A 72,089-nucleotide genomic window follows, 5' to 3' on the forward strand; every position below is an offset into this window, starting at 1 on the left:
GAAATATAAGCTTTTTATATGACATACTAAGTAGTTTATGGAGTATTAAGTGATCATGTGAATTTCACAAATAACCCACATTATCACAAGAAGATATAATTTGTTCTATTGTTTTGGGAGATGGGAACAATGGGAAAGCTCAGGTTTCATTCAGGAAATTCCCAACCATTTTCACTGAGGCACTGACATCTTTTGGACTTCTGTATCTTTATTGTGAAATTTTGTTTGACTGGGTAAGTCACATCACATTCTGTACTGAAGCCTGGGAAAAATGATAGGGCTGTTGTTTCTGAAAACATAAAAATGTTGTAAATTTTTTACTCCGTTCAACAGAACAAACAAATTTTTAAACCTCCCTGTAAAATGTTACTGCACAAATATTTTCACAAGTAACCCACATGCCAGGTAAGAATTATCAGCCTTTGTCCAGTTTTACATGCTCCATTCTTTCTCTTGAGGACATGAGAACATATGAAGCTGTATCTCACCATCCATTTAAGGGCTTTAGAGCAAAGAGAAAATAATTAATTAAGCCTGTACCCTCATGTGGAAAAACTCCCATTTAGAAAAAAAGCAAAAGAAAAGACAAGGCCTGTAGTGTGTCCATTAGCACAAACTTCATTGGCAAAGATCTCTCCTGGAATCAAAATCCCATAACTTCATCTCAAGATCATCTATCCTTTTTGGATGTTAGGGTCTATCTCATTGCTATATGCCACATTTGGAAAGCGATTTGAAGCAAAACTTCTTCCACTATTACAATATTATTTTCTCTAATGATCTGTCTCTGTTTTGTGCCAGTAACAGCTCTGCTTTGTGGTCTGCTAAGATACTATTCATAGCTATTATATATCCCTCCTGGGATCCATTTCTATATTCCCAGTACTTCTACTGACAAAAGAGTTTTAGGTGGATGAGGAACACTAGATATGGTCCTGTTCTTAAAAAAACCTCTGACAAATGGCCCAGGCAATGCAGTTACTTTTTATGAGCAAACAGATCCTGTAGATTGAGAGAGGGTAAATAAAATGGAGATAAAAACTCATTACAGAGTGTTTTAAAAGGCTATATGTTCCTTCAGGGTATAGATGCCCAAAAGTTTTAACGCACATTTAGGAGGTGATAGACACATACAATGTACTAGCTGAGAGAAATAAATAAATTTGTAAAACATGCTTCCAGTGGTATAGACTTATTTGTATTTACAAAAAAATATTCTGAAGTTTTAGATTTACAATTTTAAATGATAATAAAACAGCAGCATTCAAAATCTTATTCGAGTCACAGATAATTTAGATTCTTAATGAATTAAAGTAGTAAAATAATAACTTAGCCTCCACACTTGTCTCCCCTATTCTTTCATGACAGGGTCTTAAGCTTCACCCAAGTTGTGTCAGTCAAAGAGCTTCTGCAGCACAAGACTAGAAAGCTGGAGATGAATTCTATTCCGCACATACTCATGTTTTTTAACCTTATATCTGCTTTTTTTTTTTTTTTTTTTTTTTGACGGCAATACTTAAAACATGATAATTTTATGGAATTTTGGGTAAGAATTTATTAAAGTGAAAAAGTTATTTCTTAGTGATATCTAAAAGCTTAAAGTTATCAAAGCAACTACTACCTTCTTTATGGACAGTCTGTTTACAGAGGACTTTATTCAGATAGAGAGGTGAACCGAACATTTTGGTTTGGAGAAAAATATATTGCTTATGGTTCATTTGCAAAGAGAATGGGGTCACCTTTGACTTAAATATGTTTTTTGTTTTCTTCAGAGCTGGCATTCATAAGGGGCCTTGTTATTTGAAACTCAAATGCAAAAATTATTGTGTCATAAGGGATAAAGAAATTTAAACATCTGAGGGCTGCTCTGAAAGTAATGCCTCCTATTTTATAATGTTGGCCCATAACATCAGAGATGGATGTTTGTGGTATAGCAGTAAAGGCTGAACTTTCCCTCCAGTATGCCACATTGCATTCTGTTGCTCTGTGACTGACAGCAGCAGTGGGGCACACTGACAAAATTGTGTCTAACATGGATGTGCCTATGAAGAAAAGGTGTGTCATTAAGTTTCTCCATGTGAAAAAAAAGTGCCCATCAACATTCATCTACACTTGCTGAACATTTATGGAAACCAAACAGTGGATGTAAGCACAGTGAGGCAGCGGATGTTGTGTTTCAGCAGTGGCAACTGCAACACAAAAGGCAAACCATGCTCTGGATGACCATGCAGATTTTCACAAGTGCAGCATGCAACTCCTGTTCATCACCACTGAAAATGCACAACTAATTGTAGTGAGTATGTTGAAAAAGAGTATTTTGTAGCTGATAATTTGCTCTACCAAATGGTGTTGTGCTTTTCGTAGGTGTTGCAGTTTCCATGGTAAAAAATAGAAGGCATTACTTTTGTCACAACCTACGTAAACTTGAAGCAAGAAAAGTATTGTGTTCCTTCAGATCCCAAAGTAAAGAAGTGCTAAGAAACAGTAAGATCTAATTTGCAGCAATTAGAAGATAACCACTTGGTTCAATAAACTAAAGGCCAGTCTCTTTGCTGGCAGAGCTACAGCTTTTTGTCCATCACAACAGGCATGGTTCTTTAGATATTTCTCCAAGTTAGGAAGCATTTATTATTTGCCTTTGCCCCATTTGGATTTGATAGTTGAGTGTTAATCTGTAGTGAATTTCTATATTGTGTAAAGCTGACATAATTATTTCATAAATCATGGAGATAGAGCTAAAAAAGGCAAGAAAACCAACAAGTTATCTCTTAGAGATTCAGAAGTAGAACCGAGTGTCCCATTTCTCTGTGGAGCAGCTGGATGGGGACCAGCATGCACTGTTAATTGGGACCTGTCTTGTTGTGCCAGATTAAAAGAAAGGCTGTGATTTTTTTTTTTTTAATAGAAAAGAGTAACAAGTGCTAATAGTGTTCCTGTGAGTGCCTGCAGTCTGCATGTGACTGCATTAGTACTCAATGTTACACCAAAAATTCATGATGAACAAGTTAATCTCCTTTCTGTATCTGAATTAATCAGACGAAATAGAAAGAAACCTGTCAGATCACTGGATATATGGAGCCTCCATAAACCATCATTCACAGAACACAGCTAACAATTTTGCTGATTAAAAAAGTAGTTGCTGTTCAGATTTTACATGTTTAGCAACTGCAGCTACTAATGTGGGCCCCAGCCTGTAAAACGGAATATGATGTTAATTAAATATCTAGCAAATGTTTGTGAAGTTACAGAAAGGAAAGTATTTGCCTTTCAATTTCATTCATTATACCCCCACCCCATGAAACCCCTACAGACCCATTTTCATTTCTTTTTCAAGTTGAACAGCAGTTCTCCCAACAAGCTAAAAAACAGAGTTTTAAAAAGAGCTTAAGAAAGTTGGTTACCCAATCTAGGTTTGATCTTAGAAGTGAACACTTCATTCAACATATTTTGTCTTACCTACATCAAACACTGCCTAAAGATAAGAAGTAGTGAATGATATGAAAAAATACATAGTATGAAAATATATGAAAAAACGAAGAATTGTTTTACCATCATGCTGTTCTCCTCAGGGAGTCTTTCTTTCCCTCTCATACTACAAAAGCCAAGACTTGATTGCAGCTTTTGCCGAAGCCTCTAAATGAAGACCAAGGGCAATATTTCTCCTGCACTTGTCCCAAGGACACAGAGCAGCCTGTTTTCATTAATGAAGCCACTCTGGAGATACCCCTGGGTAATCAGATGGGGGTCTGGTTATAATTATAGGCTAGACTCTGGGTTGCTAACTTGAATGTAGCTAGCAAGGATAGCTATCACAGTGAAAATGTTGTCTGGAGCAAGAATTAGAAGTGAGGGGACTTTCACAAGATCCACACCATTTCCATGCTAGTTCCCTCAAGCTGACAGGGATATGCCAAAACTACAGAGGAGTATTCATTTGCTTCTGTGTGGCTCAGAGTTTTGTTTAGCATTAGCAGCTGAGGGAGTAGAAACACAGAGAATGAGCCTTTTACAGTATTTCTCAAGATTGTTCTTAGGCAAAATTTCAATAATTTTAAAGCATTATGATGATATTACCTTCTTCTAGCTCAATTTGTTGTACAGCACAGGAATCCAAGCACTCATTATTTTCTGTATCTATTCTTTTAAAATGCATTCTTAATCTGTTGATTGTACATCTATGGAAGAAGAATATTTTTCCACACATACTCCATTATTATTTCATCTCTGTTATAAATTTATAGTAACAGAGTAACATGTATATGTATATTTTAAAATCATTTTCCTATTTTCTAATTCGATAAGACCTCTTTTGGTACACTACTATTTTTTACAAACTATATGTCAGCTTTCTTCAAAACAAATAAGGAGAAGATAAAGCAGAACTCAATTTGTTGCATCAGATAAGCATCAACAAAGCAAGAGTAATAAGCAGTTTTCAGATTTCAGACCGAAATCATAGTGGCTACAGTGACATTAGAAAGTAGTCAAGTTAAACGGAAGTGTATATATAAAAAGGGGATACATTGACATTGACACTTGTTGAATGTGTAAGTGTGAGCACAGTGAGGCAGCAGGTGATGCATTTCAGCAGTGGTAACAGCAACATAAAAGGCAAACCATGCTTTGGATGGCCATGCAGATTTTTGCTAGTGTGGCATGCAGGCTCTTGTTCATTAGTGGTGAAAAAGCACAGCTAATGGTGGTGACTATGTTGAAAAATAGTGTTTCATGGCTGAGAATGCTATTATTGTGCCCTTGTACCTATTGTAGTTTCTGTCTAAATAAATAGGAAACATTACTTTCAGAACGGCCTACATATATCTATGCACTCTAATCTAGAGGGTAAATCATACGACCATGTTCCTTCCTTTCCTTAGCATACATCTGCTCCCTCCCAAAAAAGTGGTGCATCAACCAGTTGAAAAGCTAGACCAAAAAGGGGCAGCACTGCTCTTTGCAATGTGATTTCTTCCCCCACGTTTGAATTAGCATAAAAAATTCAGAGAGGGATACTTGATTTCTCTTCTACAGTGTTTTCTGTATCATCACTTTTTTAGCTGTAGGGGAACCCAGTGAACAACAGAGTGCTTCCAGGAAATGATGAGGTGGGATATCTGGCTTTCCATGTTTAACAAGTGTTTCAAGAAAGATCTATCAATCTGCCATTTCAAATATGGTATTTTTCCTGAGCTGCCTTCCTTGAGTTAACAGAAGCCATTTCCAAAATCATGAGCCTTTTGTAGGAAGTCCCATGCAGGTATGTAGTGAAGGTGAGCAAACCCAAACCCAGCCCCAGAAGGCTTACTTTTAAAATATACCAGAAAATGTGTGGGAGGGCTCAAAATGAGCAGCTCAGTAATGAGACTAGGAAGAAAAATCAAATCTAATATCTAATATCTGAATTCTCTGTGCCTTGCCAGTGCAATCTATTTCTTTTGAATCACACATGACTCGGACAGCCATCATCTCTCAGATCTGACATGCAGCAAAACTTGCCCTAGTTATTCAGGCTCAGCTTCAGTGCTGCTGTTTCTTGCAACAATTCCTAGTTTACGCAGAACTTCTGTGCTGTTACTATCACAGAGAGAACTGCTCTGGCCTCTTCATTTATATGAATCAGTGAGCTGAAGTAAGCATGAAAGCTAGAAAGTAGCCTGAAACAGATCTGGGCTAAATTAGCTTTTTGCTTAAAATGATTTAATTCACTGTTTCATTGAAATGAGCAAACTGGAGACCATGTTGTTTTTCTGCAGCTTAACAGAGTGGCATAAAGTAAAACTACACTTATTTAAAACAAAGAATTGTCAAATTCTTGACTACCAGAGATCCTGAATACGCAGGAGTTGCTCCTGTTTGAATGAGACACCAATGGTTTTCAGCAGAGCTTGGTGACGTACATCCTTCCATAGGATTGGACACATGCCATTCTGTTGGATGTACATTGTGTTCTGTGGACAAACTAAATCTCTGTTCTCAGTACTTACATGTGACTCAGAAGGAAAGTATTGATAGTGGATATGGCAGCAGATTGCACATGGCATTAAACTTCACACATTAGGCTTGCTAGGAGATATTGCCACCTATTGTTTTCTATCTTTGTTGCATTGCATTCTTAATAAATAGCTGGGTTTGCTATTTTTTAACAATGTTCCGGATAAAAAATGAGATAGGAATCTGCATTTTTTAATTTGAGTTTGAAAATGAGTTATTTTCCAGGACTAATGGTCTTTACCTGCTAAAGGTAAAGACTAATGGGTCTTTACCTTCAGCAAATGTCACTGCAATATTCAAATTCTTTGGAGGCTCAAAGAGTGAAGCTTATCTGAAATTATATGGTATTCTACCTCTGTAATTCCTAGATTGCATGTCTTGTTTACAGAATGAAGAACCTCCCAGTTAGGTAGAAAAGTACATAAAAAAATGTAAGTTTCTTCTTCTTTTAGAAGCCGTCAAATTTTGTTTGCTCTAGAGAAAAAAATGAGTCTTTTACAAAGACCTCTTTAATAAGTAAAAACATTTGTTTTCTTTCTGTAGTTTATTTACTGCAGAACAGATCCCAGACAATGTAAACTTTTCATGAATTTGTCTTCATTTCACTAAACTTCTGTGGTAAGAAAATAATTGATAATATTTTTGAATAGCCAAAACATTTTGTTTTTATGTATACCCATATTTAAATAAAGTCATTTAAAAAGGAAGTAAACTAAAAATTCCCTAGGATTTAGATTACATTTTTCATTTTAGATCAAATGTGACCTTTTCATGAAATCAGATTTATTTTTCACTCTTTTTTTTCTTATTTTTAAAATCCAACGTTTTTATTTTCCTAAAATGATGCGGTATTGCTCTTCATAGCATTTATTTCTTCAGCTAATAAGAAGGTGTAATTATTTGTCATAGGTCTTCCTCCTATGAGCTTAGTTATGTGAGTAGTTGCAAGGTTATTCAGCTATGTCTGTCTTGCTGTGTCTTGAAGTCTCAAATGCACATAGGGATATAGCATACCCACAGATTGGTATAAGAAGTCAAAATGAAAGTTTCTGATTCAACTTGGAAGATGCTGGATAAAGAAGAATCATATTTCCGTAGAGATTTTTTTGTGCCACTGTCCCAGTCTTTAAGAGAGGCATTTTGGTCAGGCTGTACAGTTCCTTTACATTAGAGATGTGACACCGGGACATTTTCATTAAGACATTGTGCATAGGCTATCAGAAGAGAATGTGGCAGCTAGTTGCATATGCCTTTCCAGAGTAGCCTGTTTTGTGTCACCATGAAGCCAAACCATAGCATGCTGACACTAACAGGAGTCCTGAGGGTCATAGCAGAATGTAGCCCTTGTGAAATAGAACATTGGGAAAAGACAGATATATTTATTTAGTCAATTAGTTAGTTATTAATTGGGAAAAGACTTATGTAGACAAAGAGACATACAAAGACTAAAGAACTGTTCACTGTGTTCTTGACAAAAATGTCAAGTGCAATTGTAGCCATAGCCAAGCTCAACAACAAAACAAAGACATCTGAGTTAAGAAATACTTGAATGGTACTTTGTTAGAGATGACTAGGCTAATTTATTCTCAGCATTACACCAAGAACAAAATAAATTTATTATCTTAACATTTAATTTCATGTAAAGGTTACTCAAGATACTGTTCAAATTCATTTCTATTTATTACTGGCATTAAAATGCAGTTTCCAATGAACGCATTATTTCATCTTGTAGTTACGTAGTAATTCTTCCTCAAGGACTGTTCTTGAGCCTTTTTCATTACAAAGTTCAAGAAGACAAATTCAGAATTACCTTAAATTTACCAGGAAGCCTAGGTTTGTAAGATTTGTATGGAAGAAAGTTGGTAAACAAAGGAATCATAATGTTTGTGAAAAGAAACTGGAAAAGTAAATTTAGATTAAATAGGACAAAATTACCTAATCAGCTTTTTGTAGACCCACAGAAGCAGATGATGCTTCATCTCCTAACACCTTCAGATCATGTCTTTCTGAAAAGAATGCTTAACATACAAATTGTGCATAGTGTAAGTATAAATGGATTAAAGTTATAATTTAGTTACATGCCAGGGTTAGATTAGCTGATTTAATGCCTCTGCCCTAAAAATCTCTGAGTTTGAAGGAATTTAACATAAAGTAGTATCCAGACCACAAATAGCATCCTGGAAAAGGAATAAAACATTTTTCTTAATTTTTTGTCATATTCATCTCAGAACACTTTGGAAGCGTAACATAATAGTAGCTGAAGTCAGTGGCAATAAACTTGTATGACTTCATATCACTTGGGAATGGCATTGAGCCATTTTCTTGCAGCCTTCCATGATAAATATTCTAAGGCTTTGTTTTTAGAAGTTAGAAATGGGTGGATACTTTGGGGATGTTTTTCACCCTAATATTGGCATAAATTTCATGTTATGGATGCCTAAATGAAACTTAAGCCTCATTACCTCTGTGTTTTTATGTTTATGGGAATGTTGTGTGGAATTTTATATTTTACATGACTTGCACAGAACTACTTTTTTCCTTTTTTTCCTTTTTTCCCCTCAAGCATTACAATTGGTTAGGCAGCTTCCTTAGCATTCTGTGGTGCTGGAGATCTCATTTTTACCTTGCAGACATTCATCAGTAGTGCTAGAGCTCACTGATGCTGTTTCTCAGCCATCTAATTTATTTGGCATGGAGGGAAGGAAATAACTTACTAAGATGAAACCAAAGAAACATTAGACTGTCTTCTTAAATACCTCAGAGAAGGCTAGATGTTGCTGAACTCACAAAATGCTATCAGTAATAGGAAGATATTAAAATGTGTAAAGTATTGACAAAATCACTAAATGTGACTAAACATGAGATCACGCAATCATAGGATAATTCTGGTTGCAAAAGTCCTCAGGAGGTCTCAGGCACAATCTTTTGCTCAAAGCAGCATCATCTAGATCTGATCAAGTTGCTCAGGTATTAAAATCTTCCAAGGACAGATCCTATAAAGGGTTGCCTCTCTGACCAACATGTTTCCAATCCAACTGGGATCAAAGAAAATCTGACGAGTTTTAGATATCTTCACATATAGAAAAAAATAAAATAAAATAAACCTTTTTTTGGTATTCAAGTGAACTTATTTCATGCTGGAAGAAATCACACAGTTACAACTATCATCTTCTATATGCCTTTCATAGGGATTAGGTGAATGTGGGAAGAAGATACTGAAAACTGATCATAAAGTCCTTGACATCCTGTTCCACACAGCATAAATACAATGGATACTAATATGGAGATTCTTGCATAATCAAATCTTTGCTCTAAGCCTGGACAAAATTCATGTGAATGAGTGAAATGCAGAGAGAAAATACAGCACCTGCATTTGGCTTTGGTTATTGGAACAACACAAAACACAAGTAATCCCAAACATTATATATCATAGTGAACATTATTTGTTCATTAAAAAAAAAAAAAAAAATGTTTTCTTAGACATTATGCCAGCTTTGCAAAACATTTTTCACCATTGATTCTTTAGAACTAGAAGTATCCTTTCTTTTTTTTTAAATTAAAACACGTTTTTTTTCAACTCCAGGAGTTAGATCTCAAGGAGGAAACCCAAAAGCAGCACATACCTAGACACAGGCAATCTTACAGGAAGAGTACTGTCGCCCTCTCAGACAAGCAAGAAGGCAGCCTAACATTATCACTATGTGACTGATCTTGTGCAGGGCAAGATTTTCTTCCTCATGCATTTCCAGTGTCAAGTTCTTCTGGATACTATGTGCTTTGCTCCTGAACAGCTCTGAAAATATAAACATTAAGAAAGAAGACCACCAGGGAAATCTCAGAGTTTCTTTGGACTTCTTTACTCTTTCTGTTGTATAACCATCAAGAGATTGGAGATTTGGCAAAACCTGACATTAACTGTGCTGATGACTCAAATGACCTCTGGTCTGGAGATGGAAAATGCTTAAGATTTAGTTTTTCTACGTAAGGTCAAAGAATAAACATCAGTGATTATGCAAAGTCTAGAGTCAGTTTAAGTTTTAAAATATGACTTCAATATACTTTTTTTTTTTTTTTTTAATCTAGTAAATATTTGAAGATATTTATTCAAAATGCTTGTATCTGGTTGGTAGAAAAACTTCTAAGCATCACAGACTGAGTCAGACTATTACACAAGTATCCTAATAATAATACAATGGAGAGAGAGTTACTTCCACTACTTTTGTCATTATCTTAATTCAAGCCAGGATTGTACCAGTTAGTGAAAGTAAATGATTTTGATTTACACCAGTTTAACATTTCTCCCACTGACTTTCCACCTCCTCCCAAAATGATCAGGTTTTGAGGTTAGGATCCCCTTCCCTCTGGCTAGATTAAAGTTTTGGTGGTATTCTAAATGGAGAAAACTGCAAGTGCCCTTCTTGTTAGAGGTTTTTGGAAATACAGATAAATTTCAATAGAAAATGTAGTATTAGACAGTGTCCTCTCAGTAGTGGTGGTAGTGTTTATTTATTTATTTATTTTAAGGAAATAATTGCATGGAAGTCCTCCACTACCTAACTAAATTAAAAATATGTTCAGCATCTGATTATACATACATTTCTATTCCCAGCAATTTAAGAGAGAAAATATATTTCTATAGAAAACTTTATTCCAGTAATAGGCCATTATTGCATAGCCAGCAATAGGGCCATTCCATTAGAGAACTATTAATCTTATGGAGTATAAAAGTCTTCACTTAAAATATACTGTAGAAAAATAGATTGAAATGATCTGTTCCTATTTTCCCCCCAAATCCTAAAGAATTTTGAAGTTTCAATACATTTTGCCTTTTTACCAGCCTCTTCTTCCTTTGACATATTACAGGCAGGCAATTTTTTTTCGTAATATAACGGGCATGTTAAAACAAAATATCCCACCAGCAGCTTGGCATTGAAACAGTCCCACAGGTTGTTCTAGACCTGTCCCAGAAATGACTTTATTAGAACCAGCCAAGAGAATGTGCCAGTTCATTTTCCAACTGCTGGAAAATTTAATTTGAGAACTGGCATATGTGTTTTGCAGCTGCCAAGCTTGCCTCAGAGTGGCCAGATTTAGAGTCAATTCAGGCAGAAACCAAAGGACATCTCTTGCATCCCACACCACTCTCAACCCCCTAGAGGCATCCAAGAAGATACTGTTATGATTACTTATTAATGATTTAATACATGTTTATTTCAACACATTGTGTCATCAGCCAGTGATTTCAGCACTTGTTCCTGAAATGATGGTAATAATGGAACTTACCAGAAGATTAATACTTCATCTGTGCAGAATGCAAACAGCTGAAAAGAAGAGGAGGTTTCCTGACACAACCTCTGGTAATCATGCATTGCATAATTAATTGTAGTGAGGACTAGAGCCCAAAAATTGAGCCCAAAAATCAAGTTCAGGTATGCTAGTTTGATTCAGTCTGTTTAGAACACAAGCTCCCCATTAACATCACATTTTTAATAGCATTTCTTTAAAGCTCAGAGCAGTTCTGATGCACGGAGCAACTTCTGTTTCGTCTTGACCCAGTTATACTTTATGGATAATCGTTTTACAACCTGATGTACATTTCTGGTACTATGTAAATAATAACAGTGGCATAGGCTGTAAAACATGCTAATCATGACGCTATTATGAGTCAAATATAAAATATAAACTCTTGGCTTAAACTGCAGTATTTTGATCCAAACTGAGATTCTCCACTGTTTTGGTGGTTTTCGCTGTCCACAAGCACGAAGCAAATGGGTAGATTAACTATTGGCTTGTTTTTTCATGTAAGCATGTGTCATCTTGCAAAATGCAAGAAACAATACAGAGAAGAAAAAACTGTCTACAAGGTTTGGCAATTGTTAAATCCACATGTGTGGAAATTTGTGATCTGTGGCCAAATATTTAAACAGCAGTGACTACAGTCTATCAGTTATAGATGTTTTCCCCCTCAAAAACTGTCAGATGTATGTGATTTAGTTTTAAAACTACATAGTGGTCATAAAATTTTCAAGGAGATCATTGTTCAGATATGGGTCATTGGAAGTACGTTTCTTTAATGGCTTCTCAATAAATTAATTATATATTTATTTTAAATTGGTAAATTGCTTATTTTGTTACTCGTAAATTGCTGATAATGGTTTTGATTTCATGTGGAAACTTGAATTGTATCAAATCTCTCTTTCACAGAGCTGTCTTCCGTTCATTTCCAGATATACTGCCATGCTGCTGATGTTGTGTGCTGTTTGCATGCTGTTGTTTAGCTAGTGTTCAGTGGCAATGGTGAGAGACTGACTCCAAGAAATTCAGGTGGGAAGTCAGTCTTTGTAAAAATAGCTAATTAAATTCACTGCCTTTGAATTGCGATCCACAATGGAATGAGTGGCCTTGTTATTCTTAGACATGGTACCTTTCTGCTAAAACTGACTCACTGATAGGACTAGCAGAGGTGGATGAAAGCCAGTATGAATGTGAAAAATCTGGGCCAGCTGTGTCAAAACAATTTGTATAGAGACATGTGGAGATCCATCACTGACCTTATATCAATACCAGTGGTCTTTGCACTGGAGAAAATACTCTCCCAGTTTCCTAACAACAAACACATGGATTTGAGCAAAAGGAACTCTGAAAGTCTTCTGGAAATTCATAAATGCCATGTATTGTTCATTGTAAGAAAATACTAATATGGAGTGTAGTAGGTGGGGGAAGATACATGTAGTACACCACTTTGAGGAACGTAGATCTGACTGGAGCCAGAGAACCTGAAAACTGCAGTTTGGTGCATTAAGCACATCATAGTCAGCTGGTCAAAAGAGGTGATTCTCCTGTGCTTTCAGCATTTGTGCAACCTCAGTTTGAAAACTGTGCAGTTCTGGACTCTACAATAAGATTAGGTATTGGGAGCCATTTATTTACTGTGAGAATGTTCAAACACTGGAACAGGATTCCTAGAGAGTTCGTTAGTGCCACATGATCTGTCACTGTTTAAGAGGGATTTGGGCAATGCCCTAAATAATGTGCTTTAACTTTTAATTAGTCCCAAAGAGGCAAGGCAGTTGGATTAGATGATCTCTGAAGGTCCCTTCCAACTGAACTATTCTATTTTATTTTATTCTAAGGAAGTCAGCATCCATGACACTGCTTTCCATTGCCCATTGCTCCAAGATTGCTGCCAAGAGTGTTATCTATCTGGTCAGGATCTTTGTCCTGTTCTATTAAACATGCAATAATGAAACTGTTAGGGAAAAAAAAAAAGAAATGTGAGTGAGAGAGAAATGAAGTATGTTTTAAATTTTAGGTTGTAAAAACTTGGTATTTTTCTGATTCATACAGAACTTTAGATGCCTTAGTTAAATATTCACTTTGAGATTAAAAGAGTCACTCAAAATCACTGCTCACTTGTGAATTTATTTTTCCCATGGTATCAGATAGAGAATAAAATGTCTCAGTTCTCTGAGAAGCTGAACAGAAATTCTTGATAGATGAGTTTCCACAAACTTAAAATACTTGCAATATATCAAACAATATAAAATTATTACTTTCCATTGCATTTTATTCAGCACACTCTGGATGTTATTAAGTTACATATGACACACTCTGCTATATTCAAATTTTCTATATATGATTTAATTTGCATAGCAACCCCAAGTTTGAAAAATGAGCTATACAGAAAGAAGGCGTAATTCAGACATTATTGCCTACTGGTGCTCTTTTTTTTCATTGCTGGGGACATAATTGCTTACTACAATCTCAGACCACTCTGGGCCAAATATTTTTCTCATTATTTTCAGTTTATTTCCAGTTTCTTTTCAAGAAATCCACTGAAATAGCTAAAGGATGTCACTGCTGGATTTTGTGTTCTGTACAGTGCTTTAGCTGGACATTGTGGTACTTTTTGAATGTTCTTTTCAAGTGTGAATCATGTTCTTCTGTTCACATGCTTGTGTGCCCTGCATCCTCTGTCCTTGGGCTACTTCTAACTTCTGGCTTAGAGAACTCATCTTACCAGAAGCTGTTCTCAGCTACTGTTGCTGAATTGTAGTATCTCTTCCTAGGATGCTATCTGGTGGTTATACTGTCTTTCCATCAGATGGGCACCTAAACTAAATAACCTGTTCTCAATCCTCCATTGCAAGGACTTCTGGTCTTGAACTATTTGTACTTTTTCCTGAGTAGTCTTGCAAGGGAGCCTCAAAATATGATGTCTTCCTTCCAGTCTCTAGTATAACTCTAAGGAAAATACAAACCTCTCAGATAGAAGTAGAGTTGGCAGTCAGCTCAGATAAGTGTAAATGAAATTTTTCATTATATTTTCATTTCCATCCTTCCCATTCACACCTTAACACTCAGACCACTCCTGGGCACAGATGCTGATGTGTTTAAATAAGTATGTTTTTAAATTAATTTGTGTATTTTTTAGTGGTTTGCAGTGCTTCATACTCCATACCATACATATATTAATACATGTTTATATATGGATGCATATTTTTATACTATATACTTCTAAGCCCATTGTTATACAGAGAAAAGATACACAATGCCACAGCATATATGCTAGGAAGGAGACACAATGTTTGATGGCATAATAGAGAGGTGAAGAACAGTACAAAGCAAAGATGTTCCACATAGTGTTAGAAAAATCATCCCGAAATATTCCTTGTAGGTCTAAAAGCTGATGGCCTAACCCTATTCCACTTAAGACATTTGTGTTCCATTCAGTAGCCATTACCTTTTGTTGTCTCCACTTACACTGACAGAAGACAAAAGACATTTGGGTTTTAAAACTGCACTCATTTTTATGAGTTAGCACCAGAGATACTTTTGCTATTTAATTTCACAAAATAATAAAATTATTCAGACAGGAAGGAACCTCCTGAGGTTTCTGGTTCTGCCTCCAGCCCGAAGCTTAGTTATAAAGGTCAGGTTATAAAGGTCAGGTCAGTTGCTCAGAGCTTTTCCATTTGTTTCAAGAAAACCTACAGGAAAAGAGCCTGCACAAACTCTGGGCAGCCTGCTCCAATGCTGAGTCATCCTCGCAGTGAAAGCATTATTCTTTACATCTAGTCAAAACTTCCCACAAGTTTATGACTGTTGCCTTTCATTTTCCCACTGTGGAGATGAGTGAGTTGCCTGGTCTTCCTGCCGCCATTGGCCAACTGCTGCTAGGCTGCCCAGAAGACGTCTCTTCTCCAAGAGGAGTAGGCCCACCTCCTTCAACTTCTTGCAGAGCAAGTTGTCCAGCCCTGACCTTCTTGATGGCTCTTTCAAAGATAAATCTTTTAAGTTAGTAGAGGAGGGAGGAGAAACAAAACAACGCAGTACTCCAGATGCGGTCTCATGAATGCTGAATAAAAGAGAATAACCACTTCCTTCATCCTATTGGCCATGCTTCTGTTGTTGCAGTCCAGTATGCTGCTAGCATTTATTGCTAGGATGCATTAAGCGCTTCTAGAAAGTACGTTCCACTAAAAAGCTTTATGGATTTTTATGCCAAGAAAGTTTCTTACAGTATATTGCTCTGTGGTGGAGCGCTGTTCTCCCCATTCACTGTGCAGGGAGCCTAGAAGGATTAGCACTGTGTGCCTAAAGCTAGCTCACGTGAATTTGTCCTAGGGGGTTGATAAAATGTGCATGCAGTGAAACATTTTGAGAAATGATTTACGAAATTTAACAACCACCTTGAAAAAGCTGTATACTACAAAACCATCATTAAAGCAACAAAAAGGTATAAATTTGAATAAATATAATTTCAGAACATACTTCTAAGGAAGAGGAAATTCAAACTGAAAAAATGAAAAAAGGATATATCTAACAAAGAATTCTTTGTAGTTAGAACTCAATTCCTACTCAACAAAAGGACATTAAATTTTTGGCAAAACATGAGTGGAAGATGCTAGAGAAAATTTTGTCTTTAGCAAAGGAAGGTCAGATAAAATGTGAAATAAGTTAAAGTTAGCTTTTTAATTTACTTGAGGATGACTGTTTCTTATTTCTGTGCTTTTGTAGATGTTTCAAAATTTGTCATGAAGATTGGTTAAAAACCAAACCAAACCATTACCATCAACAAAAAACTCCAACTCTTCAATTGTTTCTATTGTAAACTTGTCTAGGGTGAAAAATTATTTTGGAAAAAATGGGAAAGCATGAAGTATAAGACTTTTGAGAAATTCACGAGTTCTGACAAAGTAGATGTTTCAGGCTGATATACATGACCCAAGGAAAGAATGGCGAATCTTAACTTTCTGCTTATATACCGAATAAACCTGCCAAACCCACGAAGTTCCAAGTGCTGTACTGTGTTCCTCTTGGAAAAGCAGAAATTAGGGAGACAGTTCACAATCTAAGGAAAACATTTTCTTGTTTTCTGCTCATTCTCACTTACTCCTGCAGAATATTTGTTTGGGATTTTCCCTAAGGTACAGATCCAAACAGGCCTACTGATGTCAGAAACATTTCTATTGTTTTGTACAGATTGAGACCAAGCTTCTCCTAATCCTGTTGATGGTCTTCTGTTTTAGAGTTATTATTTACTAGTCTACTGAAAAATAGAATATTACAGGTACCTTTTTGCCAGAACATAAATGAGAGATTTCTTTTTTGTAACATGTTGATTGGGAACAGAAAGTATTTCAAGGTCAAGTGTTTCCCTTCTTCAAGCTATTCTTTCTTTTTCTTGCAATCAGACAGCCCACCTAACAATTATCTAAGGATATTTTATGGCTGGATTCTGTTCTTTTCATGTGCTTCAGAGAAATGTCATATAGCAATGATATGCTTTCCAACTCATGCTGATCATGAAGGGAGAAATTCCATATGGATTTTCTTCTCTAAAAACGACCAGAAGGGAAATTCCTATGCAATTTACTCTCCTGTTTAAAGTTTCAGAACAATGATGATGGTAGCTAGCAGCAGTAACCTGAGAAGTTTTTTTAAAGGAAAACAACAATACATGGGACTGAACAGTGAACAATGAGCTGAATTTACAGAGTTTATGTCTGTATTTGGTTGGCTGGGTTCAATTAAGGCATTAAAAGTTGTAATCTCTCTATATTATCATTTTTGAAATGAGGATAATTATGAGTTCTTCACATGATCCTTTATATTTAATGTCTACAAAAATCTCTGAAGATCTCCTAATGAGAGAAGGTCTTATCAATGTAAGGTATTATTACTGCATAACTGATTAATGGAATATGCCTGTAGGGGAGGGGGGTAGCAGAGGAGGAAGAGAGTGAAAATAGAAACCATACTTTTGTCAGATTCAAGGAAGCTGGTGAAGAATGAGGACAAAATGCTACATTGCTTTGTAGAAAATTAAGGATCACAGCTACATCTATCACCATAAATGGCTTGCTTGAATTGCTTGCATTCTCTGTCTGAGCTGCAATATTTCATTCAACTAACCATTCGTTAAACACACATCCTGAAAGCAAATAACTTTAATGTAAATAATTTGTGAAGCATTGTTCCATCTGTTGAAAATGTGCAGTAGTAGTTTCGACCCTTGTCTAAACCAGGCGAGCTACTTTCAGGCAAGTTTGGGAGGTAAATGAACTGTCTGGCTGCTTTTCTTGGCAACAACTCTTATTAGTGGGAGGTGGCAGTAAAGAGAACATGAGGAAGACTGAAAGTGTTTACTTAAAACTTTAGCCAAATGGCTAGGGAGAGTTAAGATAAATCATAACTGTCAATGATGACAACTTTAGACTGCTACTAGTTCACTCCTGTTTATGCAGTTTTAAATGTTGCACTTAGAAATGTTTAGGAGCAGACTAAATTTTTATTGACAGATGCCATAAGTTGTTTGGATGTAAATATTTTGGACTTGGTTCTAACAGTGTCATGGAAGATTTGCAGGAAGAAGGCTGTAAAGCTTCACACAACACTTGAGAGATAATATTTTTTAAGAGTGTCTCCAAAGTATGCATCTGTGACTCATATTTCCCCAAAGAATAAAGTCCATAGATCAATGCAAGCTCATTACACTTTCTCACAGACAAGAAAAGCCAAAAGAAAATGTTACAGCAATTTGCCATATGCAATTATTGAACTAAGTTGATTTTCTTTTCTTTTTTCTCACTCCACTCTTTTATTAAGCACCTTTCTAACCTCCCTCCTTTTTTTTTCTTCTTTTTTTTTCTTTTTTGATGGTGAGTTTGAAGTTAACATTTAAATAGCTGTTAAGACCATAGGGTAAACTAGCAAAAGGCCAGGAGTTCAACCAGCAAGCTCAAGATTTTTTCTTAAAAGACTGAGTCATGCTGACAAATGTCATGAAATACAGTACTGTGTTGAAGATCAGCATGAATTGAACACAGATTTAGATCAATTCACATTTTGTTTTAAAATATGGAAGCTACTGCTTCTTGTCATATATTTACTTTAGTTTAAGTAAGTAACTCATCCAGATGTTGTTTTGTTTATAGAGTTCTATAGGATTTACTTTGTAGACTGTAATATTGCAGTTCTGGTTCCAAGAAGAAAAATAGCCCAAGAATTAGCATCTTGTAATCCTGAGCTCAAATCCCTTCTCTGTTTATAAATGGAAGTTATCATTGAGATGCTTATCTTCCACATATCTTTGGTATGGATGATCATTTTTAAAATACATGTTTAGCACATAGATACTTCCCTATGGAGTACTCCTATCGGGATGGAGCAAAATGAACCTTCTCAGTGGAGTTTAGTAGCTTAGATATAGAAACAAATGTGCATAGCTTGTTTTCTATTTCTGCTGACATATATGGAATCTCTGTTCAAGAGTAAATTCTGTTGTTTGACAATGAATTGCTATAAATTCAGTGCTTCTGTTAATGAAAGGCATAAAGGCCTGGTTTTGCAATTTATCCATGTCTACTCAAGCTAAATACACAGGCAGCCAGCCCCTCGTCCTTGATATTCACTGGTCTGAAGTAAGTCCCTGGACCAGAGGCCCCTAATTTTTTTTTAAATCTCCTGTACTTGCAAATCTTCATACATCAAGGTAAAATGGAACAGCCTTATTTTTTGTTCATTGTTAAGTAAAAACAAGTATTTGTCTCAAGACCAGGTGTCATAAAATGTCTCATGCATAATAGGATGGGCTAGTCTGAAACAGTCGAGTTGTTCACTAAGAATTGTAGATGAACAAATACTTGGTATTTTAACTCTCATATATTTATTTATTTATTTATTTATTTATTTTAAGTAACACCAGTGCATCCAAGAATTTCTCAGAGAAACATAGCGCTCCTACCTCAGGGCTTTAATTTTTTTTCTACAGCTATTCAATCTAAATTTGAAATGCAATTTGGCTGATGAAACATGGGCTTTCAGTGCAATTTGAGATATGCTGGAATCTTATGGGGCTCACAGGCAGCTACAACATGGGAGTTTAGAAGATTGATGCACCTCTAAACTGTCAGTTAGATTCCTGCAGGTTACATTAGGTGATTAGTTTGCATGCTCTGTATGGATAACACAGTGGATCTGTTTATCTAATGTTAAGTGACAGAATAATTCCGTTGCTATATGTATGAGTAAGGTGCAATTTCACTTCCTTCAGGCAGATGAACAGATCTGCAATGTGGGTGTTCACATATAAGTTCCACTTTCAATCAGTGAAGATCCAAACAGAGAGTCAAAATGCTGAATGTAAACACACCATGGTGTTTGAACTGTATTTTTCTTGGCCTGCACCTACCATTCCAGAAAACACAGGTCTTTCAAAAGTTCTCTGTCATGTCTATCCAACCCAGGTAGGTATTTCAGGTTCTCATTCCTTCTCAGTGCTTCTTAAAACAAGCAAGATTAGTACATTAGAAAAGTCTACTTTGTGCAGTTGATTGCACAAATAGTCAATGTGACCAGCCCAGTCAAAAGCATCTTCAGTGCATGTATCTAAAGAGAGGGACAAAAAATCTGTTGAGAATTCAATTATTGTATGCCATCTGAAGTAAAGCATGCTGCCTAAGATTTCTGCAAACTGCGGTTAGATGTGACACAAAATGTACAAGAAACCAGCATTCATCAGTTGCGTCGTATCTTGTGGTTAGTTACGGCATCCCTGAGTGCTCTCAGATAGCACTGGATATCAGTGTTGAGTGACTGAATTGAGGCTCCAAAGCAAAGCCAATGATCTCACATGAAGGATCTTCTTCTTTCTGCTGAGAACTAATGGAAGTAGAGCTACAAGCTCTGTTTAACGCGATGTGTAATCATTACTGATTCAACAAGTTAGAGATTTATTCAGACTGTCAGATCTGTGGTTTCTTTATTAGAGAAGAAAGTATACTGAAGCTGACAATAGTGCCAATGGTTCCAAAAAACAAAGACATAACAGAAAATTAGCTTTTACTTTAGCAATTGATTGGATTGAGATGAAAATCATGACTTAAAGAAACAGGCAGTTTAAGGTTAAAACATGAAAAACTCATAAATCATTTGAAAATTAGTTTTTTAAAGATTTTTTTAAGAACAGAAATTTTTCCATGCGTGCCAGAAAAAATAAACAGTTAAGATGTTCTTCAAAATTCAGCTTCTCATCAAGTATCTGAGATTCCAAAAATAACAATTTTGAACACTGGAAAAGTGATTTTTATTTCAGAAAGAACTTCCCTTAGAAAAAGACAACCAATTAACAAATGATTAAAAAATTTGGAAATTCAGTTTTGAATGAAAGCTTTAGTGTACATGCTGACAGTTGAGGAATTTAATTTATAGCGTAGATGTCCTTTGACAACAAAACCATAATCTACAATATCTCCACTGTCTTTCAAATACTTTGCACTTTGCTAAATATGTTTTGAAAACTTTTACTATAAAGATGACATTACTTTATTGTCATCACAATACTTAGTATAAATGTATAAAGGTGAATATATTCAACCTTCGTGGAGTTGTGATGGGAATATTTGAAGAACAAGCGACCTTTAAATAGTCTGAAAGCAAGCAGGAAGGCACTAAGATTCATGAAGCACTTGGTTTCCAATAGAATACTGGAAAGTTTGTTCTACTCAGTTACCATGCCACAAGTGAAATGAATGGGTAATGCAATGCAGCTCTGCACAAAGTTGAAAAGGGCATTCCCAAGGAACCACAGTCCCATCATTTTGGTATTTAATACAGAATACAGTAACGTTACAAAAGTAAGTATATTGTGCTAAACTAACAGAGATAGCAAGCATGATTTAGAAAGAAAAGGTCTTGGCTAACTTGATGCTTCAGGAGGCCACAGACAAAGCTGATAAAACACAGCATAATTTATTTGTATCTTCAGAACATTTTGACAAAGTTCCATACTACTGGTCTCTGTTTAAGCTAAAAGTTGCCAGGATAAAGAGCTGATGGAAAAACAGAAAACAGAGAAGCTATGTAAGATTGTGGAAAACTAGATTTATTGGGGCCCGACAGGGGTCAACATTTAGGCCTCTACTGTTCATGATCTATAAAAATGATATAGGCTAGTAAAATATGCTGACAGCACAATGTTGAAGGAGCCGTGAACCTACAACGTAAAGCTAGAAAAATTCAGAAGTGTTTTTGCTTAGCTTGCTTGTTTTCATTGCTCAAAAAGCACTAATAATCTCCTTTGCTCTAGCTCGTCAACAGAAATGCATTTAAAGAATGCCTAAGCTATAAGGTAAATAAAGACAGGCCTGAGAAGAAAAAAGTCTTTTGGCTCATAAACAGATATTACATTAGCATGCCTAAAGTCCTGTATTGCTTGTGACAGTGCCAAAATTCAAAGACATAACCTCAGGTATGACATGAGTGAATTCCCTATCTTTATATCCTGTTTAAAGAGTTCATGACTCAGTGGTGTTAATATGGGGGTTGCAAACAAAGCTCAGTAGTTACAGAGATATGAACAGAAGAAATTTCAAATTGTGTTCTTGGTTCACTATGATTTCTTTGTGATCCCATAAAAGCTTTAAGACTTACTGTTACATCTAGTTTGATTTCAGTAGTAGTTTGTAAATGGTACTTTTTTTTTTTTTTTTTTTTTTTTTTGCAAAAGTGAGTTTGTTACCACTGGTTGGTCTTTGTGAGGTAAAGCAGTGGTGCAGTAGATGGTTACATGCAGTTCCTGCATAAATACTGTTAAAGATTTCTCTGTCCTCATAGGCAGCAGTATTGTGAAATAATCATGCCAGTTCTTTCTTATTCCAACTCATACATTTTTTAGACTTGCATATCTTTGGGGCAGAGATCATCTCTGACAGAACACATATTGATCTTTAAATCAGTGGAGATCACAATATATGTAAACCCCTGAAATTCTTTTTTGCAGCTGTCTTTTTCAGTTGAACATGAAAATTTCTTAAATAAATGAATTTGAAACAGTACTGGTATTGGTGGTTTATGCATTTTTCTAGATATAAGACTATCTTCTGAAGTTAAATTTTACCACGGAACAAACAATATACAACTCCCATTAATAAATCCCTCATGTCAAAATGAGAATCTGTCAGGCAAGCAGATCAGAAACTGGAACATGGCAGGCATTGCTCACAAGTTCTTCTGTCAAATGTTTTTGTATAAAGAAATCAGATTTTCCCTGTAGGCACTCTTTTTGAAAAACAGCTGTTTTCCTAATAATAGCAATTGTTGAAAACAGTTTTCAATACTGGCGTACTATAGGGCTTTTTTTTTTCACAAGCTTCCACTCTCTGTGGGGTTTTGCAAGCTTTTACAAGCCACAAAACCCCATAATAATGCGAGTAGTTCCACTGAATACAATAGTATACACCATCCAGGAAGGGAACCCAACCTAAATGTGAAAACATGAATACAGGGCAATGATTTAGCACTTTAAGACTGCAGTATTTAAAATTACAACCTAAATATGTTAGGGTTGTTTTTGATTAAACATTTTCATAAGAAAAACACATTTCCTGTCCAACTCTGCATCTAAGCCTTCTTGAGATTCATCTGGTTATTATTATGTATTCTAGGTAAGTGTCATGGAGCATCATCTTCCATACTTAAGATCTAACTCCAAGTCAACACAGTTTTCTTAGGTTAATTTGTTGAAATTCAGAAAAAATAGAATGTGGCAACTTACTTGTAAATAAAATGTGAAAATCAGTCTTACTACTATATTTGATAAGACAGAAAATAGCAACATTGCTTTTAGACTTGCATGGGTCAGGCCTACTGAATGGACCTGCATCAAAGCTTGTATCTAAATAGCTAAACTCTTGCTTTCCTGCCCCACATGTAAAGTTGCTTCATGCATGCCATCTTTTGGGAAGAGTCTCTAACTCATGGTGTCCTGTAATCTCTATTACCTGGTACAGTGCTAGCTGGAACACGCCAAAGCAGTGCAAAGGACCTAACATGTATACCATGTAGTATACCAGTGTTTAAGATGGCATCCTATCCCTTAGTTTACTTTTACACAGGTAACTCCCTGAAACAGACTTTCCCCCCTTATTCATAGCACTGTCTTGGTTAAAGTCTGTAAAGCAATTTAGCGAACTGTGAGTAGAAATCCACTGAACTGATTCTGTATAAATGCAGTATTAATATATGTTCTTAAAACATACCATTCAGAATAAGAAAGATTAATTTCCAGAGCCTGATTATGGTAAATATTATCTACAAAATACTGTGCTGAAGTGATTTGTATAATACTTTCAGTTGAGAAGCATGCCTTTCAGACTGTGAAATACCACAATAAAGTGCTATCTAATAATATTTTTATCGAGTATGGAGAACTGAAAAAGATTCAGGCCATGATTAGCAAATCAAGATCACAAAGAAAATAAATAATGTTTTATTTAAATTTAAAAGACCCAATATTATCTTGTAAAAGCTTGTGATGGAGAAATAACACAAACTAAATCAGCAGCAACCACATCAGGTGTCATAGATGGCAAATATTTCAAAATCTAAATGATATCCAAGAAAAATCTATTTTTTACAAAAATTTAAATCCGTGATATATCCACCTATATTTTGGAGAAATGCCTGTACAGGTGAAAAAAAGGATAGTTGAGGTATATGGAGATTACATGATCTTGTTTGGGGGAATGAAAAGCTGATATTGGTTGAAGGGAGTACCAGTTCAATCCATTAGCTTTATAACACTAGGCAAGTTCCTCCACCCCTTATTTTACATGATGGACTTAATCAGTATTTCTAGAAGTTTCCACCACAAGGCAAGAATTCTTGAGGTTTAGTTGTTGTTTTTTTTAACTTCCATAATCCATTATAAAATATCATCCTCTGGGTAGGGAACTGTTAAATTAAGAAATGTGTCTTAGAAAAATTATGGTTTTCATTGAATTAAAAGAACAATACAAGTAGAACTTCTGGAAAATCTGGAAAAAAAAAAAAAAGGGGGAAAATGAAAGAAATTTTCAGGTACAAAGGCTTATTCATGCCTGAAACTGAGGCTTTATATGTTAGTCCAAACCTGGGATGAGTGTGCCAAATGGCTTCTGTGTTTCCACAGCTGTATCAATTGGTTTAAGGAAAAATCATCTAAATAAGTTACCTTGCTTGTATTCTGTCATACATTTTGTTAATATTAATTTAACAGAATCTTAGAATCTTAACCTCTTAATGATCTCCTTTGCATTGGTGAGCATCAGGTCCAGTAGTATTTCACTTCTAGTTGGTTTGTCTGATGCCTGGACTAAGAAGTTGTTGTCAATGTTGTCATTGGCTCTTAGAGAGCCAATGTTGCTCTCTAAGAGCATCATGGGTTGCTTGCAGTCTGCTTTACTAGCAGACATATGGTTGACTGAAATCCTTCATCAGGGTGATAGTCTGTGAGTATGACACTTCCTGTAGTTAAACAAAGAAGGCCTCATCCACAGCCTCCCCTTTTTTGGGCAGTCTGTTACAGACCCCAAAAAACAGATGTTCCTTATTGGTTCAGTCCCCACTTTTAACCTGATCATTGCTGTTTTTTAGAGACATCTCTTCACAATCTATCCACTTACTGACTCCTCTACTCCTCCTGCCCTGATTATCTCTTCTAAAAATTTGCAGCTCTCAATCACAGTATTCCTATTGTGCTATTATTTGTCCCACCATGCAGGAAGATGACCATGACCTGAAAGTCTGGGGTGGGGAGCAGAGCAGACTTCATGGTTCGAGTGCAAACAGTTGGAGACCTGCTACTCCATCTGGACTGTCACAGGTCCATGGGGTTGGATCCACTCGAGGGTGCTGAGAGAGCTGGCAGAGGTGAATGCCAAGCTACTCTCAACCATCTATCAGTGTTCCTAATCAACCAGAGAGGTCCTACGAATGCAGATCCATCCATAAGAAGGGTCATAAGGAGAATACAAGTGAACTACAGTCCTGTCAACCTGATCTTAATGCCAGGGAAATTTATGGAGCAGATCATCTTGAATGAGATCAAATGGCATGTGAAGGACAACCAGGGAATCAGGTCCAGCCGATGTAGGTTCATGAAAGGCAGACCAATCTCCTTCTATGAGCAGGTAATCTGGTTTGTGGATGAAGGAAAGGCTACTGATGTAGTCTGCCTGGACTTCAGCAAAGCCTTTGACACTGTCTCTCACAGTGTTCTCCTGGACAAGCTGTCAGCCCATGGCTTGAACAGGTACACTCTTTTCTGGGTAAAAAACTGACTGCATGGCCAGGACCAGAGAGTAGTGGTGAAACAAATTAAATCCAGTTGGCCACCAGTCACAAGTGGTGGTCCACAGGGGGTCAATATTGGAGCCTGTCTGTTTAATATCTTTATTGATGACCTGGATGACGGGCATTGAGTGCACCTTCAGTATGTTAGCAGATGACACTAAGTTGGGAGGAAGTGTCGATCTGCCTGGGGGCAGCAAGGCCCTTCAGAGAGATCTGACAGGCTGGATTGATGGGCTGAGGCCAATGGGATGAGGTTCAACAAGGCTAAATGTTGGGTCCTGTGCTTTGATCATAACCCCTGGCAACGCTACAGGCTTGGGGCAGAGTGGCTGGAAGACTGTTTGGAATAAAACTATCTGGGGATGTTGTCCATCAGTCCTTAGATAGACGTGAATCAGCAGTGTGCTCAGGTGTCCAGGAAGGTTAAAGGCATCCTGTTTTGCATGAGAAATAGTGTAGCCAGCTAGAGGAGGGAAACGATTGTCCCCCTGTACTTAGCTCTGGTGAGACTGCACATCAGGTACTACATTCAGTTTTGTGCTCCTCACCACGAGAAAGATATCAGGGCTGATATCAGGGCCTCAGTACAAGAAAGACATAGAGATTTTGGAAAGGGTCCAGAGGAGGGCGACTAAGATGATCAGGGGGCTGGAGCACCTCCCCTATGAGGACAGGCTGAGGGAGTTGGGCTTGTTCAGCCTGGAGAAAAGAAGGCTGCGGGGTGACCTCATTGCAGCCTATCAATACCTGAAGGGAACCTACACCCAGGAGGGGGGTAAACTCTTCAAAAGGGCTGAAAATAGCAGGACTAGGGGAAATAGATCCAAGTTGAAGGAGGGAAGATTTAGGTTGGATGTTAGGGGGAAGTTCTTTACAAGGAGAGTGGTTAGGCCCTGGAACGGGCTGCCCAGGGAGGTTGTGGATGCCCCGTCCTTGGACGGGTTCAAGGACAGGTTGGACGGGGTCCTGGGCAACCTGATCTAAATGTGTATGTTTGGTGGCCCTGCTAGGCAGGGGGGTTGGAACTACATGATCCTTGAGGTCCCTTCCAACCCAGGTGATTCTGTGATTCTGTGATTCTGTGATTCTGTTACCTGCCAAAGCTGGGATTTAAATCACAGGTATGGATGTGTAAATCACAAATATGGATGTGTAATCACTTTTAATAACTAGTGAAGTGTGTGGCTTTTGAAATATGTAGAAATGTGGAAGTATAAGAGCAATAGAGTTCCAATCTAGAAACATGTAAATAAAGGCAATAGACTGTGTTAGAGAAAATTTAGAGTGAATTAGAGTTTAGAGAGAAATAGAATTTGGTCTATTTTAGGATTTTGTTCTTGAAAATAAACTGTTTTTCTTTTGACACATCTTTCCTTGAAGTTTTAGGTTTATTTGTTGTTAGATACTGGGGAGCAATCAAAAAGGAAACTTGGGCTAAAAAGATGGGGAAGGATCTGGAGAGCAAGGTGTGGGGAGCGGCTGAGGTCCCTTGTTTTGTAGTGATAGAACTAGAGACACCCGCGTCAAGTTGAGCCAGAGGTGGTTCAGGTTGTGTATTAGGAAATATTTCTTCTTGGAAACAGTGGTCTGGCATTGTAACAGGTTGACCAGGGAAGTGGTGTAGTCAGTGTCTCTGGAAGTGTTTAAGGACATGGTAGAATGGCGGTAGGTGGATGGCTAGATGATCTTAAAGGTCTTTTCTAACCTTAATGATCCTATGTTTCCACGATAGCAATTAAATTTTTTAATTAAAAGTTTTCTAATTGCATGGTGGCTTCCTTCTGCCCATTCCCCTTGCTGTGTGCATTGGTATAGAGGCAGTTCAGTTGGGCTATTACATTTTTGAAAGATGTCCCAGCCATATTACATTCTTGGAGAAGTACTCCTGATTTCCTCTAGGACAAAGCTCAGATTTTCCACTGCTGCTTCCTGAAATAAAAGTGTTCCCTGACTCTCCTCTGTCGCTCAGAAGTATATCCCCTTCTCCAACCTCTTAATTTGCTCCAGTCCATTCAAATATTTACATTATCACTGTTTGTTATTACTGATGTCTAGCAAAGATGATGTGCTTGCAAAAAGAATCCCAGTATGTATGTAGAGTCTCTGCCTGGTAACACATTTTCTTCTTGATTACTCCAGTGGTCTTAATTCATGTATAAGTGAGCTCAGTGTGCTGCAAAACATTGCAATGAGAGGAATGACATGAGATATGTTGCATAGCATGATCTTTTAGTGGGTTGGGTGAAGGGAGTTAAGGATATTCTGGTTCTCACAAGATGAAGCATTCGGATTGAATAAATCTGTTTCATGTTACAGGATTGTCAGTTTGCTTTTGACATATTAAAAATGTGGAAGGAAAGCCATCTAACCTTTTAAAGGAAAATGATAAAGAAAGGAATAAACTTGCCCTCAAGAGTAAAGATTGAGTTGTACACAGGCCCTCAGCCCATTCAAAGCAACTTGACAGGCCTACTTCCCCACAGCCTTTCTTTTGAGCTCCTCCTTCCATCTAAACAATATTTTCTTTTCCTTGGCATAAAATAACTCCAGATTTCAGTGTCATTTATTCTGATACACAGGAGGATTTGTTCTACTGGTAAGCCTTTTTCCTAAATTTACCCTTCTGGCTACAGTTTCAATGATGACAGCAGGATATAGCAAACTTATCACTTTAACCTTGAGGTAGATGGAACAGAAAATGTGCAGCTGCAACTTTTAAAATCTTGAGAAAGAGGAGATCAACCACAGTTATTTGTTCAAAACAGCGCAAGAGATAAGTCCATCTCTCCCATCAGTGAAAATATAATTATATCAACTAAAAGCAAGAACTGCGAAACGCTTATTTACCCTGGTGAAAAACTTTACTCAAATGTTGGAACTAATTCTCCTTCTCAAATTTGTGTGCGGTTCTTTCATCTTAATAACAAAGAAAGGCAAAAAATAGAATGATTATATGTTTTCTTTGAAAATACTTTTCAATATTTCAAACAAAAATGGTAGTTATATGAAATTTAAGATCACAAAATAGTAAATACTGAAAAAAACATGTAGTGAACAATTTCTAAACTGAACTTTATTCACCATAAAACTTGAACGATAATATAAGCTTTTTTCCTCTTCTGCCTCTCATCTTCCCTACCTCAGAAGAGACTTTTCTCCAGTGAGATCTATTCTGCTTTTCTGTTTGTGCAGTACTCATACATATGTAAGTATAGACTTCAATTTGAGAAAAAAAAGTTTTGTACTGCTCAAGAACAAACGCATATGAAAAGAGAAAAATTAGATATTGAATTTCTTTTTTAAAACACATCAACTTCACCATCACAAAAAAATAAAAAAATCAGCATTAAATGCCTTCAAATGTACTACCTCAGCTATAATTCACCCAGAGAAACTTGCCATAGTTGTTATTATCCATAGATAGTAACTATCACTGACTGCGTTGGGCTTTCTTTTCAAGTGTACAAAGAGGCCATGGTATATGAATGAGAAAAGCAATCTCATTTCTCCACAGAGAAAGCCATTCAGCTGTCTGTTGAGACTAGTCACAATCTCATGAGACTGGAGATGATCATATTTATCTTATAAATAAACAGACATACTGATGTATATAAATACTATATATATAAATCTTGTATATAAACAAACATAACTTGACTTTAGGCAGTGCTGGAATGGAGGTCACAGTTTTCTGATGTTGCTAGCTCAAAGACTGAGATATTGGCATAGAAGGGTACTCACAGTGTCCACTTAACTTGAGTTCCGTAACCAAAATTTATGAGGGTAGAATCATTGGTCAAAAGAGTAAGCACTATATGCTGCTTTGACAAGATTACAGTAGTTTAGTTATATTGTTGCAACTGATAAAACAACAAAACAAAGAAAAAAACCAGCTCATAATGGTGTTGAAGGAAGGCTAGTACAGCTATAGAGCACTAAGTTTCTTTTTTCAACATAGAGTGCATAGACTTAGCTTTACAGCATAAAGTGAATTATGGATTTTTTTTTTTTTTTGTTTATGCTGTAAACATTACTATTTTGCAATCTGCATGTGAATATTTTATTTACCTAATAATATTATTGTTCTTAATTGGATTATGTGACTCTGTCATACACTTAGCATTACTTAAATTTCTTCACTGAGCTTTGTTTTAATTTTATTAAATTCTAAACTAATTAATTGTTGATCATGTTACATTTTTCTAGCACATCTGAAGCTCATGTTATAATCACTCAGATACCTGTGGTTTAGCAATGGCCCTCGTAGAAGAAAAAATAAATGATGATTTCTGTCCCTATTAAGCAGGTATTATCCATCATTATTAGAAAGTGGACATGTCTGTCAAAACCCAAGACCCAGAACATTTTCAGGGCCTTTCAACTGGTTTCCCTGCTCTTGTGATCATCCTGGACTCACATCCCTTACAGTCTTGCAACAAGTATTGCCAGAAAGGGTCACTGAGTTGTGACACAACTTCACAGCCATAGAAGGCATAACAGAAATGGTCAGGCCACGCTTAATGTGAGGAATCACCCATTTTGAAAATAAATGTGATTAATAGTGAGCCCTAAAGTGCAGATGGACTTGAGATTTTTTTTCTTCCTTGTGCTGACTGGGTTACTGCAATGATTTCTTTGATGGTACTCCAATGTGTGCAGCCAGTAGATTTTGCCTCAAGCTACCTTTAGAGACTTCGTCCTGCTTGAATCAAGATGTCAATCTGTCCTCAGTTCCTTTGACACAGCTTCTGATTTAGCAGTGCTTGGCTTATCTCCAGAATGAAATTAACTCCTGATTCTTTTCTGACTGTAGTTCGCCCTATCGGATACCAGTACCTACGCCAGTCTCTGTACTTCTACACAGAAACTTGCACCTTCAGCAAGCAGTAAAAAGCAATAGGACAAGGGCTTTGTGGTCAGATGATTTTTATTGGATTATATTGCTACTGAGATAAAATGTAAAAATAAATTATATTAAGGATCTTAATGAAAGTTTAGGTTATACCAGCAGTTTAGAGTGAATTGCAGAAGCTGATTGGGTTAAAGATGTCCTTTTGACGTGTCTACTCAAGAGATCTTCCCTTCGACATCCTGCCTAATTGTCTCATCCAGCCTAGGTCTCTGGATCCCAGGTTAAGAGGACCCTCTCCCTCTCCTGTCTGAAACATTCCTAAGTGAGCAGATCTAAAACCTTAGCTCATCATCACCACAATGCATCAAATTTTTTCACGATAAACACAGGACAGAAAGCAAAAGTGACTTCCTGGATTATCCATCTGTAATCAGTCACTGCAACAAATATATTTATTATTAAATTTATCAAGATCAGTTTTGAAAATAACAGAATTTAATTCCTCTCTGGACTTGTACTGAAACACAGTGTATGATGAAGTAAGGGCAGAATGCTTTATTTAGACATGTAGTTCACTGTAACTTTGACTATTTTCCCCTCTGGACAAATACTGTGGGACTGACCAAAGCCCACAAGTTAGTGGAAAGATTGTAAGAAAATCAGTGCTTTTCAAAACTTCAGGATTACTCACTAAGTAGATCTTTCCTTTATCGCAGCACTCCATCACAGTACCACAGTTAGCTACTGTAAATGCAAAATCACATTTTTACCAGCTATGGTCATTAGCACAGCCATGTCACTTCTTGAGGAAAATTTCAGTCTGGCCAATTACATTCCTTTTTGGTATGGAGTAAATTAAAACAGTCTCAAACTAGGATTATTCTGTGCTGATATGTTTGTTTTATGTTTCATGTCAAAAATCAAACAAGATAAAATGTAGCCTTGAACAGTGTTTGGAACATGATACCATCAATAGGTCCCTTGGGAAATCCTCTGGGGAATATCTCTTTAGACAAAGCATTGGTGGGGACAAAGCTTATAAAACACGAATCCTAGAGAAAAAGCTTTGCTCCCCATGTCTTTCTCAGATGCCAGGGATTTTTCCGATTGTGAATACATTGATGAAAATACATCTTCTTTTTGGACTGTGATCAGCGTGCCTGTATGTGAAAGTGTCTTTATGCTCTCTCAGTTCTTTTGATTCATTGTGACTACTCTGCTATGCTTTCCTGAAGTATTTCTTATCACGCACAGGCAAATTTTGCTTGCACAAAACATCTTGCACTCCTCCCAGAATGCATTTCAATACTGAATGAGGGCTCTCTGTATGCTTAAAGCCAGATTCTCTCTGCTACATTTGGAATTTCCTCCCAAACCACAAAAAGAGAAACATCTAACAAATGACATTTATGGCACAATGTATAACACACAGCAGATATATATGACATTTTTTATTTGGACTTTTCTAGCTATACAGAAGCAAACAAATGCTATAAGAAATTCTCTACAGTTGCTATGGTTATTTCTGCCCTAATGTCCATAGCCAGAATTATCTCAGGTCAAGACCTTAGCCAAGTGAATGTCCTTATTTAAACAGTAAGGTCATTTAGGAAAAATGCACACACACACAGAAAATGATCAAAAGACATAATAATATTTAGTAGCAATTCCTATGTTCTTGTCTGAGTTGCCCTGCAGCTGGACAGTGTTCTTCAGGTATCAGTACTTTTTCCTTCCTTCTGACCTTCCAGAATGATGGATCCTCTTGTTCCACATGTGCTCCCTGCCTTCAGGCTCTTCACATCTTCGTCACTCCTTGAAATGTGGAAATCTGCAGTTGAGCTGTTCTGGCTTTCCAGAACTCTTTTCCAGATTTGGCTAGCAACTTCAGTGCTCTTCCTCCAGGTCTGAGTATTTGCACAACAGTTTGAGTACTCAGTAACTGCCTCATGCAAACTATGCAAAGAAGCTATGGTACAGCAAATGTCTTAATAGAAGCACTTGTGGGCTGCACAAGTAGGCAGAAATACTATGTCTATAAGAAAAATGTCTTCAAGTCCCTTAGAAAAGATGTTCCGGAGATAATGCTTACTCCTTCCTTTCATTTTTGCCTGGTGACAGTACATTCCCTTGCAGAGGATGGTTATCCTATTAAAGAAATTCTAACCCCTTTATTCCAGGGTTTCTTTGGCATTATTTTGGATCCTGTTCTCTTAGTCTTAATTTTCAGTAGGATGTTAAAGTATGTAGCTTTGCTTAGATTGCAGAATCATAGAATCATTTGAGTTGGAAAGGACCCTTAAAGGCCATCTAGTCCAACTGCCCTGCCATGAAAAGGGACATTTACAGCTCTATCACTGCTCAGAGCCCTGTTCAGCCTGACCTTGAGTGTCTCCAAGGATGGCACATCCACCACCTCTGTGGGCAACATCCGCCAATGCCTCACCACCGTAATGGTAAAAACCTTCTTTCTCATACTCAGATGTCCTGTGTCAGACAGGAAAATATTTTTGAAAATTATTGATGCGGCTGCTTCATTTCTCAGCCATTGCTTTGTATTCTGTTTGTTCAATTTTGACAAAGTGGGTGTTTAATCCACTCTGGAAGACAGTCATGAATCGAAACCATGAAACAAAGGACATATATAAATATATGTAGACAGGTTTCCAATTCTGCCATGACTTGTGTCATGCTTTGTGGCTGGCATCAAAATCCACTGTCTATATTCTGTTACAGTAATAGCTTGTTGCTTGAACAAGCACGTAGGATGAAATGTTTAGCTTGGTTTAAAAACAGATGAATTTCTAGAGAGGATTTCTATTAATGTTAATTCTAAACTAAGCTAAGTAGCTAAACCCTAATTTCACTTTAGCATTTTCAAATCTGAGCAAAAGATTTGTTCCTGAATTTCTATTAGGATCCTTTTGTTATTTGGATCTCAGAAGTATACAGAAAAAAATCTGTCATTTTACTCATACAATAAAAATATCTGTCAGAGCCCTGCTATCACTTGCATAAAAAGCAATTATTTTAGTTGGGAAAGTAAAGTAATGGAGCTGAAACAAAAATCCAGTTCAATAAACTTGATGTTGGGAAATTTTACTTCTTGCACTTTGGGTGTCAGCTGTACACTTGGTGGTTTGCAGTACCTGAAAAAGCAGTGTCAGGAGAAGCAATGGTAGTGAGCTTGTAATTAGCTATTATACAAGCTCTAAAAGATTACTGGGGAGGGGGAGAAACTTTTTAAATTGTTTTTTAACGGAAAAAGACAAATGAAGAACAGGCAGTGCCAAACAGTTTAGCTTCCTACACAGTGCAATCTCTCAGCGACTTTGTCTTCTTTTATGTGATTTCAGTGAGGCAGAGCCTTTGTGTGGAAGTTTCCAATGCAAGAATCAGAGGGGCAAGGAAGAATAACACTTGTGTTCAAATTGAATCCAGTGATATTTCTGGGGGAAAATAAATAAATAAAGAGAAAGAAAGAAAGAAAAAGAAAGAAAGAAAGAAAAAAAAAAAGACAACCAAAAAAACATAAAGCTCTGTTATGGCAATGATTAAAAATATAATAACCCCCACCCCAAGTCACAACACATGCTTCCCATATGTTTCCCCTGGGCATTTGCCAGATACTGCAGGATCTGGTGACATTTCTGTAGAGCAGTTCAAGGCCCAAAGAAGTCTTTCTGCATTCGATAGAATTAGGGTGGGGTTGGGTTATTGAAATGGGTGCCTGCTTCTTGTTTGATTTCCTGTTGAAAAGAAAAACATAAATAAAGCTGGTGAAAAAGAACTTCGAACAGCTTTCTGTCAGAAAGCATGCATCTGTTAGACTTGAAGAATTGAAGGAAAAAGTGTCCTCTTGTCCAAAATTTGGGCTTAGAAAGGTGAAAAAGGGAGTGCTGGCTTTAGCGTGCTCACTGGGCTATGGAGCATGCTGCCGAAACAAATCCCCATGTTGTTCCCACTTACCACACTCCAGTTCACATCACGGAGCAGTTTCTGAGTGAGAGAACTGGATTCCTTTCAGATTAAATTCAACTGGAAGATGTGCTCCAGAAGCACAGCTAATGCACTCTAAACAGCTACAAATGTCTAAACCATGGGAACAGACTGCACGTAGTGTGAAGCAAACCCCCCAAAAGCATGTATGGTACAGATGTCAGGCCCTCAACACCACCATTTTCTCACTATAGACCCATTCCTGGGCTGAACAACTTTCTTATGTGGATGCAGCTAAAGCTCCAGCTTTCCAGAACAAGCTGTTTTGATTTTAGATTGGCTCTTTGCTTGATTTATTTTCAATATATAGTATAATATATAATGCAAAACTCAGAACTGTAATACAATGCTTTGACTGACCTCAAACCATTTTCATTGTCTTTCGTGGAGTCCTTTGAAACAACAAGGTTTCTTTCCAAATGTGAATGAGGACAAATTATGAAATATGGAAAACTTCTGCTATTCTGAATTCCTATCTTCCATACAGCTAGCTGCACAATAAATGCGGGTCTCTTTGTAAATTACTGTAGTTTGTACCTTCAAAATCTCTGAATCGTAGCCCTGCTCAATCTGAGGGCCAGACCGCTGTGTGTAATTACAAATGATGGGAGGAAGTTGCTCCTCCCTCTGGTATTCCTCATAGGACAGAGCATACATTGCAGATGTTCTCTGCTTTCCAGCCCCCAGACTGTTCTACCCCCATAGAGCTAGCAACTCTCATGAAGTCAAATCCTGCAGGTTACTGCGTTTAAACTGACTGCCCAAGCTGAGTATTTATGAAGGGAAATGCCTGTCTCACACCTATGAGAGGTGACTGCTTCAACCATGAATCTTCACTCTTCACTAGGTAGTGTGTTCTCATAACTGTTCCAATTTAAAAAAAAGTAAGGCAACAAGGAAAAGGAAGTAAAAAAAAAAAAAAAAAAGAAAAAAGAAAAGAAAAGGAGGTTTCTTAAAACAGAAAAACAATGTTTTAAGGATTTCAGAGTGCTGTAATTGCCTACATTGCTTTCCTTTAAACCAAGGATTGGACCCATGCTCACATCTGGTAGTCAAAACTAAATGGAACCAGCTGAGAGAATACCCACTAGAAATTAAATTGTACAGAACATGGCTGAGCCGCAAGGACTTAAGTGAAAGGCTCTTTTTAATAACTCCCTTACTTTGCACTCATGCCTTTTGTTTACTTTGTTTATTTTTGTAATAAGCAAAAACAAATGAAAATGCTTCAGTTGTTAGCATTTAGCAAAATGCGTCCACTGTGCATTTAGGAGAGCATTTTCCATCCCATTTCACTATAAAGACGTCATTCATGGCCAGCAGTACATCTATGGAATGCTGGCCTGCAGCTGTATGAATTGATTTTAAAATATAATGGAAATATACTTTATGCGTACAGTAGCCAACTCTCCCAATGTTAATAACTGGGACATTTTCTTTTTTTTTTTTTTTTTTTTTATTAAAAAACGAACAGGAAGCTTAATCCTAGCAATAGCCATTTGACTCCTCGTGCTGAAACTGACCAGAACGCCCTGCTTATAGAACTTCCTTTAGAGTAGCCTGGTTTAGGCCACACGCAGTTTTCCTGTGGTTGCTTCGTAAACTGCCAAACCATGCAGGGAGATGGGATGACGTCTTGCTTTCATTTTGGTGTAAACACGTTTTGTACTCAAAGCTGTTTGTCAAGTTGGTAGTTTCTCCTCTTTTTCTGCCACAAATTATAAACAAGATTTTTCACTAGATTGGAAGTTGTAATCAACAGTCCAGTTCAGCCCCACTCCAACTCTATAACCGTTCTAACCAGTCAACATAAACCATAACACTAAATATCCAAATGCAAAAGATATGCTAATGAGTATGAAAATCATTTACTAACAAGACCTGTGGAAAAATTGCACCATTTGGTGATAATAGTAGTAGTAAATCACCCAAAAGAACGAAGAGGGAAAATTAGCAGACTTTTAGTGCTTATCACCAAGTAAATAGTAAATATTAATGTGGAGAGCAATTGCTCAAGTACATTTTCTCCTTATGACTGCAGTTTGTTTATAACATGGTGTTTCCCAAAACCCATTATCTGTTTGCACTATATTCTGTATAGACCTAGGAAAAAATATAATCTCTTGCAGACTTGGTTTTGCTTTAGTGTAAATGGAAAAAGCATTTTGAATGAACAAGTTTCTGAGAAGAGTGCATTAAACACATAGCATTTTTTGTACTGACTGTACTATCCAGTACTGGCATGGTCTAAGTTTCGCAAAGACATTAACGTAAAATCTTACCTCTTTTATACTAATTTTAATTGGAGTGCAGCTAAGAGAACGTATTGCATTAGCAGATATTCTCATTGGTGGCTTTTAACTAGGGAAAATCCTTTTCACACTGCAGAAAAAGCGATTTCCAAAGTAAACCCTAATTAATGAGGACATCAATCTGCAAGGGACGTCTTGGTCATCTGTGGGCTGTCAAAGGGAACCTGAATATATGACATATTTCTGGGACACTGGTAGTTGCTCTGAGAGAATCCAAAGGAGCATGTGTAGTCTTTTGAAATTTAACTCTGCTTCTTAAAAAGCGAAGAAACAGAAAATAACAGAAACTACTAGTCCAGCCAGGAGCAGGGTTTTAAAACTGTGCTCCAAAACTTGCTTGTAACAGGGCTTGAAATATGCTGAGCTGAGTGTGTAGGAAGGGGACAAAATCCTACTGCCCTCCAGGCAAAAACTTGCAGGAGCAAGTACATATTGCTCTAATTGTGTTGAGGGTTACCCACCATCTTTCAGGCATGGTTCTTTGTACACGCTCATTTTGCTGGTGCCAGTGCTTGATGTGGGATACTTGCACTAATGACCTTGCAGTCTTCGTGAGATTAATCCTCTTGGGCTGCAAGTGAGGAATTTGCAATATTTAGGCATTGTTCTGTTCTTTTCTTCTTTGAAAGGAATAGAGATAACTCAGAGCACTTCTCTGTCCTACTCCTTACTATTGCTGTGGCTCTATGCCAGCAAAAAATAGTGCTTCAGTCTTTCATTGTGATCCTGCGCCAAGTACAGCAATATGAAGGAAGCATCAACATAATCTGCACACTGTAGCGTCTCTGAGCCAGCAGGGATATGTCACAGCTTTATGTAGAATTCCCTATCTTTTTATTTTATTATGGAGACCACAGACTGGGATATTATGGGTCACTCAAAGGTCATGTTACAAAAAGCAGCTTCTTTTTGGAGAGATGAGCCCCTTTTTAGTACACTGTTAGATTATTTTCCATCTTTCAGTTCACTGCATGAAGGTGTAGGCTGAAAATTTGTCTTCTGAATTCCTTAAAAATCTTCTTTTCTTCCTGTATCTTTTCCTCTTTGGCACCTGTTTTGAAAGAGGAACTTCTGCTGTTTAGACAAAGATTCATCTCCCTGGCATACAAAAGTAACTGTATTAGGCCATTCTGTTAACTGATGCACTCAGAGAAAAACAGTAAGACTTGGACTCCTGTATGCCTGAACTCTGGAGATATATCAGATTTGTTCTTCCAAGTCATGTTCATACATGTGAAGTGACACTCACATACTGTGACACTCAAATTCTGCTACAGAGCATTTATCTCAACAGTTCCCTTTTGCTTGTTTCATTCCACAATGACCCCCACAGCCAAATCCCTTGTTGCCATGAAAATTCATTGAATTATGATTAATGGTATTTATTGTGTTCATGAGATTCTCTGTGCAAGATCTGGATCTAAATATAGAGGCAGTGAAAAGGATTGCTGCCTGGGTTAAGCAGAGTTTACAATGAATGTCCAAGATGATGTGATGTTGTGTGTTTCTGAACTAGCGACGGCTGATATAGTCACATCAGTGTAGTGCTTTAGTTTTCACTTATATACTGTATGAAAAGATATGGCAGTTATGGTTCACTTGTGTTTCTCTTGATACTACATTTCTATACATTGTACTTCCACCTCCCACCCTCCCCAGTCTTTTTCTCTCTTTTGCTGTCTGTACATATTGTTGCTCTTCCACTCTTTTCCTTCCCTTATGTTTCTAGCTGGGACAGTACTATCTGATTACATATTGGTTGCAACAGCAGAAAAGAAGGGCAATAGCAGGAATTTATCAAGGAAAATCATATCTCACCACTCTGATTCCCTCTGTGACTTGATAAACAGGAGCAGAGAAATTGATGTTGTTTAGCCTGAATTTGGCAACATCTTTGATGTAAATTTCTAGAGCATCTTGACAGCCAAATTAGTAAAATATGGACCATATAGATGGATTGTAAAGTGAGTGAAAATCTGGTTGAACCACCACATTAGGTCAGTTGAACAAATGCCAGCTGGTGGTAGCTGCTAATTGTGCCCCTTGGAGATCAATATTAAAACAAGAAAAGCTTAATCTCTTTATTACTGGGCTGAATGCTGGAATGGAGTGCAGTTTTAGGTTTAATACACACCAGACAGAGATGAACAATAAATACATTAGAAGGTATGTCTGCTAGTTAGAAGAAGTTCAACACGTTGGAGAAATGAGTTGACTTGATCCTCAAGAAGTTCAAAAAATCCCTGAATCTAGGAATTCTTTCCTAGATTTCCATGTAACAGGGCAGGTTGGAATTTAATTGGATAAAAAATGGATTTGCAGAAAAGGGTCTAGGTATTGTGAGGGACAACAGATTGAACAGGACCTGATGGTGCTCATGTGTTCATTACCTACTGGGGATGGTCCTCAGCTCATAGAATCATAGGATCACAGAATCAAGGAATCACCTGGGTTGAAAAGGACCACAATGATCATCTATTTCAACACCCCCTTCTATGTGCAGGGTTACCAGCCACCAGACCAGGCTGCCCAGAGCCACATCCAACCTGGCCTTGAATGCCTCCAGGTATGGAGAATCCACAACCTGCTTGGGCAACTTGTTCCAGTGTGTCATCGCTCAGTATGAAAAACTTCCTCCTAGTATCTAACCTAAACCTCCCCTGTCTCAGTTTAAGACCATTCCCCCTTGTCCTATCACTATCCACCCATGTAAACTGCCATTCCCCCTCCTGTTTACATGCTCCCCTTGAGTACTGGAAGGCCACAATAAGTCTCCCCAGAACCTTCTCTTCTCCAAGCTAAACAAGCCCAGTTCCCTCAACCTTTGCTCATAGGAGAGGTGCTCCAACCCTTTGATCATCTTAGTGGTCCTCCTCTGGACCCATTCCTAGACCTGGACACAGTACTCCAGATGGGGCCTCACAAGAACAGCGTATAGGGGAACAATCACCTCCCTCTCCCTGCTGGCCACCCCTTTTTTAATGAAGCCCAGAACACAGCTGGCCTTCCAGGCTGCAGGTGCACACTGCTGGTTCATGTCCAGCTTCTCATCCACCAGGACCCCCAAGTCCTTCTCCTGATCTCAAGGAGATCTTCCTCCAGTTTGTACAAATGCTTGGGATTGCTCCGACCCAACTGTGCTAGCTTCTGAACCATGTTTGAGTACTGTTAAGTAGAATGTTGGTTGAAAAGGACTCAACACACACTAAGGACTCTTTAAAAATCTAGCAATATAGATGATTATGTTCCAGTTTCGGAAATGTTGCTGAGCATCATTTAATTTACTAGTGTAGACCTGATCTGTAAATATCTGCAAGTTTAGTGAGGAAGAGGGCTACTGTAAGGTTCCCATCCCATAAGTGAAATGGAAAAGGAGTGTTTATTTTAAGGATCCCTGCCACACAAAATCTCTTGTCCAAACATTTACTAGCAATACTCATACTCTGAGATATTGCTGTTTCTTCTTTGGCATTGGCATAATGCAAGATTCAGGCATCAACTTGGACCACCCAGCATCAACTTGGACCAAAGGTCAGGACCAACACTTCCTCAGAGTTTCTTTTCGGTGTCTTTCACTCTGCTGGCCATAAACATCAAATGCTGCCTTAGTTCTAGCTTACTTCTATTTGAACATGTTTTTTGTCTATTTTATTTTATTTTTTTTACTCCAAAGAATAAGTCTAGAAATAGTGTGTGGGTAGTTTTTGAAAAAATGCTTGTTTTGGACAATATTTCCAAATGCATAACATGCCTTTTAGTAATGAAAGGTTTTGACACTACTGTGTAAGAATCATGAATGGGAACACTACTTTGGGACTTTTCCTCAAAGACTGATAAATTCCTGGAAATCTTGGATTTGACCATTTGCACCATGCAATTCAGTCATAGGACAGCCAACGTTATCCCAACAGACTTAGACTTAGTACATTTTCTCGGTAAATCTAATTCTTTCATGAATTGTTGGTCTTCAACTATATATGGCAAAGTTGCTGTCAAATGGGGAATCCCCATGTTCTGTGGTGGCTCATCCTTCTATCTGAGGAGGTAGATGGGGCAAGCAGCCTTTCTTGCACGCCTATGGGTGGGCCTGAGTACTTTCTCCTGTTTTTGGGAGTAAGGCTGCTCTTTTCTGAAACATATGACTATAATTGCATGTAAGTACCCATGGGTTATTACAATATATATTAATTTAACCAGGAACGAGGTTAGATTTACAAGCTATACCCTCCCCCATTACATATTTGTTACAATTTCCTGCTATTGTTGTAGGTTTCTTTTACAAAGCAATAGAAAACTTTGATGTAGAATTAACTGAACCTGTTTTACATATTCCGTTTTTCTTGGCACTGGTTTTGTGCTCCTGGCTTTGGTCTCAATGCACTACGTACATCAAATGGGAATTTTTAGAACATTAATATATACATTTTAAATAAGGAAGAAAATATAAACTCTAAGCCCACCTACAGCTTGTATGGCATGGTTTAATAGGGTGATTTCTTAGCATGAAGGATCATGGACTTAATTATAAATGTACTGTAAATCTACCAGTGCTCTACAGTTTCTTTTACATTCACACCCATGCGTATGCATTTATCACAGAATCACAGAATCATAGAATCACAGAATTGTAGGGGCTGGAAGGGACCTCCAGAGATCATCGAGTCCAACCCCCCTGCCAAAGCAGGTTCCCTACAGTAGGTCGCACAGGTAGGCATCCAGGCAGGTCTTGAACATCTCCAGAGAAGGAGACTCCACCACCTCCCTGGGCAGCCTGTTCCAGTGCTCCGTCACCTCACTGTAAAGAAGTTCTTGCGCATGTTTGTGCGGAACTTCCTATGCTGCAGTTTCCAGCCGTTTCCCCTTGTCCTGTCTCCACTCACCACTGAAAAGAGTCCGGCCTCGCCATTCTGCCCCCCACACCTTAGATATTTATAGACCTGGATCAGGTCCCCTCTCAGTCTCCTTTTCTCAAGGCTGAACAGACCCAGTTCACTCAGCCTTTCTTCATAGGAGAGATGCTCCAGGCCCTTCACCATCTTCGTGGCCCTCCGCTGGACTCTTTCCAAGAGATCCCTGTCTTTTTTGTACTGGGGAGCCCAGAACTGGATGCAGTACTCCAGATGAGGTCTTACCAGGGCAGAGTAGAGGGGGAGGATCACCTCCTTTGACCTGCTGGCCACGCTCTTTTTAACACCCCAGTAAGCCATTGGCCTTTTTGGCCACAAGGGCACACTGCTGGCTCATGGCCAACCTGTCATCCACCAGGACACCCAGGTCCCTTTCCGCAGAGCTCCCCTCCAGCAGGTCATCCCCCAACCTGTACTGGTGCATGGAATTATTCCTCCCCAGATGCAAGACTCTACACTTGCTTTTGTTAAACCTCATCCGGTTTTTTTCTGCCCAGCTCTCCAGCCTATCCAGGTCTTGCTGAATGGCAACACAGCCTTCAGGCGTGTCAGCCAATCCTCCCAACTTCGTATCATTGGCAAACTTGCTGAGGGTGGCCATTATCCCCTCATCAAGGTCATTGATGAAGATGTTGAACAAGACCGGACCCAGCACAGACCCCTGAGGAACACCGCTAGTTACAGGCCTCCAACCGGACTCTGCACCACCAACAATGACCCTCTGTGCTCTGCCAGTCAGCCAGTTCTCAACCCACCTCACTGTCCACTCATCTATCCCACACTTCCTCAGATTTGTTATAAGGACGTCATGGGGGACAGTATCAAATGCCTTGCTGAAATCAAGGTAGACTACATCCACTGCTCTCCCCCTATCCACCCAGCCAGAGACAACATCATAGAAGGCTACCAGGTTGGTCAAGCACGACCTCCCCCTTGTGAGCAGAAACTTCTATAAGGAGTGGGAAATAATTAAGTTTATGCCAGGTGCCTGCCCTCAAACAAATTTATAAGAAAAGCCTATATAGGTGTATGTTATTGAGGAGATACTTCAAATTCCGTAACTTCAAAAAAATATCATCACAAATCTTTTCCTTATGTAATGTTCTTTACATAATGCACAAGAGGTTTTTGTCTATTAGCTTCACGCTCTCACATTCCTATACATTGCATTATTAATGCAGGGTTACGCTGAAGGAAAATTTGACATAAACTTTTATTCATGATACTTCTTTCTTAGTTTTGTTTCTTCAGTTTGTGTGGATTTCTGAAGGGAGAAATTATTTGGAGGGAAGGAGAAAAATAAGCACTTACATGGAACAGTTCATCTCATCCTAATGATGGTGTTCAAATTGACAGACTGCCAGTAGTGGCCACTTCTCTCCTGAATGACTGTTCAAGAGGTACATATCTGAAATGCAGATGTCTAAACCAAGTTAGCTGAACCCCACCCAGTGGTTCTGCATAGAGGAACTCAAATTTCCTCCCACACTTCTATTTGCAGGACCACAGTTAAGGATGAAATAACAATTGGTTTAATCATATGTTGTTTCATACATGAAAATGCTACAACACAAGTATGAGACTCACATCGCCACAAAACATGTTGAAGGCACAGACATTCCCATCCTTTTCTTACAGATAAGAGAGGCAACTCCAAAATCACACACAGTTGCACCCAGGGCAAGGGACAGACCTGTTAATGTCACTCCCATTTACAAGAAAGGAAGGAAGGAGGACTCAGGGAAGTACAGGCTGGTGATCCTCACCTGTGTGCCTGGGAATATTGCAGAACAGGTTCTTAGGTTCTCCTAGAAGACATGTTAAGGCACATGAGGGATGAGCAGGTGTTCCAGGACAGCCAGCATTGCTTTATCATTGGAAGGGTTGACACTTGTTTTGGAGCAATCCCAGATATGTATACAGATTGGGAGAAGAACTTGAGAGCAGCCCTCCAGAGAAGGACCTGGGGGTCCTGGTGGATGAAAAGCTGAACATGAGCCAGCAGTGTGCTCTTGGAGCTCAGAAGGCCAATGGTATCCTGAGCTCCATCAGAAGAGAGCTGCCCATTAGGGACAGGGAGGTGATTGTCCCTTTCTGCTTTGCCCTAATGAGGCCCTATCTGGAGTACTGTGTCCAGGTCTGGAGCCCCCTGTACAGGAAAGATGAGGAGGTGTTGGAGACGGGCCAGAAGAGAGCCACGAAGATGATCAGGGGACTGGAATATCTCCCCTGCAAAGACAGGCTGATGGAGCTGGGATTGTTCAGCCTAGAGAAGAGAAGGCTGCGAGAAGACCTCACTGCAGCCTTCCGGTATTTAATAGGGGATTATAAAAAAGAGGGCAATCAACTTTTTACTCAGCTATATAGTGATGGGACAAGGGGAAATGCTTTTAAGAGCAAGGAAGAAAGGTTTAGATTAGATATTGGGGGAAGTTCTTTACAGAGAGAGTCCTGAAGTGTTGGAACAGGCTGCCCAGAGAGGTTGTGGATGCTCCATCTTTGAAGGTGTTCAAGACCAGGTTGGATGGAGTCCTGGGCAGCCTGCTCTAGTACTAGGTCTGGAGTTGATGGCCCTGCCTGTGGCAGGGGGGTTGGAACTTGATGATCCTTGGAGTCCCTTTCTACCCAAGCCATTCTATGATTCTATGATTCTATGTTCCATTTCTAACTGCTCTTGTGGGGGCCAGAGATCAGTAACTGTAAACTGGTAGAGCTGGGTCATCTCTCTGTAAAACTATGGAAATGCTACTTTGTGGGTTGCTTGTTCACTGAATAAGTATGCAGCTGACATGCCTTTGACGTGTGCACAGCTGCACATATTTATCCCTCTTTTATACCTGATATGCGATGGGAGATTTACATTTCTTTGCTAACTCTGTACATTTCTTCTCCCTAAGCTCTCATGTTTAATTGTTTGGCGATTAATATACTACACAAGACTAGGTAATCAAGAACACTGGCATCCTTTCCAGCAGCATATACTGCTTTTATTTTTGTTTTTAAACTTAAATTTCATGATTCATTCCAAGGTTTTACAACCACATTTTTATTTCTATGCCTTTGCTAATGAAGACTGTGGCCAAAATACAGGATAAAATAAAACTTTATGATCTTAGCTGCTAGTTGGTGTAAGGTCATTAGATTTGGCAGTCAAGTTATACTTACTTGGAGTTCGATACTCAGTGATGGTTTCCAATTTGATCCACTTGAGCATTTGCAACAATAAATGCTAAGCTTTCAGATGTAAGTTTCAGGGGAACTTAAGACTAAAAATAGGTTCAGTTTATGCATTCATTGAATATACATATATGTTATTCTTTCCCTTCTTGTTAGTGATACTGACTTCCTGGGAGATAAAGACAAAAAATCTAATTTTATGGAATGATACCATTTCAGGCTCCACAAACTGAATCAGATTAGTGTGACTATAGCAAATATATAGGGAAATTGTGCAGTTCAATATTCAGTCTTACAGTTCAAAAAGTGATATTATTTTCCTCAAGTAAGCAAATCATTAGGTCAATATCATCAGATTAAACAGGTTTTAATCTGATGGTTGCTTAGAATTTTATTCCTGATTTTTGACACATTTTTCTCTATGATCCATGTAAAATATTGGTCAAGAGAGCAGGCAGTAGTTAGGTGACCATCTAAATGTATATGCCATCTCTATGTATGGTAAACAAAGAAGACATTAGAAGTGGGATTTTGTGTATGTGGGTGCATTTGCTTTTATCCTACTGCTATTTTCAAACCATTTCTTTCAAAATTAAGCTCAGTGGCTGTGCAGTTCAGATAAATTAAAGCTGAATCCAAGCTCCTAATGTGATTCTTGTGACACCAGATCCACTTCTTTCATGTAGAGCTCAATTTTCACTATTTCTTTTTTTTTTTCTTTTTTTTTTTTTCCCCGTTATGATACACTGGTACTCGTTATTTATATGGGTTAACATTCAATCAGTAAGAAAGCAGGTGTATTTCCCAATAAGCTGTCCTGGTTACATAACATCTGCTGTAGAACTAATGTATGAGCAGCTCTTGTAGGCCGTAACTACTTTATCAGTCTTGTATTTTAGAAGTTGTTTGTTAATAAAAGTCTCTCTATGGTGCAGTTAAAAAAGAATAATGAAGATCTTAGATCTTCAAACTCAGAAGCAGGACAAGCATTTATTTTGCAGTGAACACCTGAAAAACCAAGAGTCTGAAATAACACGGAGGCACACATTTACCACTGTATATATAATAGTTCTGACCTGTCGGTATTCTCATGTTCACATTGTCATATGTGATCTTTTAAAGTAAATGATTGTGAAAATCCTCAACATAGGTCAGCAATTTCAGTCTGTTATCAGTAACTATATTCCAATTCAGTATTTAATAGAATCATAGAATCATAGAATCACAAGGTTGGAAATGATCTATAAGATCATCTAGTCTAACCATCTTCTCATTACCACTGCTACCACAAGCTACTAAACCACATCTCACGGCTCCTTATCCAGACAATACACACATTTATTTATTTTTTAGGCATGTCAGGTTTTCTGCAGAAGACTTGGGAAAGTTCTAAAAAAAAATAATTCCTCCTTTGATGCGAGAATGAGGTTATCCTGCAGGGATCAAATTAACTTGCCAACTGACCACAGCTTTGAAGGCTAGCAGCATGTGTTGCGCATACTGTGAGCCATTGACTTCACCAGATAAATGTTTAGTAGATCAGAATAAGCTTAAAAAGTGAATCATGAGCTCTGTGTTGACATGAGCTTCTTTCTCTAAACAACTTTTGAAGCTGCTTACCAGGCTTTTTCTTGTGAAAAGTAGTATTCTTGGGGGATTCCAGAATATCCTCAATGATTATTCTCAATCATCTCTAGTGTAGAGTACTTCTGATACTTCAAGATAATTCAGGTTTCAGAGAGCATGGCACAGTGTAAGCATAATTGATTAGGGCTCTCAGATAGTAAGGGGAGATCATAATAGTCTTCACTTTATGTAATATTTTTTTTACATTAAACAGGCATTGAATTGAATATAGACACAGACTTGACATGAATGCTGGTAATCAGGTACTCAAACCATTAAATGATGGCATTGCACATCATTCTACAGTCTCTTTCTGATCAAATGATCCTTTGTGTGAAAAACCTGAGAAAGTCGAGAAAACTCTCTTGACCCATAGACATATTTCACTCCTTTTTCAGCTTACCTAATCTCATGTCTTCTCTTGGGAGACAAGAACCATGAGTTCATGCAACCAATACTAAGGAATGATCTGAAATGGCCTTTCTAACTTCCTTGGTGACTACTCACATGTGTGAGCGTGTTCCTGAACTGCAGTTCTGTGCAGAAACTGCCAAAAGCAAAAGTCATGAATGTTTCTGTTTTCCCTGAATAGCCTGATACACTCCTACTCAGCAACTGAAATGTGCTTTCTGTAAGGCCTCCAATTCTCTCACATATCACAGAAAAGATTAAAAGTAAGGAAACGTCATTTGGCTCTGTTTTTTCTGTAATTTACTCAATGAAGCCATTGGGCTATTAACACAGGATGATTCCTCAGGCTTTCAAGAGCATGTGAACAGTCTGTCAGCAGAAACTGTTGGCCACCAACAGCAAACTTTAACACCTCAGACTCTTGTGTCAGAGGGACCCTGCCCTCGTTGTTCCCAATGGTAAAGTTTTCTCCAACTTCTAATGACCATATTTTAACTGCACGTTTTTTAACTGCCAAAAGCCATAGCTGTGCATGGCCTTTACCTCTGTGTACACAATGCTGCTAGTTTTAGCACTGGGCTAAAACTCAAAGAATTCAAGGTTAGTTCCCAGCTCTCTGAATGTTTTCCCCCTCCAGAAGGCTTCTTCTGAAATTCCTGGCAAGCCACTATCTTTCTATGCTGTATTTTTTCCATTTTCTCACCATTTATCTGTTCCCTTAAATTCTCTAGAGCAAGTCTTTCTCTGTGTATATTCACATATTTTAATGCTTTGTATCTTAGGTTGAAATTTTTATTTGTACTAAGAATAACATTTATTTAAAATTAATCTTTACTAAATCATCCATTCCAATGCCAAAATTTAACATCTTTTTGTGACTTGTTCTGTACGTTAGAGTCCCGTGGAAGCTATTTAAGAGGAAACCTGGACACTGTTAACCCGCTAGTGGAAGTTTCATTTCATACAGGATTTCAAACCATGTCTATCATCAAGTCACCAGAACATTTTGTGATCTGCACACTGACTTACTTTTGATATCTAATCTAACTTGTCAGGCCTGAGAGAGCCAAAAAAGATAGCAATTGCCTCTGCTGTCACAATTCATGTGAAGCCTCTTAGATATGTCTAGATGCCTTTCTGCTTCCTGTGGTTTTGATATGGAGATACTCATGGAATTCCTATTTTATTTGAGACCTCTCTAAGGTCATTGTATTTATGCATACAAACTTACTGACACATGTTCACATATATGTATTATAACATTCAGGTTTGACCAAACCATTTCCTAAGGAAAGCTATGGGATATGCAGTTTCAAGGTTCACACAATGTTGGGTTTGCAGATTCCAATAATTCGGTTTCAGAGTTTGCCTCTATAGCAAGACTAATCTCTACAGCTTAGAAAAAGTCAGTCTACCCAGCTAGCTGTACTTATTCTAGGGTACAATGAGAGTCTCACATGCACATTTCAAAATACAACCTTCTCATGTTGAATAGTTTTGAAATTTGATCTACTTTTCCTACCTGTGTATTCAAGGTAAGACTATCCACTGGTGTGTATCTGGCGATAATTAATGCATGTGCTTGCTTTCGCCTACTAGTCTAAATGCTTCCATTAAGTTCAGTGTGAAGAGCAATCCTGAAGACAACAATGAAATCTGAGCTGCAGAGACAGCAGGAAATATTTGCAAGCTGTGCAAGGTCCAGCAGTGATAGTTAAACAAAACATCACGTTTTGCAGGAGAATGCTGCATGCTGATCACTTATGAACTAGACCCCCTCCCATTTCTTTCAGAGAGGAGACAGTGTTCATCTCAAAGGGGAAGATAAACTCCTTATTCAAAGGACTAAGTGAAGACTAAACCACATGAAAAAGAAAAGAAAAAAAAAACACAAAATAAAACATTTTGATAAGCTTCTCTGTACTAAAGAATCAGGTAGAGGCATCTGAGAAAGAATTAGATCGAGAGAGGGAAGAAGGGACTGAGAGATGGAGAAGAGTGTTACTCATTCTGCCTAACTTCAAGCATCCAGCTCGAGCTTCTTACATGAAACTGTTACAGATAGGCTCCTGAAGAAGTCAATTTGGGATCCATTTTTGATTAAAGAAATTGGTATTGTAATTTAGGGTAGTTCTATGTAGGTTGACTGACTTTAAAAAATCATTTTGCTAGTGGATAGTATTTTCTGTGAAATCCTCTAGGTTCAGGGAGTATTTGATCTATGCACTCCAGTTACTTCTTGGTTCATTGTTTTTTTCCATCCCCAAGCCTCCACTGAATAAATTGCTCAGATATGTTATTTATTGCCTGTGGGCTGATTCTGAGGTTCTTGTTATCATCAGTAAGTTCCTAGGTTTCACCCAGCTTGTATCAGTGGCAAGGTTAGAAAACAAGACATGTCAGAAATAGGTCAGAGGATCACAGGTTTATATTAGTTGGGACATGATGCCTTTTTTTTTTTTTTTAATGCAAAAATTATGTGTGTGAGTTTACTGCACCAACATGAAATCAAAAGGAACATTTACAAGAGCAGTTTACTACTTCAGACATGTTGCAAAAATATGGCAGTAAAGATAAAGAAGAGAGCAATCCAAGATGGTGCAATAGCTTTCATCATCCAGTCTCATAAATGTCTAATCCCACTCTCTTTCAGATCATGTTTATTTTCATATAAATTCTTTCAAATTGTAGTGTTGCTGTTTTCTTAAATGACTAATTGTTTTATGCTACCCTTGTAAGCCCCATTTATATGTGTTTCCACGTCCTGTGGCCCAGTTGATGTGGCTATTCCATCCATTAAAGAAAAAGATGTTCTGTAATATGATGGCTTGTGAATATTTCCATTTATTTGTTCACTATGTTTCTCAAATTTTCTTAGTGAAGAAGCGTATCTATCATTTTATTTGGCTTCTTTCTTTTTTTTGTTTGTTTTTTTTTGAGTTTCATTTTCTCCTTGATGTTTACCAAAGATTTGGTGTATTTGAGCAACAGAAAGTAATTTAATAGACAGAAATCATGTTCTTGGCCTTCTGTTTGGACAGTAGGTATTCCAAATTGTTTAAAAGTGAGGAGACCATTTTCATGCCAGTTGCAGCTGAAGTTTTAGGGGCTACCGTGGTTCTCATTCCAGAGCATGAATAATGTTTTACGTGCAGTTCCCCAGATTCAGTCTGGGCAAGTAGGTAAGCTTCCTTGTAAGTCATGATTATTGCTCTTAATAATCAATTAATTAGAACTTGTACCATATCATGCAAGTGTACTGAGTACATTACTGGAAAATTTTCACCTCATCATACTTCCTAGCCTGTTTCTGGATATGCTGCTGAAGTGAGCTTCTTTCACCTCTTCTGCAGAATAGATTAGGTATTGCTCACTGCAAACACCAAGATACAAAAAACAGACAATTCTTCTTCTATTTGTGTTCACAGAAGAACAAAAGTTTGCCTGTTTACATCTTTTGATGAAAAATAAGCTGAAAAAAAAAACCCACCATTCTTCATTAACAGCAATTGATTCTTTACAAATACCAGTATTGTGATTCTGCCTTTTAAATAAAGAAATAACTTTTTGACTGTAAAGCTCAAAATATTTTTGTATATGCTCCCATTATATCACAAATGTGATAAACTGAAAGAAAACCGTGTTGTGTTCCTCTCTGGCTCTCTCTCTCCTTCCTGTGATTGCATTTAAGAGTGCCTTTACATGAAATAAGTCAAGATAACTCCAGTTCATAATGCTGCCTGGATTTATACATACTTGGGGAATGAAGCAAAGGGCTGGCCTCTTGGCAGAGTTCTAATTTCTTTGAAACTACATGCTTTTAATTCATGAACACATATGAATATTTTCATGCATATATATGCATATATGTATGTAAGTAGGTATAATGATTAAGCAGAACATGGTAGCCTAAGTAATAAAATTATGCGCATCACATTTGGATGAACAATAAACTGTGCACTATCTTATCAGAACCCTGCAGTAAGTACTTTTTAATCACATTTTTCCAGCACTATGCATTTCACATACAGCATTCAAATGATATCAGAAGATTTTAATAAGAAATGTTGATGCTTTTATTACATTCATATGGGAAGCGTAACTTTACATTCCTGTATGCTTACTGCACTTTCTTTAATACTCCAGTTGTCAGGAAAAAACAGGAAAATACTAAAAGAAAATCAGTTTAGATTAAAAGACTGAGCCCCCATGGGTATTCTCAGATCCATGAAATTCTTTCTTATGGAGATTTGTGTGATGGTTGTAGAAGGCCCATTGGCAGGAGACCCCACACCTTGATCAGGATGACCCCAAAGGAACTGTTGAGTTTCCTGGACCCCTTTTTTCAGAGTTTTTCTCCTGTGGCCGGGACAGCAATCTGTGAACATTAAAAATGTCATGATGCTCTTCAAAAGGAAGCCAGCCATGCCCTCTTGAACCACAGTCTGCTTTGCCTCAGGAATTAAACACGGTAGGAACTGACCTGAGAACATGCCTTCTCCATAGCACTGATGAGAATTTTCTTTTCCCTTCTCCTGTCATCTTAGATGTTGCGTAGGAGCTGCTTCCCCTGTTAACAACCAACCCAAAGGCAATTCCATTTTAGCTGCATTTTACACTTGCATCCAGAATTTTGGGGTAATTCATAGGCATCTCATACTAATTACACTAGGCCTGACTGCCAATTACACTATGGCCTCTGCATTTACTTTATAGGGACCTTTTACACTGCTGGTATTGTATAAGTGGATCTAAGAGTAAATTAAAATCATCCCATTGATTTTGTATTTTCTTCCAAAGCTTTCAAAGTTGGTTGCACTACACAAAATAAAACATATCAGCCATGACAGAAAATATGATCCATCTGTCTTCTCCTATTAGAGAGGAATGCTCTGAGAACTGGTGCTACCAATGTTTTATTATCTCTTACAAAATTGATCTTAGGACCATTTACTGGATACAATAGAACATCATTAAAAATTTAAACTAAACTACAGTTGTCCAAATAAATATGCAAAGTACAATTTGTGATCCATTACCTTGTTTTTATTGCATTTATCCACTTTATTGGGGCTTTTCAGTAATTTGCAATAGGTTTTCCATTAATAACAATAAACAGAAATGAAACACAAAAACACAGAACAAAAGAAAAGAAAAATCTAGTTAATTTTTTTTTTTTTTTTAAACTGAAAGAGTATTTGTGGTTCTGGGCAAGGCATTAGGTCTATTGCTGACAAGCAACATTTTCAGAACAGTGATGTATTTTAGATATGATAACATCACTGTGCATAACTAACAGTAGAAAAAGAAGGGAGGAGGAAGGACAAATACTAGGGAAAAATGCTGCCTGTTAGAAAGGCTTCTACATTTTTCTGTGGAAAACTTGGTGTGTTTTTCTTATGTCTTAAGAATTTTTTTTTTCTTAATTTAAAGAATTTACACAAAATCCTAAAAGTCAGTGTTTGAAAACTGAAATATTTTTCCAAAGGTACAACTTTGTCTCTTGAAAATGGAGTCCCTGGGTCTGAAGTTGTTCTTGTTCTTTAGTAGGATTTCTCTGAAATCTTCCATAAAACACATCCAGGTGTGTACCTCTGGGATATTTAGATAACATGAGTGGTCTGGAACTGCAGAGTAGAACAAAATATTGTATTTCAATCATGTTGTCCATGGTAATTTCATAATACTCAATTCCTATAAAAGCTGTCATTTCACAAAATAATAATAATAATAATAATATTTTCCTTTAAAATAATTATAACCACGAAACTTGAAAAATGTTTATATCAGATACTCTTTTTAGAATACAAATGAAACCATTTTCCAGCAATCCTACTTCATAATTACCATGTATCAGTAGACAGTCAATAGTTATTCTCAGTAAAGGATTATGTGAGAAAACAAGAAAATGAATTTACAAAGATTATCATCCAACTGCCTGACTACTTCAGGACTAACAAAAAGTCAAAGAATATTATTATTATGGGTGTTCTCCAAAAGAGTCTTGTACACTGACTGTCATGGGGGATCAACGATTCTACTATGGAGACTGTTCCAGTATTTTACCACCTCCATAATAAAGTTTCCTAATATCTGTATATTGTGAAAATCAGCAGTGACCTTTCAGACTCTTCATTTGCTCATAAATGTTACTAGTTCGTAGAAACCAGACCATTTATCTTTTCAGTTTTAAGTGAAGTATCGATAATGGATTCATTCAATTTCAATTATGGCTTTATGACTTAAACGAGAAGCAAGGCTTCTTTTTTCTCAAATGGCAAAGGATGGACTTATCCAAAAGATTTCCCAGCTTTAGTTGTCCTGATTCAACCTTCATTGGTCCTTGTTTATTTCTGTTGATATCTAATTTAGATGTCTCCTGAAAATGAATAAAGCTAATTGGGCAGAATATCCATATCTATGAATATTACATCTAGAATGTGGTTTCCAAAACTATGAAAAAAAAAATTATCAACTAATCTGTTAGTTATCCAAAACAGAGTACTCTCTAAGTACCCTGTAAGATTTGCTGAATATTTAATTATTATTGTGATGTTTGTTTAGATTGATAAGTAGGAACAAGGACTTTGGACCACTATCTTCATTAGGAATCAGATAATCCACTTTGAACAGATGGCAACTGCATATGCATGGATCAAATATGTACAAGCAACGGAGCTTGTTGAGCACATGAAATGTTGGAACAGATAACCAGGATAGTAAGAAATGGGAACTCACACCATTCATCTATTGCTCGCTTCTCTTCAGAGAGGTTCAACTTCATCATCTCTAGTCTTTCACATTTGGAAAATCCATTGAAAGAAATTGCACAAATTATCTGTGATGATATAATTTTGCAAGATTAAAGTTTATACTGTCTCTGTTTTTTATTGTCCTATTTTTGCATTTTCAATAGCGCATTCTCTTTAATTACAATGCAGTATCTTCTTTCAGTTAGAAAAATATTTAAATGAACTTGTGAAAAAAGCAAACAGTGGAAAAATGGAGACCAATAAGATTGCTCCCAGAAATCCTAGATGAAATTTTGAGAATTCACTTCATTATCTATGCTCTTCGGTTTCCCTGACTGTGAAATTGAAGTAATACTTCTTCCATTGTATATTCTCTCATCAGAGAAGGGATAAGAAAAAGAGCAAATCACTCATAGCATATTTTATTGTTCTCACTGCCTGTATCACTGGAATGCATTCTGATATACCTAGTACATTTCAGTCTAATCATCACATCCTCTGTAACAAATGAAAAGGTCAGTGCTCAAACCCCGTCCAAGGGATCAACTGGGGAAGTTTGCCCACAACTGTTAAATTACTTTAGCCTACACTACAAGGTGACTGGTTACTGAAAATAATCCCAGGGAATGGTGCACAGGAGTCATTCAAGAAGTATTTTGTTTGTGCTGTTCAAACCACTCAACAGTAGAGATGATCAAGAGCCAGCTCCACTGAGGGCACGTGTGTTATAATGCTATGTAATGTAGAGCTTTGGTATAGCTGAAGACATCAAGAAATGGTGGAATAGGATGGGATGGCATAGGATTATAGGATAGCTAGGATAGGATAGGATAGGATAGGATAGGATAGGATAGGATAGGATAGGATGGAATTGGGGACCTGTGAATCACTCACTGTTTACCCATAACCGTATTGCTGGAGAACACAAATTAGCGTTCCCTAGGACTTCAGTAAATCCTAAGTAAGAAAGATAAGTAAGCAAAAGTGCATGATATACAAAGCAAGATTCTCCTTCCACAGTGATTACTGCTACTGAGAAAACAAAGTTTGCTATCAGAGATTACTGGGTTCAAATGAAAATGGAGACACAGGTGCCTTAATGTTTGAGCTGGGATAAGTTTTACATAGCTCTAAAATGAGCTTCAGCTTTTAAGTTACTGTCTTTTTCTTTACAATAATAATCTCTTCACTTTTACAAGCTCTATATTATTTTTAGGTAAGAAAACACTATAAAGTTCATGTTTTATTGTTCCTTGCAGTTATATAAATTACATTTGGCCAAAATAAATGTAATTCCTACTGTGCGAACTGAGAACCCAGAATGTTGATTTTCCTCAAGTTATAAACAATGTGAAGATATGTTATACTGGGTCACAATTTTCCACTGTACAGCAAAATATATAACTCACTTTTAATAACAAAACTGCATATATCATTAAAGTTTCCTACTCCATGGAGCACATATTATGTTACTCTGCACAGCAAGGGATATCCTTTCTATGTACCACAATTTCTAAAATATTGTTTGATTGAATGAAAAATATTTTAGTGATTCATTAGTAAAACAGCTGTCATTTTGAAAAATTATTCAAATTATTCTGTATTTTTGCTAGTAATATTGAATTCTTTTTGCAGATTTTTTTTTTTCTTTTTGGTAGAGATCTAATGTAGCAGGACATATTTAAACCTCTTTTATCTTCTTGTTGCTATGGTTTTTGGAGAGGGAACTATTTCTTATTTTGATTAGTCAGGTGGCTGTCGGAAGTTAGAGGCACCTCCTAAAATTTAACATGCCTAGTTAGGAAATCCACAATGTTCATTACGATACTTTGATTCATTAAGTTTCTAATTATGGGTTTTCCAAACCGCAGACTTTCCCAAAAGAACTATTGACAGGATTTTCCAAAGTACTAGGCTTAACCTAACACTGCTGCCATTCACATCTATGGTAAAACACCCAATGATGTCAGTGGAACTACTTAGGCCAATACTGAGTGCTTTGAATATCCTCTCTTAGAAGTGCTACCTGACCATGTCATAAAATTCCATCCAAATCCTTCAAACTGCAGTACTTGTATATAACCCCCCAAGGTTATTAAAAGTCTGTGGGAAGAAATGGTCATTGCAGTATGCCTGGAAGACAGGCAAACCAAGGCCCTGAGAGGAAAAGAAGAAGGGAACTTGAAAGTTCAGTACTTTTCCCAAAAGCTTGCTGGCATCATCTCAGTGGCATGAAAAAGCTCCATCACAGAATCACAGAAAAACTAAAGTTGGGAAGGATTCCTAGGGGTTCAGAATCCAACCTCATTTTCAAAGGTGTGCTAAATTCAGAGTTAAATCACACTTCTGAGGGTTTTATCCCATATGGTTTTGAAAATCTCCAAAAAAGGAGATTTCATGCCCTCTTTGAGTAACCTGTTCCAGACTTTAACTCTTCTTTCTACGATTTTTTTTCCCTGCACCCATAGTTTTCCTTTTATAACTTTGGATGATTTCCTCTTTCCCGTTAAGAGAGTTACCCATATCTTGAACATACAGAGAAAACTGAAGAAATAGCAGAGATCCTCAAATAAACTCAAGAATGTTTAAAGCTTAGTAACAATATATTGACTCCCACAAGACCTTATTAGTGCCAAATGTAATGTTTGCAGTGATGACAGCAATCTGACTTCACAACGTAGTATTCAGCAATGCATTTGGCACTTTTGTGGCCATCTGTATGCAGCCCAACAAACTTGGACCCGCAATAGTATAGGATTAATTGCCCATAACTTTAGTTTGTAGGAACAGAATCTATCTAAATTATTCTCTGAGGATTCTCCCTTGGGAGGGAGGGCAAGGAGAGAGATACATGTTTTAAGAAGAAAACAACTTTTTGTGTTAGACTACTGTCAAAATACAACATCTGGGCCTGGTGGATGGATAATTGCATTGGTTTAGTTCAGCATTGTGTTGAATTAAGTTGAAAGTAAACCAAAACAAAAATCAAGCAAATGAGGAAAAATAGTGACCTGAGGTATGTCTTCACATCCAAGTATTTGCTGTGGTGCCTCCAAATAAAGGGTGGATTTTGGAATGAGCTTTTATTCCTCGATCCTACTTTGTATAAAAGATCATATTCTTCATGAAGCCAACACTTGGCAGTTATCTTCTACTGATCTGCAGTCAAGCAACAAGCAACTGTCTGGAGCTGTTACGTTCTTAGCAGACACTTGCTAATCCTTCTTTCTCAGTCCCTTTTTCTTTAGAGATGTGCTGCTCTCCCTCGCAATCCTTAGCATAGCTCTTGAGAGGAATATCCAGGAGTTATGAAAGAAAGAAATTTTGAAGCTTCTCAGAAATATATCCATTAAGTGGTCATCCGGTCAGTTTGGCTGTTTCTTCATTGATAAAGGATTCTGCTTCAGGGAATGGCTATTACCGTAATGGAAATGGTGAAGAGTATATAGTGTGCACAGTGCTTAGGGTTAACACACTCTGGCATGTTTGGCAATGCTTTTACTGCTTTTACTCAGAACTGCAGTTCTGAGAGAGTCCTGAGACATTCTTATTGCTATATAAATAAATATGAATAAAACAACAGCAATAAAGCAAATATAAAACAAGAAGCTATCCTAAATGTAAATTTTGATCTTGTCTCAAGGCAATTTAAATGTTTTCCTTCAAAAGAGACTCTAGGAACAAACTAACATGATAAAATGTTGATGACAAATGTGGTTCTGGATGGAGGAGATAATTGATTGAGTGACATCTTGTTCTACGTGTTTCTCTTATGAACATAAATACAAAGGTAGGATAAAACTGGAACTGGGGTGCAAATCATAAAAATAGACAGTAGAAGCATTCCTGTTGCTGTGAGGAATCTTTACCGTTATTCATCCATGGGCACAGTTCTTACAGAAATGAGGAGAGAAACAGCATACAGAGGTCATGAAACTTCAAATTGAGATAAGTTAAGCATGTGATATTTAGCAAAGATAGTAAGAAACACAGAAAAATGCAGGGATCAATCCAACAGGATCATGCTTGCAGGAAGGAGATGTTGAGGGAAATGCATTCTTTGGCTGAACTGTGAAGTAGTACCTAGTGCCAAAGAAATACTGGGGAAGTGGGAGAAATAGCACTTGCTTCTCTCCATTATTAAATGTTTTTCTTACATGAAATAGAAACACACTAATAAATAGACCTGATTCCCTACTGTCTCTCAGCAGTTGTTCTTTTTTAAATTAGAAAGGTTGAATTTTAGTCTTTCTTGGCATAGGAGAGAGCCATGTTGGGGAAACTAGAGAAATCACTCAAAAGAATGATCCTTTTTCACTCCTGTCTCTTCAGGCTGGACATCTGCATGGTAGAATTATTCTTCAAGCTATAGTAAGAAAACCTGAGAAACGTGCAGTATAGGGACAGTTTGCCCTTCACCAAAGCTCAGCTGAGCTTCATTAACCTCCCTAGGAACTCTCTTCCCTGCTGAGAGGAAAAATTGAAGGAAATGTTTGTGTTTTTTGAACTACTTTGTATTGCAGCAAGTTGCCACTTACAAAAAAAAAAAAAAAGTGATCTTGATCTGGATTTTGAGGTTGTACTGCCTCTGTTCATTGTAATCACAAAGCTGGCAGACAATGTAAATTTTTTTTAACACTGTAGTTTTTAGAAAGAATAATAATTTTCTATTAAGTAAATTATCTATAAATAGTTATACAAAACTACACAAAATTTTGAATCACACATATAATATATATTCTGTGCCTTTTCCAGATTTTTACCTGTTGGTGGCACCCACTTGCCAGTAATGTATGCTTCCATTTACTGTCTGAACAAACACCTCTTTGTGCAGCTATCAGGCTAAGGTGCATGATGATGCTTTCCTTTTGCAGAATGCATCATGAGTAAAGACTGTATGAAAGCAGCAGGAAGGGGAGACATGTTTTCTTTGATCCAGGCTGGATGTGGCTCTGGGCAGCTTGGTCTGATGGTTGGTGACCCTGCACATAGCAGGGAGTTGAAACTAGATGCTCATTGTGATCCTTTTCAACCCAGGCCATTCTATGATTCTATGATTCTATGTAAATACATACGTATATATGTATATATATATTTATAAATACATATGTGTTTATTTATATATGCATGTATAGCCACATTTTCTTGGTCTTGTTATGCTCTTAGTTCAAAAATATGGCAGGATTGAAGCAACCTGAGTGAGATCACGACTTAGTGATAGCAAAGCACGGAGTGAAACAGAAAGCTGGGAAGAAATGTCAGTGCTCATAAGCTGTGAAAAATTTCTGCAGATCAACTACTCCTCCTCTCTGACCCAGAGCAGGATCTTCGCCACCTGAACAGACTCAAGGGAACAAGTTAAATTATCTGTGGGCCTTTTGATTATTTACTACTATTATGTATCTTCACTGCATGTTCATCAAATTCATATGATCACTCCTTATACTAGCTCCACAGTACTCTCTACACCTTTTATTACTAATCAGGAACTGATTTACAGTGGATGGAGAGTCTCCGAAAAATACTCTTGAATTACAGGGGTCATATCAAGACCAGAGCAGACTGAGAACATCCTAAACATGAAAATCTAGTATTGTGTATAAAAGGTGGTTAGTGCCTTCGCAAGATATAATACTGCAAGGAATAATGCTAAATGCTAGCAGGAGATGTATACAGGATATAATCATGCATAAACCCAACTCATATTTTAGTGTTTTGTCCCTGCAATGAGAATATAGTAAGGTCTGATTTTAAAGCATCGTAGAATTGCTTGAGTTGGAAGGGACCTTTTAAGGCCATCTAGTCCAACTGTCCTGTGATGAATACGGACAGCTACAGCTAGATTAGGTGCTCAGGGCGCCATTCAGCCTGACCTTAAATGTCTCCAGGGACGGGTCATCCACCACCAATCTGGGCAACCTGATTTGAGGAATCAAGACTAGTTCCCTCCTATTGCACAAATGTTATCCAACCTCTTTAATTATATTTGTTCCTATTGTGGTTCTTGAGAGGTTGTACATTAACTCTTTTGATGTTCAGGAAGTAATTAAAGTAAATTGTTTGCCAGTATTAATTTTCTTCTTAACTAATATTATTTTTTATGGTATTGGGTTGGGTTTTTTTTCCATTCATAAGTGCTTATAAGGAGATATTATATCTCTTTTCAGACCTCAGTTTACAAAGCTACATGAATAATGTTTAATCCATTCTCATAGGATCTCCATCATTTCTCTGACACTCTTGTACACTTCTAAAGGACTGTGGACAGAAGTAGAAACTTATTGCTAGCTAACTGATTTTATCATTCTACTTTATTAAATATGCTATAGTCTGAGCCAAGTTCACATAAGGCAAAAGCTTTTATGAACCCTTAGCAGAAAAATCCATAGTGCTTGGAGACACAACAGCAAAAGGCTGGCAAGACCAACAGGTCTCAATTCTGAGATCTTTAGCAGAGTTATGTCATGTCAGTGGCTGTTGATAGTTAGAATCTGGCTATGAGGGAATTTAAGGAAACAAATAACTAGCTCTTGTCTGTAGTTAAAATGCTTATAGAAACAGTTATTGAGGAAGAAAGGCAGCAGCAGTACTGGGAACTTCTTTTGGCACCTAGCTCGAAGAGAGCTATAGATTACAGGTTGAAAATGACATAAATTTACACTATCTATTTTTGGTCTGGAAATGCACTGTGCCCTCCACGGAGACATTGTACAGCCTCACTACGTAGCATCAGTCTGTCCAGACATTTGTTCGATAGAGCGTTTGGAGGGGGCTGATTGTAGGCTTCCCACAATGATAAAGGGGTGGGAAGGAGTTTCAGAAGGCAGCTGGCTGGCTCAGTGCATGTGGAAATGATTATTTTAATGGTGCTTTTATTTTATAGAATTATTAACGATGTCGGGGGGGAGGCTAGATGCCTGGGAAAGGCGTCTTTTTAAATTATCGTAAATGTAAATAAAGAAATTAAATAAATCCATTTATTTGTCATCTCCCTTACCAGATCAGATAGCACCACAGTAGACAAAGCCACACCAATTACAGCTTAGACACGCGATCAAGCTGCTGCTACTTAGCTAGTATCATGCATCAGCTGAGCTGCGGTATAAGCTGCAACCACAGCTTCACCCCCTGTAATTCATACCTTCACTACATCCACAGCTCAGAACTGCAGGCAGCAGAACAGGCAAATTGAAGAACAGAACAAACTGACTGCAAGAGTGCCTTGTGGCAGCAGCCTGTTCCTGCTGCAGCCCTGCCCAATCTCCCATTCCTCACCTGTTTCATTCTGTCCTCTTCTCCCTCCACTGAGACACAGGTAAAGCCGTAAAACTTCCTTATATTTCTTATACCATGCCATGCCACCTTAAAATTTAATACAGGTGCTCTCCAGGTTTTTAGTCTTTAGAGGTGGTCCTCTTGCTTACGGGACAAAGGACTAAGAAGGCAAGCTGCATAGGCTATATTTTAGCTTAGACTTCTGTATACTCTCAAATTCTGTACTTTTCAGGTCTGACCCATGCCAAGTCTAGCAAGGGATGCTGTTTCTGGGCATCTGAAGGCCAAGTTCTCACAGATTTTGGCATATGGAGACAGTAGAAATAGGTCCTTATTGTATTAGCAAACTGCCTTTTTCTACTCAATCTAATATGCGACTTCAAATTTCACTGCTCTAATCCAAAAAGACAACTAAAATGGTAAGTATCATTTAGGTTGAAGCTAATAACAAATACATTTTAGTGAAAATCTATGTTTCTTGCTGGAAATAATACCAGATTGGCAAATCTCACCATGAAAAACTCCATGAAAATCTCCAAATTAACATGGGGTTGCATCATCTGCAACCACAGTTGTTCAGAAAAAGAATCTTTTAAAATCATTTACAACAGTACTCTTCTTTTGACCAACAGTTTTAAATCAGAAAAGAGACATTTTCCCTTCTCACAGACATAAATAATTTTATAAAATAGAACTCATAAATGAGGAGGGATAAAGGAAGTATTTTAATCACCAAATAAAGAAATTATGGCAAAAAAGGGCAGTCCTTTTTCTAGCTTTTTTCTGTTCTCAGAGCTATGACTGTTTCTACTGAGGAAAAATTTTTTCACAGCATGCATACCTCCTCCAATCATCTGTACTTGTCCTGCAGTGATGAAGATGACCTCAACTACTGCACTAAAGACAGAAAGTTTCCTGTGAGACAGGTTCTTCAGCTCTTCACTTAAAATGACTTATTGCAGCTTGCCTCTAAAGCTCAATGCCACAGCATCTCCCTTTGCCTCATATGGGAGCACCTAGCTTTTCAATGTTACTCTTTGCAAATATGTGTTGACACTGGAGAGGAAATGTCAGTGGTAAGTGATCAGCACTGTCCACATGGAAAAACTAAGAATTTATTCCTACACCTCAAATTTTGTGGTAGAAAATCAAGTCTTGTTGTCTGTACCCAGCAAAGATGTTGATGAGCAGGAAGAAAAATAAAGGGGGGCCTGCACAGGTGGGCCTCAAAGCTTTCCACAGCAGAACAATAATTTTTCTTTGTCTATGCAGGATCTAAGGTGTTGCATTTCATCTTGTGTTTCCGATCCCTGATCTCATCAACAATTATCTCACTATCTTTCGCTTTTCATTAAATATTGTTCTTGGTAATGAATGGTGGTGTGAGAATTGCATTTAGATTTAACTTAAAGTAACATTCTGATGGTACAGGAAGTTTAGATTAGATAACCTGCACACAAGATGACTCAGAGACCAGGAGGCAAAGCATTAAGTACTGCCATTGTTTTAATTTATTTACTTACATTTTAGTTTTCTACAACACACAGTGTCTGTGAGATTTTCTCATATTGTCCTAACATGTCAGTTTCTGAATATTTGTCATCATGGCAGAATAATCTTTTATTCTTTTTGATTAGCATCAAATATAACATAGGATTTCAATTGCAAAGAATATCTACTGATATAACTCCAAGATTTTTGCTAAGCATTTAGATATAATTCAGTAAAATATTTCAGAAATTATTTTTGACAAGAAATAAATTACGTAATTGGAAGAAAATTTGTTTAATTGGAAGTGTAGTGAGAAAAGGAATTCTGGTTTTACCAGAAAATGCTTCATTTCCGCTATGAGTGATCTATCATCTTGATACTTCAATGGATAAAACACCTTCTTCCAAGCTATTTGTAATGGAACGAATCTTAAACCAGGAGATACTATCTGTCAGTAGAGAGGAGTGAGAATGATAGAATCTTAAAATGGCTGAGGTTGGAAGGGACCTTAAAGATCATCCAGCCTCCAACTGCATGCCATGGGCTGGTTGCCACCCACCAGCCCAGGCTGCCCTGATCCCCATCCAACCTGGCCTTGAATATCTCCAGGGATGGGATAACCATTCCTCCTCTAAACAGCCTGTTCCAGTTTAGGAGAAGGTTTATTAAACTGCCTCAGCAATTGCAGTTTGTGTGCCTGAGACTTCATTGTGTGAATCCTTAGCAGTGAGTAAAGCAGAGAGTAAGATATTGTTTTACTCACAATGCAGTGGTGCTTCAGGGACAAACTCATCAAGCTTTCACAATCAGTTTATTTAACTGTCTTCTTAGATATATATTTAAAATGTTTAATACACTGTCTTTTTGCTTTGAACAAAGAGTGCTTCCACCATAAGCCCTGAGCTTCTCTTGCAGTGCCATAAGAGCCGAACCACAGTGTTCATTTTCACAGAATAACGGATCACTGCTGTTTGTATTTTACTGTGTACTTTAAACTGTTGTGAACTGCCTAGAGCAACTTGCAAGGACTGGTCTAGAAAAGTAACAATTAAATATCCTTCCTCGTTATATCTAGTACTGAGGCCATGAATAATGACTTACCCTAGATTTCAGTAACTAATCACAATAATATTTACTGGCAATGAGTTCATGAAACTTGTTGCTATAGTAACTCAATCTTGGGCTTCGTCCAGGTCCCTGAGGAGGTGTACATTATCACAAAAGTCACTGCTGGAGCAGGCATCTGTATTTGCAGTATTGGAAGAAAGGGGCCAGAGAGTTTCTAAACTACTGTCTCACTCAATCAGGTCACATGAGACTAGCAGTAAGCAGTGCAAAAAGGGTTGCAATGCCCCATAATTAGCATGTGCTGGAGACTTTTCCTTTCCTCTGCACCCTGTATGGAAGATACAAATTTCTCACTGCTCCTGCCAGATAACAGAGCAACCAAGAAAGCAAGTACTCATATGCAAAACTGAAACAGAGAGAGATCTATTCCAAAAACAATATAGTTTTGACTTCCTTTTCTTTACTTGTTCTCAAAACTATCACTTGATATACCTCCCTTACAAGGACAGGCTGAGAGAGCTGGTGCTATTCAGCCTGGAGATGAGAAGGCTGAGTAGTGGCTTTTCAGTTTCTAAAGGGAGCTATAAGAAAGGAGGGGGCAGACTTTAGTGGGATCTGTTGTGGTAAGACAAGGGAAAATGGTTTCAAACTAAAAGACACTAATTGATTCTTTAGCAAAATATTAGACAGAAATGCAATTATTTTATTCCTAAGAAGATTTCCAAGAATTTTCCCTTAAAAGCAATTGCACTGGAGCAATTTTTAATTCTGTGTACCAGACCTGGGCAAAGATTGCTGGGTACACTTGGGGATCTGTCAAGGATCTTCTGCAAGACTGTGTGCAGCCACTTGCTGTACTTCTGGCCAGAGCCAGGTGCTGCATCACCCTGGGGGTAATCATAGAATCATGGAATCGTAGAATGGCCTGGGTTAAAAAAGAGAACAATGACCATCTGGTTTCAACCTGCCTGCTATGTGCAGGGTCACCAAACACCAGACCAGGCTGCACATCCAACCTGGCCTTGAATGCCTCCAGGGATGGGGCATCCACAACCTCCTTGGGCAACCTGTTCCACTTTGACACCACTCTCTGTATGAAAAACTTCCTCCTAATATCTAACCTAAACCTCCCCTGTCTCAGTTTAAGACCATTCCCCTTTGTCCTATCACTATTTGCCCTTGTAAACTGCTGATGATAGAGCAAACTTCCCCATCCCTGAACTATCCACTCAGCAGCCTGCATGGACTCATGAACTGTCTCAGGGACTCCTTAGAGACATGATTTAGTGGAGAGTTGTTAGAGTTAGGGTAGTATGGTTGTGATTGGACTCGATGATCTTTAAGAACTTTTCCAACCTGAGCAATTCTATGATGACTCTATGATTCTGTGATTCTCTGTACAGGCATCTTGAGGTCTTTAATAAGGAAGATGCTGTTTCAGCTTTTCCGTGTAAAAATAAATTACTTGTTATTTCAGCAAAACGCCATTTTCCTCAGGGGACATTGATTTTATTAAGTGGGACTTTCCAACAGAGAAACTGACTGACAGACTGATTGACTGACTCCCAGATTTACAAGGATGATGAGAAAAAAGACCACTGCATTTTAGCTGTGAAGCCTGCCAAACAGGCTATATATCTAAGGAACGTAATTCCCAAGTTTCAGCCACATTAAGGTGGTTTTAGTCCACCTTTTCCTTCTTGCTTTCATCCTGCTGGTGATTATAGGAAGGGTGCACTGTTCAGTTTGGATTGAAAAGTCATAAGAGGATGACACTAAGAACAAGCACTCTGGGTATATATGACAAAATTGGCCAATCAAATATAATTTTCCCACCTGTTTTTCCTTAGAGACATAGAATTATTAAGGTTAGAAAAGACCACTCAGATCATCTAGTCCAACCATCACCAGCATGTCCACTAGACCATGTCCTTCAGTGCCACATTTCTTAAACGCCTCCAGGGACAGTGACTCTCCCACCTGCCTTGGCAGCATGTTTCAATGCTTCACCACTCTTTCTGTTAATGTTTTTTTTCCTAATATCCAACCTGAACCTCCCTTGGTGCAAACATTACTGAGAACATTACTTCTTATCCTATCACTGTTATCTGGGATAAAAAGCCAATCCCCACCTAGTTTCAAGCTCCTTTCCCTCTTGTATGACTTCCTCTCCAACCTCCTAAATAATATTTCAGCTTATCCCAATTTTTAAATACCACCATCCTACAAGTATAATGTGATTTGATGTAAGTATTAGTGTGATCCCAGACTTTTAACCTGATATAGACTAATTTGGACTGCATCTGGAAAGTTCTGCTCCTGGATAAGTGTGTTTGCACTGGTTCCCTAGCTATAGCCTAAACTTGGCTTCAAAGGGAGAAAACTGACCTTGTGAGTAGTGCCTATTGGAGATTGCCAAGTTACCCTGAAGACACTAAAAACACTTTGCAGTAAGCTTAGACTGACAAGTTGAACATTTACTTATCAAGTACAGCAATTTATTTTTACAGTGTTGCAAAATGGCTCGGACCCAGCTAATTTCACTTGGAGGAACAAACACTGCCACAGCCAGAAGGCACAAAATGTGCAACAATAATCCTTAAGGCAAAACACTGTAATTTGCCTTCTTCTGTTTAATGCCATGTCAAACAGAAGGATTTCTACACATTTCAGATGGTGACTATGTTGCTTTCCCTCAGTTTGAATTAAAAAATAATAATAATAAAAAAGAAAGAAAGAAAGAAAGAAATTGATTTACTTCAGAGAGCAGTGATAGATGAAGGATATAACATGCACTGAGCATGCCTAGTTCCTTGCTCATGCCAAAAAATTCCCAGAAGGATAAATCTCGTTTCCTGCCTTACTTCACAGAATTTAACTTTTTAAACAAGTCATGTTCTGTGGTTTGGATCCTGTGTTTATACCAGGGTTTGTTTCCAGGCTCATGGACAATAATAGTACACTGGTCTGAAAAATCTGAACATTTTCATGTAGAGAAAAATCACAGTGTTTTAATCTGAATTTCACTCCTATTATTTTCATTAATTCTTATAGGCCAGTCTTTACAGATAAGTTGTAATAAAAGCTGATATTTTCCAGGTATAAGCTGGAAAATATGTGAACTAGACCTTTCATTTAAGTCAAACTTATTTCCATGATTTCAGGCTCTACTTACATATCCATACTGTAGAGGCTTTATTTATTTTAGCAAATATGAAGCTGGGAAATTAAAACTTAATTTTAAAAATATGTTCTGCGTTTAAACTGACTTGTGCATTTTATACATACATGCACACAAAACCTTTGTGATCTACTGATTATAGCTAGATTCTAGTCCAACTGGAAGCAGAACATGCATTATACTGAACCTGTTAGCCTCATGGCATTTAACACAATGTAATAATATATATTTATTTCTGGATTTTCATTAACAGCAGCAGCCTTAAAAATAATAACATGTAAAAGGAAATAAAAATAAAATTAGAAGAAAATTCCACACGGTTTATTTTTGTCTTTGAAGAACATGCATTGTTTTCCAAACATCTAGCACATATAAGTTTGCAAAGGTATGTGACTACAATACACATCTACACGAGGGCAGACCAGCATACGCACACAGAGAAGGAGAAACTAAGCCAGGATCAAACTTTACACTTAACATCTTTTGCTGGAGTTGAAACCTTAGTAATGCTCCAGATCTTCTCTATTGCAAGCATACAATCTTCATTCATACATGCAAGAGCAGCTGTGTTTATTAGATGAATGCTATTCTAGAAGAAAAGACCATTTATGCTGTGCAGGAAAACAAGAAGCCAAACAAAAGTAAATGAAAACGTGCATGCTACATAACTTCAGCTTAGTGGAAACCTTATAAATTAACTGCCTTCTTCTTGAAGGCTTGAGTTTGTCTGTCCCAACCTTTTCTTTAACCCCCGCCTCTTTCCAGCTTTTGATATTTCTTCACTCTTTCTGCCTGCTCTCATGATGCATTTAAAGTTGCATAAAAATGAGTAATTTTAGCTGCTTAGCCCGTATCTCAGTAAGTATAATATACACAGTAGTTATTCTTAGATAAGTGTAAAAATGTGTATGTGTGTATGTGTGCACTGAAACATAAATATGTATGTATGTATGTTTATATATGTGTGTATATATATGCCCATGCAAAATCAGCAAAAGAGGTTATGTTTTATGTTCTGCTAAAAGAAAAAATCTTAAGGGGAGATAGAGACAAGATTTTCCCTTGGTGTCTGGCTATAAGCATAAGCATTACAGCTGGTGTTTGTCCAAAGTGGCAGCTCTATGTGCTGCTGTTTGTTTCTACTGAATGATCTTCTTATCACTAACTTTCCTATAAGCAACACTACAAGTTTTATCATGATAGTGTTTTGGGTTTTTTTTTTTTTTTCTCTTCTTTTCTGTGTAGGTTTGAATTTGAAAATCTGAGGAAAGAGTAGTAAAATAAAGACCACATGCCAAATTGATTCAATATGATTCCTTTATTTTTCCATTTTAGCAATACCTAGGGGACTTGTCTCCAGAGTCTCAGCCTTGTTTCTTCACACTCTAAGTATATAGTAAATGTCAGTTCCCACTTTTAATGTGAACGCTCTGAAATGTGTCCACAAACCTTAGTTCTTATGTGTTCCATGCAGGAATGAAGGACCTTTATGTAGGAATTCAAAAAGGAGTTCAAAGAGGAATTCCTTCAAAGAGGGATTCCTTCAAAGCAGCACAGACATCATTCATTCTTTGGCCCAAGAAGGAGTAACAAAAACAGCTGCTTCCACAGAATTTCTGGGGAGGAGGGGTGGAAAAAATGGGAAAGAGGGAAACTAGCATGCTATAGACTTGCTCCATGTGGTGCCATGTGGTCTCTGTTACACAAGACCAAGATATGTGCACCTTGGACATAGTCCATACATGAATCAGGATGCTACTCAGCTGCTGCTTTAGTACATAAGGTCATAAGAACAGACATACCATCTCCAGCACTGGCTGTAAGGGACACCTAAAGAACAGCGAAAGCGGAGAAGCATAAATGATACTTTCCCATGTACTCTCTCAGCTTCCAACTACTTTTAGGGGATTTCCTGAGTCTGACATGATTTATCTGCTCAGTAATCCTAAGTGGATTTTTTTCTGAGTTTTGTACAGTGTCCCGTTGGACCTGCATAAGTTTTTGCATCTACAGTATCATTTGGGAAGGTACTTCACAAGTCCAGTGACCACTGCGTAGGGAACAAGGGTTTTTTAAAGCTTTCATCTTCTTTCTTAGGATTCTCGTGGTACATTCTAGCATGTGGTGCTTACCCAACTAATGAATTCCCAGGCATAAACTGTGGCTGTGCTCTTATCATAAAGCCTAGAGCATTTTTGGCATCCCGTGATCTTAAGGCTAATAAAGAAAGGGTATATTTGAGTTTGAGGCACTGCATTGTTATGAGGCTAAGACAAGCTCAGATTGCTGAGCATCTGCAACTTTGGATGCTTGCTGTCATATTGTACCTTGCTTAACCAGCTGGATCTCCATGTACTTCCTCATTTGGATGGTCTGTTTGCTGTTGGAGGTGTGGACAGCCTCATATGCACTTAGTGCCCAGCATACAGAGACTGAAACTTATCTGGGTAACCATGACACTCCTGTAAATAAATAAAATGGGTATCAGTCATCATTACTACACAGTGCTCTCTAAAATAAAATGGTCTCTATAAATGGGTAGATTACCCATCACTGCTCTCCCGGGGCCTTAGCTCTTCCTCACAACTGCCTCAGAATGTTGCCTAGATGCTCATAACACTGAGTTCTCAACCTGGTACCAATTGCTGTACCAATTCTTTCTTTTGTGTTGCCTTAGATGCTTTTATACTCAAATGTAAATCATCCAGTTTGCTTTGATTTTTCCCATTGTCCTTAGATTTTCTTTCTACCTTAATTACATGGGTCACTCCAAAAGTAATGCCTTCTATTTATTTTCATGGAGAGGACAACAAACATAAAGCCCACAATAATACAAAAACAGAGCAAATTCTCGGCTATAAAACACTGTTCTTCAACAGAGTCATCACTAATAGCTGTGCATTTTCACCAGCGATGAAAAAGAGCCTGAATGCCTCGCTCATAAAAATCTACACCAGCAGAGGTGACCCGCTGTTGCTGTCACCACTGCAGAAACACACCTCGAACTGCCTCACTGAGCTCACATCCACTGTTTGGTCTCCATAAACATTCAGCAAGTGTCGAAGAATGCTAGCGGGTGCAATTTTTTTTCTGCATAGAGGAATTTAGTTACTTTGCTTTATACAGTCTTTCACATCAGATGTCACTCTGTCAGACTGCCCCTCTGCTGCCATCTGTCACATAGCAACAACATCTAATGGGGTATTGGTGGAAGGGTTCAACCTGTGCTCTTGTACCACCATCATCCACATCTGATCTTGTAGACCAACATCATAAAATAGGAGGTATTAGTTTTGGAGCAGCCCTCAAAAAACCTCAGTTACCTCCCCTTTGTTCCTTTTCCAGCAATCTTTGATAAATAAGGACTTTTCTAATTTAAGTTAACCAAATAATACCTCTATGTATTTAATGGAGTCCATGGAATACTTTTGTATTTCATTGCGCCGGCTATGTTGCCATTTCCTAGGTGTTTTTCCTTTGGCCTATCTCCTAGAGAACACGAGTCTCTTTTCAGTGTTTACCTGAGGAACAAGTATCTCCTGATGGGTTGCCTGGTTTTATGTGAATTCCTTTGCTCACATGCCCTGCTGACATACTGAGGAAGGTTTTTGAAGTATGTTTCTCAGATAAACTCAGGGATTATACCCCAGGAATGTAGTACAGGGCAGATAAAACTATCATGAGAAAAGGAACATTTCAGGTGCTTGTGCAATTTATTTTTTAACTGGAGTGAAATTATCTTTATAGCTGCATCTGCAGGAATTTATCAGCCTCCTTACAATCTTCCTCCCTATGCACTTGGTTGTCTCCTGAAAAAACACATCACTTATCAATAAGGTGTACTCTTCTTCAGCTGCAGGATTACAAGCCGCTCCTTGAAAGTTGTAAGGAATTTCTTCTGTTTCACCTAAACTGTGAAAATCATCAAAGCAGGCAGATACAGACACCATGTCATTAACAATGAAGAAAAAGTTTTTTCTCATGTTAAAAAAAAATAAAATACTGTATTTCTCTGTCTATTTAGCGTACTCCATGATGAGATTCAACCTAGTTTTACTATTCAACTTGTAACATGTTTTTAGCCATCATATCTGCACTAGTAAATCAAACAAGACTAGGAGATACTTCCAGCCACTTGGATTTCAGCAACTACACTGTTAAATTCTCTCTGATTTGTTTTTCCAACAAGGTCAATCAACACATTCCCAAACAACCTCTGGCACAACTCAGAACTTTAGCATGTACTCTTCTCAATAGGTGTTTTGAATGGCAAAGTAATTTAATAGCATGGATGGAGCCAAATTTTGGCATTTGACTCTGAGGCCAGAGAGCAGTCCTTGGCGTATTTAATTTACTATTAGAATTGAAATTCTCAGGAAACGGTGATTCTGAAATAACTTAAATTCCCTACCCTGTCAGAGGAAATGGTTCTTTGATAAGTTCTTCAGAAACCTTCCAAAGGAAGATATAATTTCCCTCATTTAAGCATTTGGGTCCAGACATCATCTTCATTGGGGCAGTGTTTTGTCAATATGAGAGAATGGTACAGTATGAGAGAATGGTGCAGTATTTCTACAATGGCTTCCATCTGGAGAATCACAGTCATTAGTAATGAGAAATAATTATACTCATTAAGAAGAAGGAAACTGCAATATAAAATGAATTTTTAGCACTCAAAAAAGGCACTATTCTTGCCAGGGGCAAAAATTACTCTTGCATCCTATGACTCAGTCTCTCTTCTCCCACTCAGGCACTGTGGTGATGAAATCCATAGAAAAGGGGAAAATATTTCTTTTGGATGGTTACTCTTTTCCCTTTAACTCCTAGTTATCATGAAATGTATAGAATGTGAATTAACAATTTGTTTAATCCAGTCATGCAGTCACAGAAAATGGAATTGAAAAGACATTTTGAAAGGTCGTATGGTACATTTCATTGCCCCAAGGCAGAATCAGCTCTCTGTGGAGAGCTGTTAGAAAAACAACTGGTTTAGAAATTTGTAATGATATCAATTCCACACTCTCCTTTAGCAATGTGTTCCAGTCCATCACTATTTATACTACAGGATATTTTCCTAAAGTTTAACTTTTATCAGTGTAAATTGGTAGCAGTGTAATTCCATTATTTCTTGTCCTATCCACTGGCACACAGAAAGGTAACTTCTTTGCAATAGCCTGTATTATATTTGAATATATTTGATATATTTCCTCCTCTAATCTTCTCTTATTTGTGTTACTCAAATCCAGTAGTGTACCTATAAGTATATCCAATTTCTGGATATATCCAATTTTTCTGAAATTGTCGTGTTTCCCAGCCTTACAATATGTGGTTTATTTTTGTATTTGTGTTATACATGGAACTACAGAAACTGCTATCTGAGCTTTCTAAGCCAAGTGACCATATTCAGCCCAGAAGAAGGAAGAGGACTGA

The sequence above is a fragment of the Lagopus leucura genome, unplaced genomic scaffold (assembly GCF_019238085.1).
Source record: "Lagopus leucura isolate 7727_CA_CO unplaced genomic scaffold, USGS_WTPT01 Super-Scaffold_73, whole genome shotgun sequence".
Lineage (NCBI taxonomy): Eukaryota > Metazoa > Chordata > Aves > Galliformes > Phasianidae > Lagopus > Lagopus leucura.